Source organism: Lathyrus oleraceus, chromosome 7 (assembly GCF_024323335.1).
Source record: "Lathyrus oleraceus cultivar Zhongwan6 chromosome 7, CAAS_Psat_ZW6_1.0, whole genome shotgun sequence".
NCBI classification, from domain to species: domain Eukaryota; kingdom Viridiplantae; phylum Streptophyta; class Magnoliopsida; order Fabales; family Fabaceae; genus Lathyrus; species Lathyrus oleraceus.
The window spans coordinates 271,560,337-271,632,425 of record NC_066585.1 but is presented as its reverse complement, the minus strand read 5'-3'; the positions used below and the strand labels follow the sequence as shown (position 1 = coordinate 271,632,425).

Below are 72,089 nucleotides of genomic sequence, written 5' to 3'. Positions count from 1 at the left end.
TTCCATAGCTAGCATGCGTTCTTCCTTGTACTTGCCATCTTTTGGAGAGTACTGTTCATTCTCGTAATCTTCATCGTCATCCTCAGGGTTGAAAGGATCAGCATTCTCATCTTCTGAATCTGTCTCTGTTTCCTCTTCTTGATCCTTCGGAATTCTGATTTTGATTCCCGCAGCCTGTCCTTTAAGCCTTCTTCCCGGGTTAATGTAACTCACAGCTTTCTTGTCTTTCTTTTTCTCGAGCAAGAGAGCTTTCAGTTCCTCCTGCCCCCTGGATAAGTTCAAGATCATCTCCTGGAGTTGAGCATTCTGAGCATGGAGATCCTTGACAGTTTGTTCGAGGTCCATTTTTCTGTTTGGAGGAAAACCGTGAGAACACTGATCCCTTTAGAGTACCTGTTATGCTATGTTATGCTATGCAATGCATGAAATGTTTTCAAGGCCTTTTGGAATTTAACTTTGCATAAACTACCGAAAAGGGAAACTTTTTTTTTTGTTTTTTTTTTTTTTTTTTTTTTTTGTTTTTTTTTTCATACAAAACAGAGCAAAGTTAAATCCCTAAGTCCTTGAAATGGTTAGTTCAATGTTATGATGTCATGATGTTATGATGTTATGATGTTATGAGGTTAAATAAATAACAAGCACAAGCAAGTCACACAACCATCATTCCTAGGTTTTAAGGCTTGCATGAGTTCCATAGGTAAGTACCCTCCCCACTGAAGTTTGGTTGGTTCAACCTGTCCTAGAATAGTAACCGGGTTCTAGAAGGATCTCAGATCATCGACCTTTCTTTAGGTCCACTTCAGTGCAACACCAAGTGGTTGACCGAAGCTTCCCTAAAGTCCAATCTCAAAGAGTGTAGTATCGAGTATCAACCAACCTCAGTCGGAACCGAAGTCAGTTATCTCACTACTTTCTAATGGCTAGGATAAGTCAATTAGGGTTCTAAAGGTCTGGTTAATGCTTTGATGACACCACGCGGAAGCCAAATTTTTCCTCAAGTAACATGAGGAACATCAGGACGACCAAAGTGTCACATTAACCGTAGCTATCATTTTAACCATTCCAGTATACGCCGGATAGTCGCGATGATCTATTGCTACTTACCTAAGGTACACTAGATCCGGGTGTAGGATCTTTCACTCAACAATACCCTTAAAAGAAGGAACAATCCAAAAACATAAATGATTTTTTTCAAAGATGGACCTCTCTTTAACTCCCCAGCAGAGTCGCCAGTTCTGTCATACGGTGAACTGACTTGGGGTGTTTTGCTTTTTATCGCAATGTCGCGGATAGCAAGAGTCGCCACCGACTTTTCTTTTATCCAATAAGGAAAGGTGGAAAAGAACAGGAAAGACCTCAATAGATTTTGGGTTCGGGAGGTACATTATACAAAGGGAAGGTGTTAGCACCCTTTGTATCCATGGTTATCCATGGGCTCTTAATTGCTGGATCACTTATATTTTTGTCTGAAAAAGTGTCGGTGAATTGCTTAAAAATGTTTGAAAAAGAGTTTAACTTTGTAATGATTCTCGTATGAATGTATACAAAGTATTTATCTCGTTTGATTTTGAAAGCGGTTTAGAAAAGGTTTTGAAAAGAGAATTTAACTTTGTGATGATTCTTGTATGAATGTATACAAAGTGGTTATCTCGTTTAGCTTTGAAAGAAAAAAATAATTTGGAAATGTGTGAGGTGTAAAAAGTATTTTAGGTTATGATCCAGTAATTGAGAGTTATACCTTCCTAAGGTCGTTATGAACGTTTCCTATCCTTATGAGGGTAAAACTGTCCTTACTATTGAGAAGTAGGTAGTTTTATCCTTTGGATGTTTAAGGGTCATCGTAGGGTCATCGACAGGTCATTGAAGGCAACAGTTGTAAGGATACCTTAGCATTCGAAGGGACGATCATCATTTAACCGTAGGCTACACCGAAGGGTCATCGAGGGACAAAATCGTATTTTCAAAGGCAACATCCGAGGGACCATGATGATTTTACCGAAGGGTCTTTGCTAAAGGTATCCCCACGTTCGCGGGACATGACCGTAATATTGTAATCGTGGGGTGATAAAGAGAGGTCCGATATCATTTATTTAAAGTCCATGTTTTAAGTTCATTAGGTAATTATGGCGATTCCGCATTAAATCGATACATTAAAGTCAACATTACATTAAAAATTAATATAGTAAAATTAATTAGGCAATCAATATGAATCTTCACATTAAAGTGAAATAATTTAGGCCCTCTCCATGAAGGTTTCCCATGCATAAAGCGGAGTACCGAGACGGCTATTTCTTCGGAAGTATGCTAACCTTTACCATGAACACACGGATTAAAACATCGAGGTAAAATACAACTGGAAAATGCACCATAACATAAATATAACAGCCAGGAATTTAAGCGAAATAACGCAGAATCATAATTAGGTAAACATGAAATGGGCAGCAAAAAGCAAAGCAGCCCCTGGCCCGGTCGCCTCTGCTTCGCCTAGCGAAGGCTCAGCGAAGGCTCGCTGCGGGCTCGCCTAGCGATGAGCTAGCGAGCGGCCACGGGTTTGACATTTGAGAACATTATAACTTCAACCTGCAGCATGGCTTATGGCATCCAACATATGATTATACGGTTCAGTTTCACAATAGGCAAACACATTTAAATTCTCATGCAAGACTTCAAAATGTTTATGAATTCAATTATAATCCACAAATTAAGAACATGAAGTGGTACCATATGCCAAATGAGAGTACAAAACGATCACATGCAAATTAAGATACTAAAGTGGTACCACATGCAAAATAAGGACACAAAATGATAATCATATGCCAATTAAGAAACTAAAGCGACAATAATAATGCAAACCTGGATTGGCGAGCCGGATTGAATTGGGCGACGATAGCTTCGGAGCGGGTAAGCGGCCTTCAGGGTTTCCGCCTTCGGAACTCTTTGGATCAGCAGGGTTCCTGTGTTTCTCCCTCTGGATGCGTGTTTCCGTCCGTCTTCGTCCGTCTCCGTGTCCTCTTTTTCGTGGCAGAGAAGTAGGTATTTATAGTAGAGGTAGTGGTGACCTAATGGGCTTAAAATGAGGTCCAAAAATCTCAAACTTCGCAAGCTTCGCTAGGCGAAGGAATTGCTCGCCTAGCGAGCAAACTAGGTCTGGGCTTTTTCCTGGATCCAATGCTTCGCTGGGCGAGGGACATGATGAAATGTTCGCTAGGCGAAGGAGCTACTCGCCTAGCGAGCCAGATGTTTTGGGCCGCCTGTGGATTGGGCCTTATGTGAGTGGGCTTTTGTCCATTTGATACCGGTGCCTTGCAGAACAAGTCAGAGGGTCTTGGAAAATGTTTGGTAATGCCAACGGGCAAATTTTGGGGTATGACAGATGTTCTCCAAGACAAAGGAAGGTTATCTACTGCAGTTGGACTCCCCTCATTTTCCTCTTTGTGACCATCATCTTCTACTTTCTCACTTTCATCCGTTTGAGGTTGATCAATCCCTTCATCGACTTCATTGAGAATGTCATACGAAGACACACCTATATCATGAAAAGACATACCCTTCCTAACATATTTTGGAAAAGACTCATCAAAAGAAACATGAACGGACTCTTCAAAAGTAAGTAGCTTATTGTTATAGACCCTATAGAAATATTGATTTTTTGTATGATCCCTTAACTTAGGGGTTCAATTAGAATTGTTTGATTTTATTTAGTTGATTAATTCAATAGGTTTATTGTGTACTTAATTCAACTATTATTTTCAATCCCAATTATTAGTGTTGACCAAAGGTCACTTTGGTCAACCAAATCCTTTGTATTATGTTGTAACCCCAAGCCTATTCAAGTGATCAAAAGATCCTTAATCACTTGATACAGAGAGTCAATTATGCTCGAGCTATTTTGGATATGTCGAATCTTAAGAGCTCAAGACCTCAAGGTTCAAATGCAAGATCAAGACTTCAAATTCAACATCAATCAAATATAATTGACAAAGTGGATTACCTCTCAAGTACAACAAAGGTCAACACTTGTCAATCATAATTTAAATTATGTGGCACGAGCCTTAAGAAATAGAGAATGAATGAGATTGGAGAATTCCATTAACTCATTCTGAATATCTTTGGGTACAAGACAAATGACCCAGTTACTCATTGTACTCACCTCTATTCATAGACTTTAGCAAAATTCAAATTCTATGATTGTCAAGTTTTTTTCAACAAGATCAACACTCAGGATCTCCTACCAATAACTTATCAATTTTGTTTTAAGTTGTATGCTATGAGCCTTAAGAAACAAAGAATGGTGAGAATAGAGAATTCATATCCTTGCCTTTAAAGTGGTATACATTGGAAATATTTATTTTCCCCAAAAGGTGGTGGACCTTGGCTAGTTCTTTCCGTGCTTATGAAGTTATAGACTTTGGCACTTGGTTATGGACTTTGACGATCCCTTTGAGTAACCTTGCATAGTTATAGACTCTTGGAAATCCCCTTGCCTATCAGGTTATGGACCTTGGTAGTTCTTTCCTTTGCCTTGAGAGTTATGGACTATGGCATCCTCTCTCTTTGCCTTTTGGGTTATAGACTTTGGCAGTTTAGTTCCTTTCCATTAAAAGTTATAGACCCTGGTAGTGATTCCTTGCCTAACAGGTTGTGAACCTTGGCATCCTTTCTTTCTTCCTAAAAGGGTTATGTACCCTAGATATCAACATACCATTTATCTTGCCCCGGTCTCTTACTGTTAGCCCTAGTGGGCTGAACTACGAAAGCTCTGACTTTCCCATTGTATGGTGAGAATATGTAGGCATGATAATTCAGATTCTCCACGAGCTACCTTATTTATTTCTATCTTATCTATTATTTCTCCATTAAATCAATACCATATTTTTGAGATCAAGTATCATTCTACCTTTGGATTCCAATACACCCTTACCTTTGGTTCCAAATTATACCATCCAATCACTTTTACCAAATCCTTCATTTCTTTTACTGTAGTTACTTTTCTCTATTAATTCCATTCATCTCCATGATGCATTCATATTCTACCTCCATTCACTTCATATGATATATTGTTCTCTTTTAGCCAAATATACTATCTATTTGAGCTTCATCTTGTGTCATCTTGTAAACCAAGAGTTGTTTGTGTTGTGAAACCAAATACTTAATTCTCTTTGTTTTCGGCAATACCATATAGTGGCACCATGCTTCCGGCTATCCCATATATGGTTCACGCCTTGTTGGAGTTCAAATCGTATAATCCTTTGGTTCAGACCATACCTTGATCACAATCTCTTTTCACCTCATACCATTAGTTTTATGAACTACGAAGCTATGAATCTATAAGGATATGTAGGCATGGGGGCTCTAATCCTCACCGAGAACTTTATTTATTATTTTCCTTTATCGTTATTCTTTCGCGAGTAATCTTCAGATATCACACCCGTTCGAGCAAGAACAGTACAAACGGTTCCCGTTGAGTACAATGAATATGAGGGGTGGTAATACTTTTCCCTCAGATAACCGACTCCCTCACCCAATTTTCTCTTTTCTTGGGTTTTATATATGTTTTCCCTTTCCTTCGGGAATAAATAAAGTTTGATGGCGATTATGTTATATCTTCAAGCGTGCGATGTGTTCGGGTATATTTCTGCTAGCTTCAGCTGACGACTCTGCTGGGGAGATTTTGCTACTTGGAATGCTTCCTAGTCGCTAAAAGGAGTTGAGCCTAGTTTTATTTTACTTTCTTAGCTTACTCTAGGTGTTTATCTCCATGCTTTACTCGCTTTATTTATCGCCTTCTTTATTGCTTTAGATATTATTTATACTTAATATCTAATATACTTTCTGTTGGGTTAGGGTGATGTTACATGAGTGAAGCTCTACACCTGAGCTGAGTACATACATATGATAGACCCGTGGATAGTCGTGTACACCTGTGTTTCGTGCATTGAGTTGTCACGATGACCACATCCAGACTAGATTCACTTGGAAGTACTTTTTTCTGCGAGAATTTGCTACGACAGGGTATTTTCATTTTGAGTCGATGACTATAGGGGACCTTTTACGAACTACCTTCTGAAGACTAGAACTTACCTGTGATGGGGATATGGGTTTTTCTACAAGAACTCATAGACTATACATACCTTATTCTCATGGGCATCAGACTTTTGATTCTGCATTAGGGAGTATATGCAGATTATCTGGATTATCTTGTGTTATTGACATACATTATTGCATTTCATTATTGCATTGCATTCTCATAATTATTTTCATTCTATCTCCATCATGTGCATTCATGCATTTGCATTTCATGTCTATCAATCAGAAAGAGCTCACCTTGTCATTTCCCCAAACAAAAAGACAACAACTCTTCAACACCAATACTTCACGAATGCTAACAAATCGAGAATTATGGCAGATATGGAACAAAAGAATGGTACCTATAGGGAAACCTTGACTCAGTTCCAAAATAAAATGGATACCTTCCAAAGTAACATGAACACCATATTGGAGTACCTTCAAGCTCAGAAGGCTACTGATCGGTCACCATTTTCACTATGTTTTCGTTGCTTATCCGACAATAAAGTAAGAATTTTGAGACATTGTGTACGCATTATGGTACCTTTAAAGTTAATTCTCATTCCCGTAAGTTATTTAAGCAATGTTATTAATTGTCAGTTTTATTTTTTGTTTTCGTGATTTTACACTTTGGTTTTCGTGTTTATACCCTCCAGGTCCACGGAGAAGATCCAACAGACTCAATGCGAGAAAGTGGAAAGCTCTGACGATCGAAAAAATAAGATTTCACAATTCAGGAGGCCTGACACGGCCACCCGTGTCACCTGACACGGGCCGTGTCAGGAGGAAGGCCAAGAAAGAAGAAGTAATGCTTAAGACAGTGGTCTGACACGGCCAGTGTCAGTCCAAAACGCTAATTTTCCAATTTTCAGGCTTTTTCACCGGGCTTAAGCTGCAGGGACGTTTTGGAGATTTCCACCTTCTGCCAAAGGATTTTCACTATATTATGAGAGTTTCTACAATATAAAAAGGGGGATCTTAGAACGAGGCGAACACATAATTGCTAGACGAATAAGGGTTACAGAGATCAAAGAACTCGGATAGCAGAAGGTTTTCATGCGCGGAAGCGATTGAAGATCCAAATCATCTAATTACTTGTAATGTGTATTTTTATCCTTAATTTGTTTCGAACAATATGAGTAGCTAACCCCCCAATGCTAGGGGGTATCCCTGATTTAGAGTTGTAATGACTATGAGTTTACGATTCCATTTATAATATTGTTTTTATGGTAATCTTTTGATGTGTTTAATGCTTTCTCTTTCAGACCAATCAAGATTATTGTATGGTTATCAATTAGGATGGACCGCCATTGGTAAGGTTTTTATAAGATTACTTTGCAGTATATATCACGTAGGACTAGAGATACCCTGTATGAATCAGAGTATTCTTGATATAATAAAGCTTAACATCACCCTAATTGCCTATGGACATAGAAATTAGGGTATAATTATTAAAGGTTTTCTCACTAAGGACTTGGGAGAAAATAGCCTTGAGAACTCGTAGTAATTGATATTTGTTGATGCAATAGTGACTCAGAGTTGTTACATGGATAAATCATACACGTTTCCTGACATTGTTCCTCATACCTTGCAAACCCTTATTTTTATTATTTGCCTTTATTTTTATAATTTTGAATTTAAAACCCCAATTAGAATTTTTGTTTAATTGAATCATGAATTGAACTCAATATTAGCTTGCAGTCCTTGAGATCGACATTCGAAGAATTTTCCCTTTATTACTATAATAGGCAAAATAATACACTTGCTATTTTTCCAATCAAGTTTTTGGCGTCGTTGCCGGGGACTGCCAAAATATAGAGTTTAATTTTAAGTTCAATTAAAATTTTGTTACTCTGCAATAAAATTATTTTTCTATTATTTATATATTTTCATTCACTAATTTGTGTATGCGAGGAGAGCCCTCAGCAGAATTTCTTTTTGACACAGAAATTGAGAGAACCCTTCACCGGAGACGTAGAAACGCTAGATTGGATTCCAAAGAAGAAGTTCTCTCTGATCACTCAAATTCAGAAAAAGAAACTATGGCTGAAATTCCTCCAGTTCCACCGCCTCCACCTCGGGAAAGACTCATAGGTGACTATGGAGGGGCAAATGCACCGGGTGGTAGATTGACCATTGTCAACCAACCGGTGAATGTGAAGAACTTTCAACTGCATCCTAGCACAATCAATCGACTTGAGAGAAAATCTTTCACCGAAAAGGTTAATGAAGATGCCAACAAGCACCTATAGAGATTCCTAACAATGAGTACTACTTTGAAAATTGATGGTCATACTGATGAAGCAAAGAACTTAAGAATGTTCCCATTTACTTTATCTGAAGAGGCGAAAGAGTGGTTATACTCTCTTCCAATTGACAATATTATATCATGGGAAGAGATGGAATCAGCTTTCTTAAATGAGTATTTTCCCGCATTAGTATTTTTGAGAAAAAGGTATGAAATCTTGAACTTCAAACAGAAAGATGGTGAGTCTTTGGAAGATACCTACAAAAGATTCAAAAGGGTCATGGTAGCGTGCCCAACTTATAATATGGATCAGACTGAACAAATGCAAATGTTTGTCAATGGTTTTTGAAAATAAAGACAAAACAGTTAATTGATACAACAATCAGTGGCTCAACAAATTTCTCAACAGCCGCCGATATTAAAAGAATCATTGAAGCGATAGCCGCAAATGAGCATCTGGAATTATATGATAGGTGTACAAGCAAACCTGAAGGAGTCATTGACCTGAAAGTAAAAGCAAATAAAATCTGTTTGGAAGATACAATTGCTGCTGAAGTCAAGAAGAAATTGAAAGCAATGAATATAGGTACTGAACAAGTAGCTCAAATTCAATCTGCTCAGACCATCACGTGTGAAATCTGTAATGGACCTCACCACACTGTGTATTGCTTTGCAACTCCTCAACAAATTGAAGAGATAAAATTTTTAAATCAGAATAATTCTTACTCCAACACTTACAATCCAAGTTTGAAAAATCATCCAAACTTCTCATGGAATGATCAGAGAGGGAATGTTCCATATTAAGGTCAAGGTCAATATCAGACTCAATATCAACCATAACAAGCTCCAAAGAAAGCAGACTGGGAGATTGCCATTGAAAATATGATCGCTTAATGTCTGCAATTCCAAGAAGAGACTATAAATAATTATAAAAACAACACTGCCTCTATAAAGAATCTTGAAGTTCAACTGGATCAAATAGCACAACAACTAGCAAGTTCTCGAACACTAGGTTCCTTACCAAGTGAAACAGGTCAAAATCCAAGAAATCGGGAGAATATTTGTACTATCATGACGAAAAAGAAAAAGGTCGCTAAAAAGGAAAAAGTTATACCACATGGCAAGCCAACAGAAGAGGAAATTAAAAAGGAGACTAAATCGGCGATTAAGTTGCCCCCATCCTCTAAGAGTGACAAAGAAGGAACCAAGCGAGTCAGACTTTGAGATTTTCATGACAATGTTTAAAAAGGTAGAGGGTCATATGTCTTTGTTTGAAACACTCGAGAGAATGCACATGTACAAGAAATTCATGGAAGAGGTAATGGTCGAAAAGAAACCAACAGCAGAAGAACTGGTAGCCTGGAAGGAAAAGTATAGTGCATATTCACTAGAGCAGAAAATTCCAAACAAATAGAAGGATCCTGGAATAGTAATAGTACCATGCACAATTAAAGGAAGAACCTTCAAAAGGGCACTAATAGATTCTGGAGCTAGTGTGGGTTTGATGCCATTATCAATCTATCATAGGTTAGGTATTAAAAATGTCAGTAATACAAAGACAAATTTGAAGTTTACGAATCACTCGAGAAAGGATGCATATGCTATAGCAGAAGACGTACTGGTAACAATAAAGGACTTGAGTTTTTTGGTTGATTTTGTAATCCTGGACATACCTGAAGATGATGAGGCACCCATCATTCTGGGTCGACCTTTCATGCAGACAAGTCGATGTAATCTCGACATGGACCAGGGCACGTTAACCTTGAAAGCTCACGACAAAGAGATAACATTGAATGTTTTTGAAGACCAGAAGCTAGAGGAAGATACAAAATCTCACTATCAAGTAGGCTTAATCAGGACAGAGGGGAGAAGGCAAATTAACATACCAACATTAGAGAAAGATACAAGAAGGCCCTCTCGACTCTCACCACTTCCATTAGCCACCCTGATTGGAAAGACTCCCATCTCCATTCCAAAAACCAAGAGAAAGAAAAGAAAACGAAAACAAGGTAAGGTTAAAAAGGACTTGTAGCACAAATGAATCCATACTGATGAAAGAGACAACTTCCTAGTTTTGGACAAGAGATGCAACAAGGTTTGGAGGCTGAAGTACCCCCCATAACAAGGGGAATGAATCGTCGAGCCATGCAATGTTAAATGAAGCGCTTTATGGGAGGCAACCCACGTGTTTCTATTTCTAGTTATTGTTTGTGTTTGTTTGGTATCTTAGGTTTGCACAATGCCTTGCATAAAAGGGAAAAGGTACCCACATGGAAAAAGTTGAAAAAAATGAGCAGAACAGCAGTCTAACATGGCCACCCGTGTTAGCTGACACGACCATCTATGTCAGTTGACACGGCTCGTGTCAGGAATACTGAAGGCTACGCCCAACCAAGAGAAGAGAGAGTGGCCTGACACGGCCGCCCGTGTCAGGCCTGTAGATTTGAAATTTGTTTGGAAAATTTGAATTTCGTATGGGCATGTTGCACTCTTCGCCCCAGCCCCCCTCAGTGAGGCACTATGAGTCACCCTCATTCTATTATGTTCTAAAACATTGAGGTCAATGTTTAGTTAAAGTGTGGGGGAGGTTTTCCTATGCTTTTTGCATTTATTTTTGTTTTGTTTTATGTTATATTTGATTAGTTACCAATTTTTACCGTTCACATTTGGTTTATTTTTATTGTTGGGTATCATGTGTTGCATGTATTTCAGGTTCTCGGTATTATAGTTGGGTGAGGTAATGATCAATAGTGGTAGTGGATGAAATGATCACTCCACTTACTATTGCTTGTTGTGAAGGATCTTCCTAGAAAGTCGATACTGCTGAAGAAAAGATCGGACGCAATTTCTAAAGCTCAACTAACGTAGGTTCCCTGTGCATTCCGAGTTGAGTAAAAAATCGCACCATACTCGAAGTATTGTGGATGCTGTCAAGCTTTACCTAACATGGTGAGTGCATAAAAAGCCAAACACATTTGTCATCATGAGTGATATTCAGGTATGTCTTTATCACTCTGATTTTACGTAGGTTCTCTAGGAGTTTCACTTCATGTATACACACATTAAGGCACGTTGTTTGATTATAGCCCTGAGCCTTTCTAGCCATCTCGTTAATGTTATCCTTTGTTAACCCCATTTGAGCCTGTACCCTTTGTTTGTCTAACCACATAAATGTAACCCAGCGGCCCAAAACACTTCCTTACCCTATTCAGAGTCAATGTGATGTTATTAAGCTGTGTTAAATTCTAAGTTTGGGGTAAACCCCATAAGTATCAAAAACAAAGGTGAGCACGAAAAAAAAATAAGAAGAAGAAAATCGACCATAAATTTTTTGAGAAAATGAAATATAGTCGATGGTTCGAAAGAAGCACTCACCGAAGGAAGAGCACCCAGTTGAAAAAAAGAATAGAGAATATCAAAGAAAAACTGAGCGATTGAAAAAGAAAAGAATAAAACACAGTGAAAATAATATTAACATTGGCTCTGAACCCAAAACCACTTGGTTTCCTTTTTGTTTATATTTACCACACCATAACCCAAGCCCTGTTACAATCTGAAAGACCTCAAAAAGTATGTGTTGTGTGTAGTTGATATGAAAGGAGAAACTAATCAAACTTATTAGTTGATATTGCATATTCTGAATTGAGAGTGAAAACACTTTAACCCTGAGAGACTTGGTGAGAGTGTGATGTAAGCTGACTGGTGAAGCGGTACCTCGATGAGGAAGTGCGGCAGAAAACTCATTATGAAAAGCAGGAACTATAAAAGGGAGAGTGAAGGCGTTGGTGAAAGATCTCAACAATATCATGGTTAGAATACAAATTTTGGGAAGTGACACTTTGTCGTATAAGATATTACTTGAGGACAAGCAATGAGCTAAGTTTCGGGTTGTGATGGATCACCATTTTCACTATGTTTTCGTTGCTTATCCGACAAGAAACCAAGGATTTTGAGACACTGTGTATGCATTATGGTACCTTTAAAGTTAATTCTCATTCCCGTAAGTTATTTAAGCAATGTTATTAATTGTCAGTTTTATTTTGTGTTTTCGTGATTTTACACTTTGGTTTTCGTGTTTATATCCTCCAGGTCCACTGAGAAGATCCAACGGACTCAATGCGAGAAAGTGGAAAGTTCTGACGGTCAAAAAAAGAAGATTTCACAGTCAAGGAGGCCTGACACGGTCACCCGTGTCACCTGACACGGGCCGTGTCAGGAGGAAGGCCAAGAAAGAAGAAGTAATGCCCAAGACAGTGGTCTGACACGACCGCCCGTGTCAGTCTAAAATGCTAATTTTCCAGTTTTCGGGCTTTTTCACCGGGCTTAAGCTGCAAGGACATTTTGGAGATTTCCACCTTCTGCCAAGGGATTTTCACTATATTAGGAGAGTTTATACAATAGAAAAAGGGGGATATTGGAATGAGGCGAACACAAAATTGTCATAGGAATAAGGATTACAAAGATCAAAGAATTCAGAGAGCAGAAGGTTTTCATGAGCGGAAGCGATTGAAGATCCAAGTCATCCAATTACTTGTAATGTGTATTTTTTATCCTGAATTTGTTTTGAACAATATGAGTAGCTAAACCCCCTAATGTCAGGGGATATCCCTGATTTAGAGTTGTAATGACTATGAGTTTACGATTCCATTTATAATATTGTTTTTACGGTAATCTTTTGATGTGTTTAATGCTTTCTCTTTCAGACCAATCGAGATTGTTGTATGGTTATCAATTAGGCTGGACCGCCATTGGTAAGGTTTTCATAAGATTACTCTGCAGTAAATATCACCTAGGACTAAAGATACACCCCAATTGCCTATGGACATAGAAATTAGGGTAGAATGATTAAAGGTTTTTTCACCAAGGACTTGGGAGAAAATACCCTTGAGAATTGGTAGTAATTGATATTTGTTGATGCAATAATGACTTAGAGTTGTTACACGGATAAATCACACACCTTCCTTGACATTGTTCCTCATACCTTGCAAACCCTTATTTTTATTATTTGTCTTTATTTTTATAGTTTTGAATTAAAAAACCCCAATTATAATTTTTGTTTAATTGAATGATAAATTGAACTCAATATTAGCTGCAGTCCTTGAGATCGACATTCAGGGAATGTCCCCTTTATTACTATAACAGGCAAAATAATACACTTGCTATTTTTCCGATCAGCTACTACCTTTACTTCTCTCAATCCTGCTATTGTTGTGGTTACGGATGCTATTGTTGTAAACTATTTTGTTGATGTTATTGTGGATAATGTGATCCAACCAGTGGTAAACCAGCCAATTTGTCAGTTGGGTTCTAGTAGGCATGTTGTTGCCTATCTGTAGGGCTTGCCTCCAAACTTTACTCCCTAAGTCGCTAATGATGAATGTCATTTCATAATCATTAGAATCTTCATCAGAAGCTTCATCATGAGTGGCTTCATTTTTCTCCCAAGTCTGCAAAGATCTCTCAGACCTCCTAATAGATTTCAAAGCCATAGACTTTGATTTCTTAATTGGTTATTCATATCCATTGAGTTCTAACTTATGACTCTGGAGATTACTTATCAGACTTTCAAGAATGATTTTGTTTAGGGATTTTACTTCATGAATAGCTGTCACAATTGGTCTGTATATGAGAGGAATGCTCATAAGAACATTATTGACATGATTAATGGTGGTGTAGCTTTTATTAAGAATCTGAAGCCCATACACAGGTATTTAAAACCTTGAAAACATGGTTTCAATACTCTCATCATTTCCATTATGAACATTTCATATCATTGAACCAACAAATTAACCTTAGCTTATCTGACCTGCTGATTCCCTTCATGAATGGCACATAAAGATTCAAAGGTGGTTTTGCAATAGATTTGTCAATGGTATTTATGTACTCTGGGTGAGGTGGAGATTCCGTCAGAATACCTCTCACTCTATGATGATTTATATAAGCCTTTTTCTGAGCATGTGAGATTTTTTTTATCAATCACCATATCTACTCCATTAACTTCAAAGTTGATACCTTATTTAAGAATATACCATAGCTCATCATCAAGCCACATGATATGGGTGTACATTTTGCTTTTCCACAAATCAAACTCAATAGAGTTACCACTGAATTTTGGTGGTCTAGCAATATAAGATGTACTTGATCATGGTTATTATTGCCACGAGGAGTACCTTCACTAGGACTACTAGGACTAGTTACTTCAGGACCATCAAGCATGATGAATGATGTATTTTCCTCAAGATTTTTTTTCACCACTGTCAAGTGTAATAGTACAGACTATGCTCTGATGACAACTGAAGGTGAGAAAAATACACAAGAACAAGGGGTGAATTTGAAGGAACATTGCAATCTAAATTGCAGCGGAAATTAAAATTTATCCTTTAGTGATCCTTACGAATGAGCATAATCAGTGATAGAAAATGTCACCTTTTGTGGCGATTGAAACCTTTGATGCAGATCTAAGGAGTGATCACGAGCGTTGAATGGTGACAACGCCTCTACTCAGTCCACACGAATAAATTCCTTCAGTCTCAGTGCTAGCTGCTACGAATGAAGGCTTTGAGTGTGTGTGTGTGTGTGTGTGTGCGCGCATGTGTGATATATATATATATATATATATATATATATATATATATATATATATATATATATATATATATATATATATATATATATATATATATATATATATATATATATATATATATATATATATATATATATATATATATATATATATATATATATATATAGAGAGAGAGAGAGAGAGAGAGAGAGAGAGAGAATTTCATTAAGTTAAATGCTTCTGCATAATGGTTCTACTTATAGAATCATTTTTGTGGGATGTAAACTAAAAAGCCCACTTAAGTGTATGTAGCCCGTATCTTACGGTATATCGAAAATCACTTAAGCGCATGGTACTTTACCATATTTCGTATTCTACTTAAGTGCACCGTACCTTACGATGTTCTTTATTTACTCAATCTCTTATTAATCTATCATTTTGTGTGTGACCCTGTAGGTTTTTCGCGATATTGACAATTATATTAAATCACGTATTTAATAAAATAGTGAGCGGTATCTAGCAACACATCACTGCTACCCAAGACACGAAAATATCATGTGATATGACAAATCCCTTTTTGTGATAATACTTGTGTGTACAATTACCCATTTTCCCCTTATGTCTATATTGAACACAAGACATATACCGTGTCATCCTTGTCCAATTCAATATTAGGGCCTTAGGCATTTATCCTGTTACGCAAGATGGGCAAATTCCATTTAGGTCACTCATGTTCCTCAGCATGCTTCATGAAGTATCCATCAACTATCTTTATGGCCATCCAGTTGTGGACAACGTTTGATCATCAATAAAGCACTCAACTCTACATCTAGGGTCCATAATTGTTTCAGGTCGAAGGGTGGTATACACCACTATCACCATGAGAATAACTTATGACACTTTGAATAACATTCTATGTAGTATTCTCATAGTGAGTCAATCTAGTATAAATATTACTCCTAATATCCATACTTATGTTTAAGACTTTATAACTCCTAATCCATGATCCATGAGATGTGATCATCAGTCTATATACATAATAATCTTAATGATTTAATGTTATCATATTTCACAACAAAGTTCGACTACAGATACTTTAAGAATAATGTCCTTATGTTTAATGGGATCTCATGATTAAGTCACACTTGCTACATTAAACGGACTAGCTATTCTACGGACTTTATTAAACAAACATAATAAAGAAAAAACCTTTTATTATTAATAAATAATTCGATACAAGTACCAAAAGTGTTGATCTATAGGGCTTACACCACCAAAAATTATGTATGTTGGTTCTTTTTCTACTTTGAATACTAGCTTCAGAATCAGAATAAGTTCAGAATCGAAACACATAGTTAGTTTGCAGCGGAAAGAATAACAATTAGAACCAAGTAGAAAAGCAACACACAAAGTTTATCCTGGTTCCTTTCCTAAACTGAGAGTAATCCAGTCCATTTGTCCAACAAGAGATTTTCACTATAATCAAGCTGATTAAACTTTGCTCAAGCAAAATAGCAAGAGACTTCAACTGCTCAATCACAGTAGAAAGAGACTTCCGCTCAAGCAATCCAACAAGAGACTTCTGTTCAAGCACACAACAAGAAGCTTCCAGTACTAAAGAAAACCTGTAAGAGACTTCCACTGCTCAAACAAACTAGCAAGAGACTTCATCTACTTTAAACAAATGATTTAGTAGAAAAAATAACAATTATACTTGATGTAAATTAGAGGTATAGAAGTAATACAACAACCACAAAGATTATGAACAATTAAGATTTCTAAGATATACAAATATAAGAAATCGTAAGAGCTTGTGTAATAACCAAATAAATACTTTAGGTTAAAGTTCTAATTAATAGATTGTTCGTGAATTGTTAACCTTCCTTTAAATCTTCAATTCCCCTTTATAGAGGCAGAAAAAGAGTTGTTGGAAAGTAGCTTGCACAAGTGATCCTTGAAAAGCAGCAGTTGTAAGAGAGAGACGTTGGAGGATGAACCCTATTAAGATCTTCAACCAATGTGTAATAACATAGTCCACTGCTTTTTATCATACTAGGTATGAACCATACGTTGGGGCAGACTAGAGTAGTCACATCAACTTTCCTTGAGCTTTGCACTAAGAGTCTATAGTTGACTTTTTTCATAAGTTTGATGTTGTATGAACCAGAAGTTGAGAACCTTAAGTTGATGTCTCCAGAGTATGAGCTATCACTAGAGGCAGGGATACCATGATTAAATTTTGTTCTTTTAGAAGCTGAACTACACGTCCAGAGTCATCAAATTTTGATCCTTCAGAATCAGAGACACTCAGCTTCTCTACATATTTATCAGGGTTAATTATGAGTTAAAATTTAAACTTATGGTCATGCGCACTTGTATACCCAAATGTTCTTTACGTACTTTGTTATCATAAAAACCCAATAGATATGAATAATTTTGTTCCAACATAAGCATTTAAAGTCTATTGCTTATATGCTTGAGCATTTGAAGTCTCTTGCATGTGTGCCTGAGCATAAAAGTCTCTTGTTTGTGTGCTTGAGCTTTTTAAGACTCTTGCATGTGTGCTTGAGCATATAAGTCTCTTGCTTGTGTGTCAAAGCAAATTGTAATCCTGTGCGATTATAGTGAAAATATCTTGTAAGTACAAGGAGACTGGATTACTCTCGAGTTGTGAGAGGAACCAGGATAACTTTGTGTGTCTCACTTCTTTCTTGCTTTATTTCTCCGCTGTCTATCTCTGATTGATTCATACTTTATACCTTGTGTTTAGAACATGACAAAGAGTTATTTAAATAAAGAAAAATTCAACACAATTCAACCCCTCTCTCGTATTTTTCTCACCTTCACATTCTCTATTAGATAAGGATGCATAACTTTGTTAGCCTCAACTGTGACAACAACGACATGATACTAAACATAAATTTAGTAATCTTTAAAGTCACCATGGCTTCAAGAGTTTGTTATCTGATATATTTAAGAAAGAGATCGATTTTTTGAGAGAAGAACATCAATGATATACGAAAAAAAATTGACGAGATGCGAGAAGTAGAAGAATGATACGTGTATTTAGTGAAAAGATAATGTTTTTTTTAGAAAAACAAAGAGAATTAGTAGTTGATTCCCACAAACAACACTACTATTCTGTCATGGAACCAAAAATGTGTAGTAAAGTTGTGAGTGAAGTCTTGGTGTGGTGAAGTAAGCTTTCGATATGACGAAAAGGGATTGGATCTACAAAATCGACACTAAATAGGTACTGAATGAAAAATGGTATGAAAGTAAGAATGAATTGAATACTTGAAACAACGTGATACTGTCTTTATTTATTAAGAGTGATTAAAACTACCCCACATATAATTTGATGCCTCATGCAAATATCAAATCTTCTTTATGGACTTTGCAGATGACGACCCATACATTATTTAATTTATCATGTTATTTACAAAGAGATTTCACGTCTAAAATAAAATTTGAAATAATTTTTTTTACAAAAACTTGAAATACTATTAAACTATTAATATTTTTTGAATTAATTATTAATATTAATGATATTTTTTCATTACAAAAATTAGAGATTTTTCTTGTAAAAAGTTGAGGGATCTTTTTGTTTAATTAAACAAATATATTTCCAATGTTTGTGAAAACAAATCCTCAAAATTACTAGATAAGATGAGAGAGAAAAATATCTTTGGCCAAACCTAATATCAAAACGCACAGCTTCATCGGGCACGTGTACCAAAAGCCCAAAACCCTAACCCATAAAACTTGAGTGAAACCCCTTTCATTCGTATATAAAAGCTAGCTCAGCCGTTCACTCTCATAAATCTTCCTCACTCTCAGCTATCTCCAAAACCCTAATTCTCTCACCCGTAGGGTTTTGAATAGCTTCCGCAGCTTCTTCCCTTTACTCTCTCAGATGGGCAAGTCAAGCAAGAAATCCGCCACCAAGGTTGATGCTGCTCCCGTTGTCGTTTCGCCAGTCAAGTCTGGAAAGAAAGGTAACAATCGCTTGTATAACCCTGCAACCGCTTTACTGTTCTTTGTTGTTCATAACTGATTTTATGAAATTTGAAAATTTTAAATTGATTTGGTGTTCTGATCTTGATTTTGTATTGGATTGTTTTGATTTTGATGTAGGCAAGAGGCAGGCTGAGGAGGAAATCAAGAAAGTGAGTGCTAAGAAACAAAAGGTAGAGGAGGTTATTGCTAAGCAGAAGAAGGAAGCTGTGGTTCAGAAAGTTAAGGATGAAAGTAGTTCAGAGGAAGATTCCTCTGAATCTGAGGATGAGGTATATATTTCTCTCATCGTGTAATTTTTTGGTTATTGTTATGCTGTTTACTTAAGGTGTGCTATTTTTTTGATGTCTCAGAAACCCGTTGTCAAACCTGCTGCTCCTGTCAAAAAGACACCAGCTAAGAACGGGAATGCTAAGAAAGCCAAGCCCGATTCTAGTTCTTCAGATTCTGAGTCTGATGAGGACGAGTCTTCGGACGAGGATGATGTGAGTGCTAAGAAGCCAGCGAAGGTTGCGGTTGCTGCCAAGCCTAAGCAGGCACCTAAGAAGGAGGAAAGTTCTGATGAATCAGATGATGAATCTGATGAAGATTCATCTGAAGATGAGGTATGAAGGCACTTTGGAATTTATTGTATGATATATCATGTGTTTTTATCAATTAATTGACATTTGCCATTAATCAGAAACCTGCTCCAAAAGCTGTTCCTGCTAAAAATGGGAGTGCCCCAGCAAAGAAAGCTGCTAGTTCTTCTGATGAAGAGTCTGATGAAGATTCTTCCTCTGATGAAGAAGTGAGTAGTATCTCTCATGGCAACCATGAAATAATTGGTGTTTCCTAATTAGTATTTTATGTTTATTGGATTGCCTGCTATGCTCTTCTTACTGTAACCTGTTATTCTATTCAGGCACCAAAAGCTAAGGTTGTTCCTGCTGCTGTGAAGCCTGCTGCTGCAAAGAAGAAAGCTGAAAGCTCCGACTCTGATAGCTCAGAGGATTCTGATGATGAGGAGGTATTTTCTTGGTGATACACTCAATTAAAGTCATTACTATTACTCTGATTTGTTTCCATGATACTCTTCTACCAAAGGAAAAAAAGAATTGACATTTCAATCCTTTCAGTTGAAACGTCTCGTACAAACTTCTGTTAGCTTGAATGATGATATTTTTGAAATATCTAATTTCGTCCCCTTTACAGGATACCAAGCCTACTGTAACTGCGGTGTCAAAGTCTGCTGCTGTTGCCAAAAAGACAGAGGATGATGATGAAGATAGCAGTGATGAAGAGGATAGCAGCTCTGATGAAGATAATGTATAATTTATACCTGGTTTCCATTTTTCCTAATAAAGTTGTTTTATAATCTTGTAGTACTCATGTGTCTTTATCTCATTTATATGGATGGTAGTTTAATAATTATGTTGTTTTCTTAATACTGTAGAAAACTTCCAAGGCTTCTAATGGAAACAAGAAGCCAGTGACTGTCTCTAAGAAAGAGGTTAGTGATTGTTAGGAATTTTTTGGTTATGACCTATGCCATATTGTAGCATACCTATGTTATTTGGTGATAATTTGTATTTTTAAATCATGTTATTTATTAGACTCTGCTGTGTGCAATCTGCAGGATAAGATGAATGTTGACAAGGATAGCAGTGACAGTGATGAGGAAAGTGATAGTGATGAGGAGAGTGAGAGTGAGGATGAACCATCCAAAACTCCTCAAAAAAAGGTTTGCATATTGTTTGATCTCTTGGTTTTAATTTCTGGATTGTTCTTGGTTTTTCTAATGATTATTTACACGTGGTGAAACAGACTAAGGATGTGGAGATGATTGATGCTGACAAATCTTCAAAGAAAGCTGTAATTAATTGATATCTGCTTTCTTTCCTTGAACTTTAATTAGTTATATTATGAATGTGTATGAATTGGTTTTCAAATTTTGCAGCCTGCTACCCCAGCTACACCAAGTGAGAATGGAGGTTCAAAGACTTTATTTGTTGGGAACCTGTCATTCAGTGTCCAGCGATCTGACATGTACTTATTTTTTTCTCAATCATGCATTGTTTGTTTATCTTTCTCTATAAGAACTAGCTAATTTTGATTTATTCAGTGAAAGTTTCTTTCAAGAATGCGGAGAGGTTGTTGATGTCCGTCTTGCCTCAGATGAGGATGGGAGGTTTAAAGGCTTTGGACATGTTGAGTTTGCGACTGCAGAGGCAGCACAAAGTGTATGCTTTTAACATTGTCTAATTTGTGTTATTAATGAGAACTGTTATTGATGTCATCCCTGTCATGTATCTCATTTTGTCTAATTTGTGTAATTAATGGGAACTGTGTCCCTGTCATATACCTCTAGATTGACTTGTTACTCATAAGCACAAAGTGTATGCTTTTAACATTGTCTAATTTGTGTTATTAATGAGAACTGTTATTGATGTCATCCCTGTCATGTATCTCATTTTGTCTAATTTGTGTAATTAATGGGAACTGTATCCCTGTCATATACCTCTAGATTGACTTGTTACTCATAATTAAGTTGTGTTTATTAATATAGGCACTTGAGTTGAATGGGCAAGAATTGTTGCAAAGAGGTGTTCGGCTTGATTTAGCTCGGGAAAGGGGAGCTTTCACTCCAAATAGTACTGGGTATCTTATTCATATACAAGTTTTTATTTTATTCATTTGTGTCGCTTGTACTAATTCCAGTATAACTTATATTTTATTAATAATTGCAGCAACCAGAACAGTGGTAGAGGCCAGTCCCAAACTGTATTTGTCAGGGGTTTTGATAAATCTATTGGAGAGGACGAGGTAATGTTGTTCTCCTATTTTATTAAGTTCATTATTATTATGTGCTTTTTGAATGTTTTATCTCAAGTCTTTCTTATATACACAGATTAGAGCAAAGTTGGAACAACATTTTGCTTCTTGCGGGCAGGCTTCAAGGGTGTCAATCCCCAAGGATTATGATACTGGCTATTCAAAGGGGTATGTTTTTAAATTCAGAATTTGACAGTCATTGTCTCTGTTTATCTTAATTGAAAACTCGATTCTACAGCCTGGTTTATTAAATGTTGCTTTTGAATCTAACTTATACAATGATATCTAAAGGTTTGCATACATGGACTTCAAAGATTCAGACAGCTTTAACAAAGCCATAGAGCTCCATGGAAGTGAACTTGATGGTTATCCTTTGTCAATTGATGAAGCTAAGCCTAGAGAAAGTACAGGTTTTGGCGGTAGAGGAACTCCAAGGGGTGGTGGCTCTAGAGGTCGTGGTGGTCGATTTGGTGACAGGAATAGTGGAGGTCGATTTGGTGACAGGAGCGGTGGAGGAAGAAGTGGTGGAAGGGATGGTGGTAGAGGTGGTAGAAGGGGTGGTGGTCGTTTTGGATTCAATAAACCAAGCCTTGCTCCAGAAGGCACAGGTATAATTTTCTTCTATCTGCTTGTCTTTATTATGTTTTTGATGTTTCTTTTGCTGTTGCATGTAATTTTCAACAATATATTTTAATTTCCATGTAAATAATCATTCAGCATTATTTATTATTCCTGCATATTTTCTAGAGTTAATTTTTCTTTTGAAAACCGTTTTTTGTTAGAATCGTCTTTTCATTAGCCTTCAGTGTTAAATCCATGGTCTGCTTGTCTGCTTGCAGAACTATGGCCATATGTGTTATGTTTACTTCTGTCACGATTTTCATTTTCTCATGATTATTTCTACTTTTTTCAGGAAAAAAGACCACTTTTGCCGACGACTAGAGATTGGCTATTTTTGTTTGCTGAAACTTGTCTCTTCCGTCCGGAGGATACTTAAAAACTTATCATAACTTAAGCTTTTAAATTTATTTCTAGTAGTTTTGTTGCTCAGTTTTGGTCGTTATTAATTAGTATGAATTGCTGAAAGATCTTGTGTATCTGAAATTTTTGTGATTGGTAGTTTTTGTCACATGGATGTTGAATTCCTTCGGGTATTGAAACTTGCAAATGTTTGGTTAATTATTTTGATATAAATTTAAAGGTCTATTCTTACGTTTATTTTTATACTGTTGAGAAGAATTATTATACTGTTTAAAACATGTCTTCCCGGTTGCTTTAAAGTTAAAAGTGTGAAGGCCGTCTATAAAATAAAAGTTAAATTTATTTTAATATTTAATTTATAATTGTCAGTATATTTTAATTAAAAAATCATATTTATTTCAATATTTAATCTATAATCACTGACTATTTTTTATATTGTTGGTATATTTTAATTAAATTTATATTTTAATTAAACTCATGTTAAGATTCCGTCCTATTGAAGTATTTTGGTACTGAATTCTTTTTAAGGATTCCACTAAAAGGATTCTTAAGGATTCCGTCCTATTAAAGAATCCCCTTGCATTTTAGCTAAGATGTCTAATGTAAAGATAAAAGTTTGATAGAAAGATTTTTTATTTATTTAAAGTAGATCATTTGAATATGGTATAAATGATTATAGTATTTGGTATAACTATCTAATAATTTCTCAAATCATGAGAAATTTCAATAATTCTCCAAAGAGAATATAATAATAATTATTTGATCACTTAAAATAAAAATTTGAATATTTTTTAAAGACAATTTAATGATTGGATTTGATAATTTCTCAATTTTAATTAACATAATTTTTTGAAGAAAATTAAAAAAAATATTTAAAAAAGTAAAAAAAAATTATGGGACTGAGAAAGAAAAAATTATAATTATGGAATGAAACAAAGGATTTCTTTATATAATAAGGTGAATTAACTAAGATATTTCAGCTAAGTAATGTGAGACTAGTGTTTTGTGAGACTTAACTTAAGAAACTTTTTAAAATTCATCTTCTTATATTGGAATAATGACATAATGTTCCAACAATCTCCCACTTGAATTTAAAAAAGTGTTTCAGAAGTAATGTCTACCATTTTTAAGATTGTACATAAACAAAGGTGTCTACGATTTGAATCTTTACGTAGTAAGTAGGATTATGACTCAACAAGAGTGACACGATTTTCTTGAACTCTATCTCCGACATAAAACCCGCACGCAACCTTTTTTACAGTGTATTCTAATAGTCCATGCTTTAATGATCCAACACATGTATTCCAATTTAGTGAAGGTTCTAAGATTTATACCTCGAAATTCAATAGGAACTGACATAAGTTCCACAATTACATAGGTGAGTCTAACAAGAGTACTCATGTAACTAGGTATTCCCTCATACAAAGTTTAGATCTCATTAAGAGTTTCTATTACCCAATCTCTTTTCGCTTTAGGATTCATACTTCTCTTTTTTATACTAGCATGATCACCTCATATTACTCACAAGTTGTTATTATCCATTGAACCTATTTCATGAGATCTCCAATCTATTAGGTTGGGTTACCACTATGATCAACTCATTTATCTATAGGCATTAATCTCATCTTTTTGATGTTTTGTGGACTTTCTCTCTAACTAATCCTTTCGTAAAAAGATCTTATAAATTTTCATCAATGTGTATATGAACCACATTTAGAACTCCTTTAGAGATACTATCTCTAACTATGTCAGGCTTACTTCTAATTTGACGTCTTTTACCATTATAATAATGGTTCTCAATTTTTGCAATAGTTGTGGTACTATCGCAGTGGATCAACACAATTGACATAGATTTTTTCTATAAAGGAATCTCAGCTAGCAAACATCTTAACCAACTTGCTTCTTCACTAACAGTTGCTAATGTTATCATCTCATACTTCATTGTGGACTGAATCAAGATAGTCTGTTTCTTTGATTTCCAAGATACAACTCCTCAAGCTATACTGAATATATATCCACTAGTTGCTTTGGAATCATCAGTGTATCCTTCAAGTACATTAGGAAATATCTGATAATATAAACCAAGATTCACGGTCCTTTTAAGGTACCACATGACTCACTCAATAGCTTGCCAGTGTTTATTACTAGATCTACTAATAAACTTTCACACAGGTCCATCGACGTATGCAATATCGGGTATAATACAATCAATGACATACATATGGCTGTCAATGATGCTCACATATTGTATTTGTCTAACACTACCGCAAGTGTTCCTAGACAGTTTTACACTTGGATTATATGGTGTGCAAATGAGTTTACAATTAAAATAGTTATATTTATTTAAGATCTTCTTTACATGATGAGATTGATCCAAAGAAATTCCTTTTCCGAATCGAGTGATATTGATTCCAAGAATCACACTCGCTTCTCTGAGGTCTTTCATATCAAAGTTGTTGCATAACAATGATTTCACATCATTAACTACATGAATGTTTAATCCAAATACGAGTAAGTCGTTTACATAGAGACATATGATAGTGCAAATGCGATTCTCATATTTATAATAAACACATTTGTCACTTTCATTCACTTGACACTCATTCGATATCCTTAAGTTTTCAAACTTCTCATGTAATTGCTTTGCAACTTATTTTAGACCATACAAAGTCTTATCTTACATACCTTGTTTTCTTGCCATGAATCACAAACTCTTTCAGATGGTCCATATATATTTCTTCTTCTAAGTCACCATTTAAAATTTTTGTTTTAACATCCATTAATTTACTATTAAGTTATAAACAATATCAATTGAAATTAGTAGCATAGTGGATGTAATTCCAGTGACTAAAGAAAAAGTATCGAAGAAATTAATATTTTCTCTTTGCCTAAAACCTTTGGCTACAAGGCGAGCCTTGTACTTATCAATTAATCCATCAGATTTTAATTTCTTTATCAAAAACCAATTTACAACCTTTGGTTTGCAACCATGAGGCAAATCTACTATGTGCCATGTCTTGTTAGGTTTTAGATAATATATTTCATCATTAATAGCTTCTTGCCACACAACTGCATCCAAAGATGATAAAACTTCTTGAAGATCTATTGGACCATCTTCTACATTATAACCCATATAATCGGGCACATAGTTTTCAGAAACTCTTACTCTTTTACTTCTTCAAAGTTCTATTTCTTCTTCGTCGATGCTTTTTATGCTTCTTATCATAGGAATGTAACTCGATTCAGTGCCCCTACTATTTCTCGATTTGAAAGGAAATTTATCTTCAAAGAATTTAACGTCATTTGATTCTATGATCACTATAACATTTAGGTCATAAAACATATATGCCCTACTGTTTGCTGCACACCCAATGAATACACATTCATATGTTCTACTAACCATTTTGATTCGCTTCAGATCCATAATTGTGACATAAGTCAGACACCCTCAAGTCCCTAAATAAGACAATGTTGATTGTCTTTTATTTAATATCTCATAATGAGAGATCTTAATTTTTAACTTGGGAACTCTATTAAGGACATAAAAAATAGTCAACAAAATTTATCTGCACCAGTGAGGAGCAACTTTAAAATTCAATATAATTGCAACAAAAAGTTCAGTAAGAGTTATGTTATTTCTTTCTGCTATACCATTCATTTCATGAGAGTATGGTGCAAATGTTTCATATACAATTCCATGTTATTTATAAAATTCATTAAATAACTATAATCATATTCAATTCCCTTATCATTATGAAATCTTTTAATTTTCGTACTAAATTCATTTTCAATTTCATTCACATAATTGTGTACAAATTAATTAAAATAGATTAACTAAATCTTGTCTTATTTAGAAGAAAAACATTAAGAAGATCCTTTATAATCTCAAGAGTCTTTTTAGAGATGGATTATGCTTAACTTCTACAATATCGACAATATTAATGGCCTGAGAAACTCCCAACAACACTTTCTTATTCATGTATGTTTTGAATATTTCATGATCATAACATACATGACGAGAAGAGCAAATGTGTATCCACCAACAATCAGATTCTCCAATCATGTTGCTTTTAGTGATCAAAGCAATAACTTTCTAATCAATAAAGCTAACCCATGCATTAGGAACACCCAAAGTTTAAACTCGATCTTACATTTCTTAATCATATGACCTAGTTTTCTATAATTGAAGCAAGAGAAAACACCAATGTCATTTCTTTGTGATGGTGGTTGTTGGCTATCAATTGGAGTAATTGGGACTCTTGAAGGATTTTCATTCTTAATTCGATTCACAATATAATGATTATGATTCATTAATTTATTTTGCCAAATGACTTCAGAAGTACATGAATTTTTTGTTGTTGTTTGAAACAACTAATACCTTTTACCTTTGATCATATCTATAACACTCTTTCTAAATTAAAAATTCTTTTATTTTGTGGTGAAACAAAATTTTTAAAACTTTCAAACTAGGAAGCAGTTTTTCAATAATAAAAGAAATTTAAAATTGTTCATCTAAGCACATACCTTTAATGATGATCTCATGAGAAATCTTTTGAAGTTCATAACATGGAGTCTCCACGGACCTTTCATCTTTACAATTTGATACTATACTTCTTTGCTCCAGCTTCTTCGATGTCATACTTCTTTTTCAGAGCCTATCAAATCTAGTTTACAGTATGTTAGTTAGTGTAATAATTATACAGAGCATCTGTGAGTCCATTAAAATTATGATTTTATAGAGATCATCATTCTCTTTCCATAAGGAGATTTTTGTCCTGAGCTGGAAATCATTCGCTTTAATTTGTGTAGCGAATTCAAATTCAACACTATTAAACATTCCATCTAAATCCAAAGATTTCTTATCATTAATTTACTCGGTCGATCCATAAGGAGTAATATGAATGTAATCAGTCAGAACATTGACAATATTTTTTCATATTAATCTGCAAATTTTATTGCCAATGTTTAAAGTGACTTCCCTCAAACTTGAACGCTTCGTCAGAGACAACGATCCCAAAAGTACCAATAATTTATTTAGTAGCCACGACAGTTTGAAACATCTTAATATTGTTGTTTTATGATTTTTAAAAATTGACACTAAGACGTTTCGTGACACATCCCAAAATTATGCAAAGCAGTCACTCAACCATGCCGCCTCAAGGATAAAACAACCTAGTTTTGTACTGTACGATTACTACTTACACGATAGATAATTGGTCTATAAATACGCCCTCTAACAATATAAAGACCATTCAAATATGGTATAAATATCAATTGTAGTATCTGGTATAATGACCAGTCGTAATAATTTGTCAAATCAAAAGAAATTTCAATAATTATCCAAAAAGAATTCAATAATCATCATTTGACCACTCAAAATAATTGTTAAAACAAAGATAAATTCGAATAATTCTCAAAAGAGAATCCAAAAATTATACTTGATAATTTCTCAACTCAAACGAGGAAAAATTAACATAATTCTCTAAAGAGGATTCAAGAAAGTTTTTGATGTGTTTTGAGAGTAGAAAAAAAGGAGAAGAAGTTGGCGCCTCGACAATTTGAAAGATGCAAAATTATGAGAGTGATGAATGAAAAACTCAAAATAAATTTTTGGTGTGTTTTGGAATGAAACAAAGAATTTTCTTATATAATGAAGTGAGTTAACTAAAATATCTCACCTAAGCAATATAAGACTAAGGAGTTTTTTCAACTAATAGAATGTGAAACTCGACTTAAGTAACTTTTTTTAAATTCATCTTCCTATATTGAAATATTAACATATTATTCCAACAAAATGTTAACATGGATACATTGTTATGTTGAAAAACTTTTTAGGATGTATTTGTGAGGGAGGAAATCTCAACGTGGTTCATAACTTCAAAATTGTTGAAGGGGAGTCTGGACTCCATCCTTGAAAATAAGCAGTCATGTAATGGCAACTCACACATTTCATATCAAGTGCATAATCTTTTGTTAATACAGAGATGAAACATTGCCCAATCTTAGGACAAACCAACATTCCAACGAATTTTATCCATTATGCATTCATCAATAAGGTTGAATTCTGTCCCCAATATTTCTTAATCCACCAAAGGATATTTGTCATTATCATCATAAAACTCAAGACTTTATTGTCCCTATTTCACAATGTCTGCATGTATGTCAACAAATTAAAAGTTACGACCATGATAAGAAGCACATATTAATTCCTTTAACCACCACATAATCTCATTATTAATAATCTCATTATTAGTAAGATCACAATAATGTGAAATTCTATAACACATGTAAATTTAAGCCTTCTTTTCATCCCATAGGATCCTCACAGTTTATGCACCATCCATTTGTAATTTAGAATAAGAAAAAGCTTGGGAGACCTGTCTAATGTCCAACTTAGAGGGAGTATGTTCCCTACGTTCATTCATACTTCAATGTTCATTCATTTACTAGTTTCTCACCTTATCGTTCTCCCTAACCTGAAAATCATCACTACTTCTTACTTTTAAAGATGTGATTTCTAAGTTCACGAGGTTTATTATTTTAGCTTCGGTTCGACACTTTTGTCTTAATAAAAAAATTAAAGAGAGATATTTTGAGATGTTTTATTCAAACAACAAGTGATCCCTATTTATACAACTTTGAATTCATTCTAAATCACACAAAACAGTCGGTGCAATCACAACCATCCAAAACTGTTTGAAAATTTCATAAATTTACATTATCGAAAATTTCATAAATTTACATTATCGAAAATTTCACTTTTGTTAAAAGTTTTTGATATAACACGATATCTTTTAACATTTCCGATAAAATTGCAAATTCTCAGAAATTTTAAAAATTCAGCTATACCGTAAATTCTAAATATATTACCAGAAATTTTGATGGTACCAGATTTTTTGAATTGACTACCAAAAATGCTGTACGCGAATTTGTTTTATGAAATTACGTGAGGTATCGGGTACATCTGAGGTTGGCAAAGACGAATCCATGAATAAATGGGCTAAGCTAAGATGGGCCTAATATAAGCTTGGGCTAAGCTAAGACGGGCCTAATATAAGGTTGGGCCAACAAGATCTCAAAAAAACAACAAACCTACGACGTACGAGGGGGCGAGTGGAACTAGTTACGCTTCCACACACAAACAACACAATTTGTTTGCAATCGTTTCATTTCATTTCGTTCACAACACAATCACCAACACCTTCTCCTATGTTCTGATTTTCCATTATCTAAGCCTTTACGCTTCTTTCGCACATTCTTTCGCTCTCTCTCCTTCCATCTTATGGCCTAACTCTGACCTCGTTCTTCACAATCAACCTATCCAATCAGGTTTTCTTCTTCTCCCTCCCCAATTCTTTCCTTTCATTGATTCATCCTATTTATTATCCATCTTTTTCATTTTTTTATTCTACTCATTACCCATTATCATTTTTAGATATTATGACTTGTTTTATCTTCGAGCTTCAAGTGGATCTTGTGTTAAGATTGCAAAACTATTCAGATTTTTTAATAGGAAATTTATATAGTTGTTTGCATTTGTAGAATGTGCATTTCTTCACAAGTTTCCTTTGCTATTGAATATGACTGTATTGAATCATGTTATTTATTGGTCACTCTTATGAAAGTAGTAGATAACAGTGAATGCCAATTGATTATTAAACTCTGTGTTTTATGACCACATTAGTTATCTAATTGATGTGACTCTTGTGCAGCACAGTAAAAGTTGGAGAAAGGCAATAATTTCAATGTACTTGAGAAGAATACAGTGCCGAGATCGGAGATGGGCTTTGTTGTTGCAACCATCAAAATACTTCTTTGGGCCGAAATTCTCCGATCATCATTGCTTTCAGTCGTTATCACCTAAGACCACCGTGAGAGAATATTCTTCACATGGTGGTATTGTCAAAAGAGATTTCTTAGGTTCAGACTCATGTAGTCATGTTTCATCTAGATATAGTTTTACCGGTCTGAACAAAAGGCCTAGTTTTTGTCTTAGGAGTACTCAGATACAAGGTTTTAGTTCTGAAAGTGATGGAAGTAGTGCAAGTGAGAATAAACAAGTTCATGTTAACGATGGAGGTGATTTGGATAAGGGGAAGAATCAGCTAGGTAAGTCTGGTGGAGATGTTAAATTCAGCAATACTCATGCACAGCTTGGAGAACAGGATCAGGAGGAATGGCTTCATAATGAGAAGCTTGCTGTAGAAAGTAAAAGGAGAGAATCACCATTTTTGACGAGAAGGGATAAGTTTAAAAACGAGTTTCTGAGAAGAATTACTCCATGGGAGAATATAAACATTTCGTGGGACACATTTCCTTATCATATAAAGTAATTACTTAACATTCCTATTCATTAATTTTAATTATTTTCTTAATTTTATTGGTTTCTCTTTTCTGAAATTTATTGTGAACATGTGTCGTATATTTCCATTTGTGTAGTGAGCATACGAAAAATCTTCTTACGGAATGTGCTGCTTCCCGTTTGAGACATAATAAGCTTGCTTCATCTTTTGGCACCCGCCTTGCATCTTCAAGTGGAAGAATATTGCTTCAAAGCATTCCAGGTCTGTAGTTTATTCTACAATCTTTGTCCTTGTTTATTCCGGATGCTATTGCGCAGCAGATATGACTCACTAGTTTATTCTAATTTTTGTCTTGATTTCTTGCTGTTTATTCTGTTTTTTATCATCAGGCACTGAGCTCTATCGGGAAAGATTAGTTAGAGCTCTTGCACAAGATTTACAAGTACCGTTGTTGGTGCTTGACAGCAGCATCCTTGCTCCTTATGTAAGTCGCGGAAGAAATTAGAAGTCATTCAATGGTTTCTTATTATAATTGGTGCTAGAAAGCAAAAAAGACTATATCATCTGAATTTTTATGTAGGATATTGATGATGATCAATCGTCAGACTATGAGTCTGATGATGATAATGCAGAATCTGGGGACGAGGATGGTCTAGAATGCGAGAATGAGGATGATAATGATGCTAGTAATGAAGAAGAGTGGACTAGCAGTGCTGAAGCGAAGTCAGATGCAAGCGATAATGAAGATGCACTAGCATCTGCTGAAGCAGCCCTTAAGAAAGTTAAAGCCGCTGTTCAGAAGCTTATCCCTTACAATGTTGATGAATTTGAGAAGGTATATACGTTATACAGTTATCCGTTTCCAAGTAATGGTTTTTTTTTTTTGGATTTTTTTAGCTGTATTGAAATGAAGTATCCGGTTGCCTTAGAAGCTTTTTCTGCATAGAACTATACTTGAGATATGGATGTTAAAAAAGTGGTATTCTGATGCTAGTGTTGATACATATTTCTTTGCTAGTTGTATTAAAATTCACCCAAAGATTAGTTTTATTCCATCTACTCAACAGTTTCAGTTTTGTAGACAAGTTATAAAGCATAATTTTTTTCCCAAGGGACTATATGACAGATAGTTTGAGATCTCACCCCGCACCCCATAATCTTTTTGCATTTGGCAGATTGTGACTGGAGATGAGAGTCCTGAGTCATCGAATTCTGATGATGCCAAGTCAACTGATAAATCTGGATCTCAGCTAAGAAAAGGTAACATGTTCACCTAGGTTGAGCTTTGATCATACACATGAGCTTGGATGTGATTTTCTACTCTTTCTACCTGCAACCTATTTACATTCGTTTTCCCATTTGTATGGACATTCACATAATTGCCTATTATTGATTTGTTGTATTTTTTAGGTGACCGCGTGAAGTACATCGGCCCTTCTATTAAATTTACAAATGATGATAGGTAATAAAACAATTCTTCCTTCTTTCTTATACCTGTAAGATAGGAGATACTTGCTTTGTGGTCCATTGTCTCCTACAAATTTCATTTTTTAAGTGTTGAGACATTCTTTTGATTTATTGAAGAAAACATGTCATGCTTTTTTTATTCAAGTGTAGATGAACTTGCTTCGTGATTATACTTATGCTGTCACACGTCAATATGTCTGATTTTGACAAATAATTACGGCAGACATTATATTGAGCAAACGGTTCGACAATTTGATGACTGTGAGAAGAACAACATAAGCAGTAGTAAATGAATGGAATCATTGCTTCTTTTTTCTATTCAAATAAAGTTAAAAAACCTATTAGAGTTAAAAAACCTAAGTAGAAAAATCAAAAGAAAACAAATGTGACACTTTTTGTCTATTTGGATACTAGAATATGAAATTTCTTCGAAACAGAGCCAGGGCATCTAAAGAAATGATATATGCACAAGCACAAATCAGTTTCATTAAATATGGAATGACATGCAAATATTGCACACTAGAAAACCACATAAACGACATATTGGAAGTGTCATTGGCCATACTTTCATGGATTCTCAATGGCTTATTGGGATTAAATTTTGTGTGACTAAAAAATTATGGAAGTGTTATTGGCCTTACTTTCAATCGACAAATTTCTTTATTCCTTAATTTATGTTGTATCAAGGATAGAACACAATAAAGGATCTTCTATTCATTTACAAAACATTTGGTTTTGCACAAGTAGTGACAGTTGCTGTGGGCATGGTCATGATGTGCGAGTGATTATCATATTGTGCATTTTTTTTTCATGCTTGTTGCTATGGCAGCGAGCAACAACATACATTGTTGTAGTAATGATAATTTTGGTAGTTATTGAGGACTTGGTGGTGTTTGTTGAAAGTCCCACTCAGAATTAAGAAATAAAGCTTAGGCGAACCTCACCTACCAAATTGGTTTTGCAGTGTTGAGTTAGGCACGAAGTTTAAATTCTGAAATGGTATTAAAGTCTATCCTAGATCTTTTGTTGGGACAATAACTCTATTATTCCACCCTCACTTGTTTGCCTTAGAATTTATGTTGAGCCTAACTCAACCCTTCCCCTCTTATATATAACCATATATTAGACCATATCTCATATGATGTAGGACTTTTAACACATCCCCTCATGCTCAACACTATTGAATTTGGTGTGTGGATAGCAGAAACTTGATAGCGGTGGTCTAATGAATCTTGGACATAGGCAGACTTTGTTACCATCTTAGAATTTAGGTCGGGCCTAAGTCAACCTTACAAAACCGGCTTGTAAGGAGAGGATTGCTCCCCACTTATAAACATATGTTCAAGCCATATTTTATCCGATGTGGGACTCTTAACATTTTCCAATCACATTAGCCCACAATCCACTTTTCAAATGTCTAATATTGGGTGTGAAGGGACATGTTGAAAGTCTCACATTGGTTTTGTGGGGTCGAGTTTGGTCCCAGTCCAATTGCTTAGAGCGATGTTGTTGGATGGTGGTAGATTTGACTTGTATGAATCCTAGACCTAAGTTATTCTTCGGTTTCAGTTGTGAAACGGAACTTCTTTAACGGTAAGAGTTCTTGCACCCAATTGTTTCCATATACTGATACTGATTATTTCAAGATGTTAGAAACACATTTCTTCTGTTTCTATGTTACTAGCTCGTGATGTTACACCGTCCTTTAAAGAGCGAATCTTCATATTATAATTTGAATTTTAAAGTCAACTAATTCCTTGCATTATCAAAGTGTGTATATGGTTACTTTCCATTGGATGTTTTTCCCTTATTCTTTTATCTTGTGGTGGAACTATTGTTTCTATTTTTTTTTGAGAATCTTGTGGTTGAATTATATACCAATAATTGGTGAATGTTTTTATATAGTAGTACATGGTTTGCTTTAAATAATGTTTTGCTTTTACTTGGTTACAGTAAGTTCTCGGATTATCAACTTAAGTGTGTTTGATGCAAGTACTCAGGTAGTGAGTACAAGTCATGCAATTCTCAACTAATGCACAGTAGTAGTTTTGGTGAATGTCTTTGAGCGTAGTACTAATAATTCTTACGTAGCTATGAAGCCCATTCTGTCCAAAAAAATGTTTTGAACCTTTCTTTTGTTTTGAGTGAAACATGAAATTTAATAAAACTTGGACAAAAGGCACTATAAGGCAATAATGAGCAGGGTCTGATATTTTAAGCACTGCAGTTGTGGTTCTAGCAAAGTGGCACTGGCTCTTTCCTATAAAACCAATGCATCATCCCCATAGGACTTGATTGAGATGCCACTCACCTGACATTGGCGTATATAATTTTATCACAGGATCAAACTGGGGAAGATACCGACATCCGAAGGTCCAACTAATGCTTATACTATTTTACCTGAAAGGTGGGTATTTAAGTTTTTCCTCTGCAGAAGTCAAACTCTTAAGTGTCTTTCTCGCCTCTTGGCATTTTCTTAAAACAAATTTTATTTTTAATATTGAACTTTTCTGTGCGGATCAAAGGCCGGCCCAAAATAGAAAGCAATTCAACACAAGGAATTTTATAGCCGTATGTGTATGTCGGAAATCATTGTTTATATTGTAAATCCGAGTTAGTCATTGGTTGTATTGGGATCATGGTTTCAGTTTTGAGCATTTACTCGTACTTTTCACTTATCATATTTAATTTCCTCTGTTATATGTCTTTGTGCCAGTCTATTGTCCGCCGTAGGTTGAGCCCTGATTAACTCTCTCTGTTTCTCCTTTTTCGCTATTATCTATAGTCATGCGAATGCAATAATAACATCTGTGTGGACAAAGACAATCTGCTTTAGGTTTCTGTTTCTATTTTGGGTGTGTGAAAGGTTTCTGCTATTTTTTGCTTTGTGATCTGATACTTTCCTAATAGTTATTTTGTCGGGTTGTCTACTTGATTTTCCATTGAATTGGGAGGCATATATCATCTTATTTCCTTATTTAATTGTTTTGACGAAGTTCTATGAGTTCCATAGTGAAGTGATGGGACAAAGAGTTTGAACAATAATGGAAGAATAGATTATGAATTAGTTTGTATTTATAATTTTTACAATTTCTATTAGCATCCGTGGGATAGTTTGATTATTCATGTTGTATATTTTATCAGGGCAGAAGGCATACTCAATGGCTTGCCCTTTGACATGTATATCTAACCGTGCATTTTTGTAAACCTACACTCTTGTTATTCTTTGTTATAAGTTCTAGAGGATGAAACATCTTGCCTTAAATATAATGTGCATTGCCTTCTATTTGCATGTTACAAATTTGTAATATTCATAAATTGTGATTTTATATGTTGCTTCTTTGGTCATCTTGTATGTTTTTTCCCCATGTATTTGTGTTTTCGATTTCTGGTCATTGGTTTTATATCTGATACTAAGGTGTAACACTAATTGCTAGTAGGATATTTAAGATTCATTTTTCTTCTATCTTATGCCACAATTAAAATCATGGTGTGGATTTCTTTTAATATCACCCAAAATTATTTTTTATGGATATCCACAACATATATTGCAAATGAGAATTACAGGTTTCAGAAAGTCTTACAGCTCGCAGCTATTGCTGTTTTTGGCCATTAACCAACTGTGCATATATTGCAGGGTTTCAACTTTAAATAATGGTCAAAGAGGAGAGGTATACGATGTTAATGGAGATCAAGCTGCGGTTATCTTGGATGATAATGTAGAGAAGGCCAACGAGAATGAGGCCGAGAACCCTAACAATGATCGTCCAAAAGCATCAGTTTATTGGATAAATGGTACATTTTTCTTTTTCAAAATATTGAAGAACTTCAATTTCTTAACTTTAAAGTCAGCTTCCTTTTACTTTCTACGTTTAAGTGATTGTTAAGAAACATTTTTATCTATCAGAGGTTGAAGTAGCGGTTTCTATTAGAGGGCTCAGAGAAAGTTTTTAGAATATTATATGAGGAAAATGCTTGTTTGTATGAAGATCAACAAACTGTTTATAACCTTTGGATGAAAACATATATAGCACCGTTTTGTTTCTTTCCCTCCCATATATTTTAATCCAACACTGCTCTACGTTTCATTGGAAAATGAGTTGTACTATATAGCACTTCTCTATTTGATAGCTGCAGCTATTCTGATATAAGTATGTAAACTTCAGTCCTCCCTTAAGGAATGTGAAATATGTTAGTTCTCCTGACTATATGCAATCTAAGATTTTTAAATTAAATTTTTTAACAGTTAAGGACATTGAAAATGATCTTGATGCTCAAACACAAGATTGCTACATAGCAGTGGAGGCTTTATGTGAGGTATAGTGCTCTGGTAATTTTCTATTTTCTAAAATCTCATAATATGGGGATCAAATTTTTTTTTTTTTAATGATAGGGGACATGAATATTGCTTTTGCAGGTTTTGAATTCCAAACAACCTCTTATAGTCTATTTTCCGGATAGTTCACAATGGTTGCATAAATCACTTCCTAAGTCAAGCCGAAATGAGTTTTTTCAAAAGGTTGAAGAGATGTTTGACCAGTTATCTGGCCCTGTAGTATTGATTTGCGGGCAAAACAAAGTTCATTCTGGAACAAAGGAGAAAGAAAAATTTGTAAGATTTAATTGTAATTTTCCCCCATGAATATATCCTAAATATCTGACTCTAAAGCATTAATTTCATTTATAAAATAATATAATTTTAATTAACTTTCCTCCACGATCACATGCGCTGTTTGACAGACGATGATACTCCCAAACATTGGACGTGTTGCTAAGCTGGTAAGGCTTTCTATCTCTCTACAAATATACAAATTCCTTTAAAATATTTCATGTCTTATATTGCTTTCATGTTCCCATGCAGTTGACGTTTGTTTGTTATCCTAATTTCTTATCTATTCTTCATGTCAATTTTATGCCGCCCAAGTGCAATTGTATTCTGTCATGTTGTTTGCCAGCATTATCAACTGTTGAATTGAATATGGACTAAGAAATCAGTGGTTAATAATAGAATCATAACTAGAGAATTATGGAAATCACCAATTGAGTTTTTGGGATCCTATTAACAAATTAATTTCCGTATTTTTATACAGCCTCTTTCTTTGAAGCACCTGACTGATGGATTTAAAGGGGGAAAGACATCAGAAGAGGATGACATTAACAAGCTTTTCTCTAATGTTTTGAGTGTACATCCGCCTAAGGTAATTGTTTTGTATTTCATCAACATGAGGTAATCATGATGAATCAATCAATCACCAAATGTAATATTTTTGTCTATACCACTATGAGGTACTAATAATTCGAGGGTTCTGACACATGGCAAACACCAGAATATTGAACGTTAAAAGTTTAAACATCTTAGTACACCATCTCCACCAATACTGTACAAACAATAGAAACATTTTCACAAATTAAATTGGCACTTGCAATTCTTCAAGAAATTAAAACAGAAGTCATATATTAGTTGAGCTGTCTATTGGATTTGTATTTCCTTTAGTGTTGTAGATTGAGAGTTATTAAGCTTTTGCACGTTCCGGAATAAGAATGACTATATATTTGTTATTTGCTCTGTTTATGTCATGGGTTCATATGATATTCTGTATGTCACAGGAGGAGAATCTACAGGTAGTATTCAAAAAACAACTCGAGGAAGACAGGAAAATTGTGATTTCGCGTAGTAATTTGAATGAACTACGAAAGGTAATTCACAGTTTTCTGAAGCATTTATTGTTACTTTGATGATGTTTGATGATTTATGTATGTGTAGTTTAAAATGTCTATTTTGTCTGAATAAAATTGTCATTCTTCAATTTTGTTTCTTGTTTATTTTTTCCCCATTTTTATTCAAATAAATAAAATAAAAATATGTACATTTAATCTCTGGTGACTTGCGAGAAACTAAAGCACACTGTTTTTGTTATTGCATGGACGCCAAATATAATTTACATAGAGATATCAATAGTACACTGTCACCGGAGTATGTTTTCTACGAATGCTTTTTACACCCTCAATATTAAGCATTTATAGCTGGATTTTCATGTTGCAGGTTCTTGAAGAACACCAGCTATCATGCGTTGACCTCTTGCAAACGAATACTGATGGCATCATTTTAACAAAGCAAAGTAAGAGATTATAGTTAATTTCAAAACTGTTTCACTTGTGTTCTTGTATGCTCTAGTATTTTCTTCCTCATTGATTGTATGTGTACCTTCTAATATAAAGTGGTTGAGCTGGAACACTTGAAGGAGTTCGAGAACGAGGGCCAGGGCTCAAATACTGGACACTAAGATAACATACTAACAACTGACATTTGTCTGTAAAGAAAGTTCCCTAAGAGATACTGTTAAGGAATTAAAAAATTCGGAAGTATTTTTGAGAAATGCAACATTTAGTACATATGTGACTTTTAGCTAAAAGCTTTATTTTTTCGCTCAGTACTTATACTTTCAAATCTTTGACAAGTTCCCTATATAGGCAATAGTTAATGTTTTCCATCATTAACTTTCATGTGCTTACTTTCATTATGTGTTATTAAATTTTGTTTTCAGAAGCTGAAAAAGTGGTAGGCTGGGCAAAAAACCATTACTTGTCGTCATGCCTGCTTCCTTCTGTTAAAGGAGAAAGATTGTGCATACCTCGCGAAAGGTATATGTGTAAATCCTATCATTCTATTGTATAAATGGTATCATGCAATTTTTTTTTGATAAGCAATCAAGCAGAATTTAAGCGCATTTGTTTGTTCTCTCTCTCTCTCTCTTTTGTGAAGTCTTGAAATTGCAATCTCAAGGATGAAAGGCATGGAAACTATGTCACGAAAACCTTCTCAGAACCTCAAGGCATGTGATGGTTTATTTTGCTGAACTTATAAATTATAAGTGAATGTAATAAGTGCTTTTTTTAATCTGTTGTTGATTTTGATCACACAAATATTGTAACAGAGCCTTGCGAAGGATGAGTTTGAGAGCAATTTTGTTTCATCTGTTGTACCTCCTGGTGAAATTGGGGTGAAGTTTGATGACATAGGTGCTCTTGAAGATGTTAAGAAGGCACTTCAGGAACTTGTTATTCTTCCAATGAGAAGGCCCGAGCTTTTCACTCGTGGAAACCTGTTGCGGGTAATTGTCCTTGTTTCTTTTACGCATTCTGAGTGTAACCAAATCAGTTTTGTTCTCTTATTTTGTTGTGCGTAATACATTTGAGAAAAATTTTCAGCCCTGCAAAGGAATATTGCTTTTTGGTCCTCCTGGAACTGGGAAAACTCTTCTGGCCAAGGCACTTGCAACAGAAGCCGGTGCAAATTTTATCAGCATAACTGGTTCGACCCTTACTTCAAAGGTAATTTTGATTATGATATACATGCTCGAAATGAATTTAACAATTTTTTTTTTTTTGCTTTTGGTAGAGTCCAATGGCATCAATTGATCCACATGTCTAACTCCACCTAGTGAGGTATTTTTCAAGAAAAAACAAAACATAAAACCAATTGACTCAAAATTGCAGCAAAGGAGTCCAATCTCCTTTCAAACAATGTGCCCAAGCATTCATGTATAGCTAAAAAAACAAACCTGTTCGAAAACAATCACAGAGAAACGAGAAACTGTTGAAAGCTTCATTTTCCTTTCTAATCAAATACACTGAAGAACTTGCATTAATTATGGCCAAATATTTTTAGCATAGAATGAGAAACAGCTTAGCTGTAAGGACACACCCATAAGATCTTAGCTTCCTTACTATGCAAAAACTGGCCGACTCTGTTTGATAGTAGACCCTAACATTTACATGATTACAGCAGTAGGACTTTGTGAGTTCTCATAATCTAGCGTGTTATTTGTATTAGTCCTATGAAGTACAGGTCCAACGAAAAATTGACAATAGGGGAAATTTTAGACTTCCAAGTGGATTTGTCAATACAGAAAGATTAATGATTATGAGAATGGAATGTTTTCAGCATAAATGACTAAGAAAACACATTTAGAAAATTTAAAGGTGACTGACTATACTTGAGTAAAAAGAAAATAGGCTTAAAAATAACTAGTTTTTTGTTAGAGTCTAGCAGTTTGGATGTGGGTGTAGGGGTGTACCAATTTTGTTGGGGATGTATGTCTCCATCTTTTGCTTCACTTTAACTTTTTTTGCTTAAGAAAATGCCCCTTTGAGTTTTTCTCATTATTTTGTTATATGACTTGTTCCTGTAGTTTATAAAGGTGCATGAGTTTATGTGATATCTTTATTTATTTGTTTCTTTGCTGATACAGTGGTTTGGAGATGCTGAGAAACTAACCAAAGCACTCTTCTCATTTGCCAGCAAGCTTGCACCTGTCATTATATTTGTTGATGAGGCGAGTGTCTAAATGCATAATTTCTTTCATCTTTAGTTTTGCTTTTATAAACATGCATGGTTTTCTGGATATAGAATGTACTTTTTATAGTACATTGAATTTTGCGGCCTTTCCAATCTTTTTTGTCGATTTGGTAAGGCAACAGAAAAAATTGCAATTTAAGAATTTCAATATTACTTAAAGTGCAACTTTAAAGACTAACAATGTCTATTTTCCTCAGCACATATAATGGTGCTTGTAAAAATTTGAAGTGATAAGTTGAATAAGTTGTATTGAAGGCTACACACAACAGTTTATCTAACTTTCACGAATTAGAAAATTGATTTCTGACTAGAATCCATATTGTAGGTTGACAGTTTGCTTGGTGCTCGAGGTGGTGCTTTTGAGCATGAGGCTACTAGAAGAATGAGGAATGAGTTCATGGCAGCATGGGATGGATTGAGGTCCAAAGAGAATCAAAGAATCCTCATTCTTGGTGCAACAAATCGGCCATTTGACCTTGATGATGCTGTTATCCGTCGTTTACCAAGAAGGTTAACTATAAGATTTCGCTTAGAAATATTGGATGAAGGGTTATGTTATGACCACATCTTCTGTTAAATTATTGCATTTTTGAAAGTAGTGAAAACAATGTGACACTTTTGTACTTATTGGTCAAAGCGGGAAATGCTTTTTTAACTCAAATCAATCAAGTCGGGTCTTAAGACTCAAACTGTTGAAGTTATAGGGTTTTTCCCCCAAAAAAATTATACCCACACAATCTTAATAAGTAGATAAGAAAATGAAGCATGATAAATGAGGTAAATACAAGAAGTCCACCTTCTTTGCTAACTGTGCTTGTATTTTTGTGTAGGATCTATGTTGATTTACCCGATGCTGAAAATCGAAAGAAGATTCTAAGAATATTTCTTGCAAAAGAAAATCTGTACTCCGATTTTCAGTACGACGAACTTGCTAACTTGACCGAAGGATACTCTGGCAGTGATTTGAAGGTAGATTGTCAAGTGCAACTGAGTAGAAACTACTATTTAAGGCACCACTATTCTTGATCATGTGGGGAATTTGTGTATGTGTGGGTGTTCGCATGCTCCCATATTTTACCTCTCGTCCCTCTGATTCCTCACATGGTCGAATTTTATTCTCTTATGTTTCTTTTGCTGCAATTAATGATATTCTCTGGTTATCCGCTTCAAGTAATATATCTCATACTGCTTCATGGTTATATTTGGCAGAACCTCTGTGTTGCCGCAGCATATAGACCTGTTCAAGAGCTCTTAGAAGAAGAAAGGAAGGTACGGGAATTATCAAATTTGTCTTTCTTAATTGATAAACGTGTAGTAAATACAAGAAAATTATCGATATGGATAGATATGGATAGAAACGTGGTCCTGGATACAACATTGCGACGAAAGTTGATCCATGTAGCCGATCCCACTTAGTGGAATAAGACTTGATTGGCGTTGTATATATAAAAAAAAAACATCACGCCCATAAAAATGAACATAGTACATGTAATCTCATGCATGTCACCATATTCCTAACATGGATGCTATCTTTTGGCTTACACAGAAAGACAATGATACTACAAATTCAGTATTAAGGCCTCTTAATTTGGAGGATTTCGTGCAAGCAAAATCCAAGGTATGTAAAAATTTATTTGTTTTATGATCCTATCTGAAATAAAAACTGCGTAACATATTCATATTCTTAGTTGTCCTAAAGCGAAATGACCGACACGTTAAAATGCGTAGGTTGGTCCATCTGTTGCGTACGACGCAACAAGCATGAATGAGTTGAGGAAGTGGAACGAAATGTACGGTGAGGGCGGAAGTAGAGCAAAATCACCATTCGGATTCGGGAGCTGATTTTGAAGGAAGGGTTCTATTACTAACTTTTCAGCAATGCTTATATCAAAGCAATTTACAGAAGTAAACATTGCAAAGGAGCTCTATAGATAGATTTCTACTTTACACTATTGAATGGCCTGTGCATTTTCCAGCAATGTATTCCCTTATTCATATGGTTTCAAGGTGAATTTTCCCTATGTTTTTGCCCGGAAATATTGAGTAGTATAAGTAAATACTATACTATATTTGTAATGAAATGTAGGCAGCCTCTAATTTTTGTTTAGGAGTATATAGCAATAGGGGTAATTTCCCCAACTATTTTTCATGGTAACAATGTTTAATAATCAAATATCTTTGTATGAATTGGTCAAGATGCCGTATCTTTTGCCATATGTAAGGTCATTGAGTGATGAAAGTTGGCTTCAAAAATTGATTTGTTTTTCCATGTCCAAAGATACTAGCAAGTTGTCATGAAAATAGATTTCCATTTATCCTTGTGTGCACAAATTTTGAAGATGCATTTTCGGATGCACCTAATTCTGATTTAATGGTAAAATATTTTGGAGATACATCTTCAAACATATTTTGGAGATGTATCTTTGGAAGGTATTAGAGTTTAAATCGCGTTAAAATCCTTCTCTTTCCTCATTTCTAATAGTATCACGTTAAAATCTTGGGATTAATTAATGTTTTGATTTAAGATAATGTGCATCTGGATATGCACATTTGGAATCTGAGGAGTATTTTGGATTTTTTAGAGGATGTTTTTCGGAGGATAGAATAAAAAATTCCCTAAATATTTCTATTTTGGAGAGTGTTAGGGTTGAGAGACTATATTAACCAAACAATTATTATGTGTCATACTTAAAGTAAAGGTCATGACACCAGAGATCACCATGTCTCTTGATCATGTGAACCTAGTTTATTACAAGAACACATGGAGACTAAGCTAATACTATCCAAATAAACCTAGATTTAAAAATTATGGTGGTTTTAGTCACCATAATTGTCAAAATTAGATTTGTTCGGATAATACTATTACGATAAATTCATAATTGTCAAAATTGGATTTGCTTGAATAATACTATAAAGATAAGCTAAAATTTAAAAATTATGGCAATTTCAGGTACTATGGTTCTCAACCGAATTTATTAGAATAATATTATCCGGACAAACATATAGAATGCATATGGATTTTACTATCCAGGCGAAGCGAAATGAATAATTTTAAAAATTTATAAAGTTTGTGAAAATCATAAAGGATATAAGAGTAACCCATAGAATGAAATGAGAAAGATGCATTAGCCCCCTTTATAGAGCCCACAAAAAAACATTATATAATGGACCTAAAATAAACTCCGTCAACATAATTCCCATGAATAAAACTTAATCAATATGATTTATTGGGGATGACTTACTGAAGTATTTCTCTCAAACTCTATGAATTTTAAAAAATTTCATCTCACATCATCTGTATTTTGAAATTCGGACTCACCACAATATTAGTCCAAGTTCTCCCAAAAACACACAACACATAAATAGAAATGTCTAAATATTATTATGCAGACGCACTACACATATATCAATATCCTAACGCACCAGAACATCCAGAGTGGAATTTGGATAGACACGATTCCTACATTACTGTTTCTTAAATCCTTTCACTCATGATTATATAATTTTTTTTCTTAAACCCTCGCAAAAATTCTGACATTCCTATTCAATATTTTTGCTTACAAACACAATTTTACTGTATTTCGTTATAAAAAAAATTATAATCGTCTGAAATTACATGTAATGTATATGTCTATCATTGATGGCCATCGAATAAATCTGTCTTTTTTCTTCATCATGAATATCATCTGGATAGCAATATCCGGACATATTCACCGAGCGAAATCCAAATCCTTGGAATGGGTAACTGAATTGTCTTATTTTTCCTAGGTTGTAGGTATGATGCACCATGACGTTGTCAACAAAGTTAATGCATTAGAGGATAGTGTTTCGGAAGACCCCCAACTAGGTGTTGTACATATTGATGTTGGAAAATAATTTACCACTAAACATGAATTTACGTTACATAATGTCGCATCCGCGAAAAACAACCGGCGGACTAAAACAAAACAACACAGAGCCGCCACCGTGCGTTATTTATCCCAAAGGAGGGAAAGGAAACGCTCGAAGTAAACCTGGGAAAAGCATGGTCTCGCGACCAAAGAGAATGGGATCGGGAGTCGGTTATGCGTAGGGAAGGTATTAGCACCCCTACGCATCCGTCGTACTCGACGGGATCCACGCTCAAAAGATAAGTTAAGGTTGCTATAACAAACATCACACACACACGCACTAAGGACAACACAGGTGGGGGAAAAGAGGAGAGGGCTCGCTAGGATATCGCATCCTATGCCTACGTATCTCGTCTGGAACGAGAATCAGAGCTGCCGTAGTTCGGCTCACGCACGAAGAAACAAACACACGCACAAAAGGCAAACATGGAACCCGAACGCCAATCGCTGGACTTACATCAGCTTCCGAACCAAACAAACACACTCAGGATACGGACAGCCAATCGTTGGTCTTACATCCATATCCCGACACACAAGAAGAAACAAACAACAACAAGTTACTAAGGAGTCAGACACTCGAGCCTAGCAACTGTCAAGCAAACACACACAAAAAGAAAAAGGGTGCCCGGAGAGACCTCGCACGGTCTCCTGCCTACGTACCTCATCTGGTATGAGGATCAGGGCGACGTAGTTCCCCTTAACAGGGAAAGAAATTCTAACCAGATACAGAGGGAGACACACTACTAGGGAGCTGTACTCGAGCCTAGATGTTATCATGCATCATTGCCCTATGTTATGGTTTCTATCCTAACTTGCACAGGCAGCAAGCTAATCCTAAACAGGCAAAACAATCAAAGCAAACAATCACAAATAGCACACACTATATCCAAACAGAGGTGGCTCAAACAAGGGTTAGACTGCCAAAGCAAGTCAACTGTATCAGGGTGATGTTAGCTCTTAACCCTGACATTGAGAGTCAGGGTGAAGGCAGATGAAGTGGGAGTGAAGATACGACTTCACAGCTCTTATCCCTGGCCAGGGAGAGCTTCAGACAAAGGAAGTGTGGGTCCAGAAAGTGGGAACCCTTCTACGCTTATGACACTGACTCAACTGTACAACTGTACATGGATCTTGGGTTAGGATCCACAAGGCATCAACATGTAATGTGAGCCAAGGGACGACTCAACAGATTAGCAGGAGGTGGATTACACACCTCTTGTGTCTGCCAATTGCCTTAACAAAGGTCTTTTCCTGCTTGGGGACAAAAATAAACAAGCACAAACATCGCCTCTTAAGGAGGACTTCAGACAGGTGCCTGGCCAAGTAACAGGCCAGGTCTTCCAGACTACATGGAGTTAGTGATTCTACCTCAATTGGTTTACACAACCAAGCAGCAGCACAAGCGAGTTCACAAGGAACTATAGCAACTAAGGTACCTGAAATCAATCTAGCATGATCAGTACACAGCTCAAACAGTCAAACAGACAAACTACAAGTTAAACAGTTAACTGTACACAAGCAATGCATCAAGCAAAGCATAAGCCAATGCTCAACACAAATGAATTAGAAACCACCTACAAAACAAAATTAATGTTAATCAACATCATTCACATGAGCAACTCAAACCAAGTGCATTAATTCCTCCACTCCATTTGCCTTTTGTCCTGAAAACACAACTCAAACATGAGAAGCAAACCCTAGGACAAAGCCTAGGGTCAAAGGAGGAGAAATATTTAAAAACAGAACATGAAACTTATCCAAAATCAAGTTCAATCAAATTAAAAACAAATCCAATTGGTCTCATGTTCATATCATCCATCAATTTCATTTCATGAAAGAATTAGTGCAAAGCATGCAATTTAGAACCTCATTGGACCAAACAGAATGATCACAGTCATATCAATACCAAAATGGCTCATGGTAATTGGACTAAACATAACACATTCAATGAGCAGCATACCAAAAATCATGGTAATTGGATAAGTGGAAGTATGGAAATTAAAATCATCAAATCATAGTATGCAAAAGCAAGCTCAACCAAGGCCACAAAACATGCATCAACTTCAAATGATCATAAAACAGTGAAAACACATGATAACTGAACCACACCAAAGCCAAAATGAAGTTAAACATGTCTATATCACTCATGCCAAATTTCAAGTCCATCCAATTAATAACCAGAATTTCACAAATCAAATACAAACATGTCTCACAAAAAGTTCACAAATGGCTAAACAGAAAATAAAATCCCAATCAAATAGGAAATGGATCAAAAAAATCCACAAAAAATCATGCTCAAACTAGACATTCAGAAGCATTAACATGCAAAAATCCAGCTCAATTCAAGTTCAATAAGCATAGCAAATAAAATCAAGAAGATGCACAAGACATGGTGTGATACAAAATGTCACACCTCCAAAGATCATGTCATAACTCTCAATCCAGGAACTCAAAAAATACAAACCACATACCAAAATGACCAGGAATGAGTCTAGTTTAAGCACAAAATATTTCATGAATTTCTAGTGAAGCATCATCATTTTATGAGCAAAACACCAAGAAATGTGCAAGCAAACACATGTTCATACAAACCCTTGGCCATTCCAGAAATTACACGTGCACAATTTTATTAAAAATAACCAAAAAAAAGTAGAGACTACAAGGATCATTCAACAAAAAATCTCACATTATTTGGACAAAAATTGGATGAGATATGGATTTTCTAATGTCATGAAAAAATAAAAAAATGTGAAACAAGGCATGTGAAATCATGTGGAATAAATACAATAAGGCAAAAACGAAAATGCCACGGCCAGGACTCGAAGGGAGTCCACTTTCAAAATCCTGGCGCGCTCAAACACCTTGGAGCGTGAACAGTAGCGCTGAAACGGATCTAGCAAGGCTTTTTTTGAAATTTTTCAAGTGTTCTTCATGTTCATAGGTCCAAGAACAAATCTCCACCAAATTGGACAAACTTTATATCAACGGAAAGGTCTTCTAATGTACATCATGAATCTATAATTATTTTGTCCTAATTCTTCCTAATCTAAGAGAATCGAAGCCAAACATAATCATGCATGAAAGTTCAAATCAACATAACTCTTTCATTTCTCAACCAAATTTAGTGGTTCAAAGTGCAGAATTCTCTACTAAACAAGATCTATCCAAAGCATCAATCAATTTCAAGAATTATTGAATTCGAAAAATCACCTTAATTTGAAGACAGTTGCGAATTTGCGTGTTTTTGGCCTTGAAATTGCAAAACAGATGCGCTATGACTCTTGTATAGGTGAATGGAACAAGTCTTGTTGCTCAATTACGCACGATCTTGATGAAATCTTGAATTGCCATTGTTGCACCTCACTTTAACAGTCCAAAATTTGGCTTGGAAATGAAGAAATCTTGCTTCAATTAGCTTCAATAATGCATGTGGATGATGAAACAATGAAGATCTAAGCAAGGTTTTTGAAGAAATTGCAAAAAAAGTGAAGATGAAAAGTTGAGAGAATTGGAGATTTTGGATCTAGATCTGAAATTCTGTTATGATTATGGTGAAAACAGTTACAATTATCCTTTTATATGTTATGTTAATGATGTTTCTAATCAAGATTAGTGTTAATGAAGTGGATTAGTGAAAAATGCATTTTCATGCTAAATGGCAATTTGGTCATTCACCCTCACTCATGTAAAACCAATGTAACAGTGGAATTTTCTGGTTTGAGCAAGTTACAAATAGCATATGTGAGCTAGTGCAAAAGGAATGGAGTGAAAATAATGAATATTTCTCAAAATGCACTTTTTCCCTCCACTTTTCAAATTAAGTCCACTTGAAAAATGGACTTTTTATGTGATGAATTTTCATGAAATGTAATGATGGATCATGATAGTACATGTCAAATTGAGTTTGCTCAAAGAAACCTCACTCAATTTGGCCAAATGAATCAAAAGTTATGCCACTTTGAAATTCAACTTTTTTGGACAATGATCAATCCATAACTTGCCAACCACACATGAGAAATTCATGTTCTTGGACTTTTTGGAAAGGTGAGAGCAAGATCTACAACTTTCATGTTGAACAAAATTTCATTTGAAACATTTTTGGACACGTAATTTTGAGGAGAAAAACTTTCCATTTTTGGCAATTTTCAATTACAAGTCACTTTCTATTTTTGGAAAGTTTCCATCTGACTTTATTTTCTTCATTCTTGATCTTTGAAATGTCAAATGAAACTTGTTTGGACATGAATGAAGTGTCTCTAACCCTCTCCCACCTCCAAATCCATCATTTTAGGCACAGTTGACCACAATTGACTTTTCTGACTGATAGATGAATTTCAGCTTGACTGATCAAATTGAGCTTCAAACTCCTGATGAAATGGCTTAACCATGAAACCCTAGCTTCCATAAGCTCAATATAATCATATGATGATCCCCATATCCACTGAAAACCTCATCTCCTTGCCAAACCCTGATTGGCCCAATACAACTGATTAGGGTTGACCAGTGGCCAAAACCCTAATCTCAAGGAATATGATCAAGCATAAGGAATCTCTTGGTGATGATAAAACCATGATGATGATGATGTATCATTTCAACCAAGATCAAGCTCAACCCTCCTTGAGGATCAAGAAACCCTGATTTGAATCACCAACCCTCAGATGATTAATGATCAGTTCAATGAAACCCTAGCTTGCACCTTAACCTCTTTATCTTCTGATCAAGACCTAGGAGGATGACTTGCTCAATGTAGCCACATGATATGCAAACATGCAATGCCTAATGACCTAAGAAATGCAATGCAATATGTTAAGCTAGTCCCAAGAGAGGAGGGCAAATTTTGAGGTGTTACAGCTGCCCCTATTCAATCCACTGTGAACCTGTCGATATGAATAGCCTCGGCTTTCAGATGATCAGGATGAAGAGTGATTGAATACCAAGAACAGACGAACAATTTGCACTCTGATGGGAAAATAATTAACAACGCCTGTCAGAATCGGCGAAGAAGCAATCTCGAAGGAAGAATCCGTCTGGTACGGAGAACAGTCGGACTGATCACCGAAACAGAACGTCGACCTGTATACCAAAATAAATGGTAACGCAGGGATAACTATGGCCTGAACACCACCTATCCGCTGGGGATTCTTATCACCTTCTTTCTTTCACTTTTCTTGAACCCCGAAATTTTTCGTTTCCTTTTCTTTTTCATTTTCTTGAACCCCAAAATTTTCTTTCGCGCAAATGATCCCGGATCATTGCATTTGAACCCCGACATCTTGTTTGCCAACATAATGAACCCCATTCTCCATTTGAACCCCAGTCGCCTGACGATAACTTGCGATCGCCATTGTGAACCCCATTCTCCAGAAAATGCCTCAACATTTCCCTTTCTCCATTTGAACCCCGCTCTCCAAAAAATGCCTCAACATTTCCCTTTCTCCATTTGAACCCCGTTCTCCGCTTTCTTGTGATAATTCCGCTGGCAACGTCGGAAATAACACCAAACACCACTCTGAGGGCGACATATCAGAGGGTATACCTTCACAAAAGGAAGGTAACATGTGCATCTCTTCCTCAGAAGACACCCATAACGACCTCCATTGGCCTCAGCCAAAGTCTAAGGTGACACACGAACAGAAGATAATCCTGAGGACCTCGTCCCGGATATAATCTTCAACTCCAATCTCTATTTGGACCCCACTCTCCAGAAAATGTCTCAACATTTCCCTTTCTCCAATTGAACCCCGATTGTCGCGCTGATCGCGTAACGTCCTTTGTTTTTATTCCCATCTCCGTCTGACGGAAAAATTTCCTCCAGTATCGCACTACTGGGGAACATTGCTGATCTGACATCACGATATTAAACTCCTCAGAGTAACACCTTCAACCAAACACTGACTAATGACTGGGAAGAAACTCGACGTTTACTGGACATCGAACAATGATGTTTACTGACACCAAAGAAAACTCGACCAGACACTTACTGATGACTGGGAGGAAACTCGACGTTTACTGGACATCGAACAATGATGTTTACTGACACCAAAGAAAACTCGACCAGACACTTACTGATGACTGGGAGGAAACTCGACGTTTACTGGACATCGAACAATGATGTTTACTTGACACCAAAGAAAACTCGACCAGACATTAACTGATGACTGGGAGGAAACTCGACGTTTACTGGACATCGAACAATGATGTTTACTTAACACCAAAGAAAACTCGACCAGACACTTACTGATGACTGGGAGGAAACTCGACGTTTACTGGACATCGAACAATGATGTTTACTTGACACCAAAGAAAACTCGACCAGACATTAACTGATGACTGGGAGGAAACTCGACGTTTACTGGACATCGAACAATGATGTTTACTTGACACCAAAGAAAACTCGACCAGACATATACTGATGACTGGGAGGAAACACGACGTTTACTGGACATCGAACAATGATGTTTACTTGACACCAAAGAAAGGATATTACAGGGATCGACATGACACTTACTGGTGTCGCAGGGATGACATCGACATATGTCAAAACCAGGCAGACGCTTGCCGGGGACTAACTGGGAAATACTGTTGCTCCAAAATCACGATGCCGAACTCCTCAGAATAACACATTCCAACTTCCGGCAAAACCAAATCTCAAGCGGTAACCACGGCTCGAGTAACGCTGATCGCGATCTTCATTTCCATCTCTGTCCGACGGAAAAGTTTCCTCCAGTATCACACTACCGGGGAACTTTGCTGACCTGACGTCATGATGCTAAACTCCTCAGAGTAACACCTCCAAATTTCTATCTCGTACGACAGAAATCTCCTCCAGTATCGCACTACTGGGGAATACTGTTGACCTGGCGTCACGATGCCAAACTCCTCAGAGTATCAACTTCACTGACCGGCAAAACCCATTCTTGGATGGTAACCACGGCTTGGGGTTAACTTATGCTTGCAATGCTGATGTTGATCTTCCAACCAGCGAAACCACCTCTCAAACAGTAACCACGGCTTGAGTAACACCTTCACCCACTGGCGAAACATAAATCTCAACCGCCGACCTCGGCTTGAGACTAGCCGATGCTTTGCAATGATGATGCATGATGATTTTTAGCGCAATGCTCCATAATTATGGAAATGCTACGCAGTTTATTATGCAATATGCTATGATCTCCTAAATGATGCATGCATAAAAGTATCCCCTTCAAGGGACTCTTCTGGGGAGCTCGAGACACTCTGCTGAGGAACTCGCCGACACTTCAACCTCCACCTTGCTGGGGAATAGCGCTGCTGCTGGGAAAAAGGCAACCCTTGCTGGGGAAACCTCCTCTGCACCCGATCCGCTTGGGGGACCTCGCTGGGGATAAGAACCACCAACACACTCTGTGGGGATACAACAGTCTTTGACTTGCTGGGCATGCAACACTCCAGACTCTGCTCGGGGAACCACCACCCACAGATACCTCCGCTGGGAAATAGCAACCTTCAGGCCTGGCGACTGGGGAAGCATTGATCCAAAACCTGCTGGGGATAACCATCCTGACCCTGCTAGGGAAGCCACAGACCTTGGATCTGCTGGGGAATTTAGTCATTCCGACTCTGCTTGGGGAGGAGGACAGTCCGGCACTGAACACCCGACGACTCGTCGAACCATGATATTCATATCCAACTCCCATGTCAGCTTTCCAATTTTGAGAACTCCCAGACTCATCTGGACTTTTCTGCTCCATCATCTTGTATTCCAAACCGCTCCGTTCTCGACGGAGAGCGAACTCCTGGGATTTATACAGACTTTTCAATCTTCAGACTTTGAAGAGTCTTCTTGATTAATTCCCAGGATCGTCGTACGTCTCGTCGTCGTCTCTTCACCGTTCTTCTATTCATTTGTCCCTGATTGGACTCCGTGGGAATTTGTTTTGTCAAAAGCTTCCACATCACAACCTGCAAGTGAGGGAAAATACCTAACAGTACCTGCAAAAGAGACCGTTAGATAAAACCGTGCCCCAGGCGTGTCAAGATTTCAACACTTGGGTCACTCATCCTTCCAAATAAGATTTCAAGCTTTCAATCTTATAAACATGCATTGGAAGGGACCTGTATGTCTTAAAATGCAAGATTCTTTATCACAAACAACTGGATGTTTTTGCAATCAAAGCGGTAGTGAAAAACAAAAACAACACTATTTGACTGAATGTGCATTTTATTGATTGAAAAAGTGTGTGGCTCAAATTGAGCAATACAAAGGAAGCAATTCCTGAAAAGAGGTAATTGCGCACAAAAGGAAAAATCTATCCTAATGGCACTGTGAAACCCGTGATCTCATCGAGTTCCAACTCGTTTACACCCCATATGTCCTCAGACTCTCCGTGCTTTCTGCCTTCTGAACAAGACGATTCTGATTGATCCCCACCGGGTATTATCCATGCTGCCTTAACCAAAGCGCAAACGATCATGCCAGACGCAGTTGTTCGTTTCAATCCCTCTTTTGCCCGGACCGCCCTTTCGGGTTTTCAGTCCACTGGGATACCCTTTTTTGCCCAAGCCGCCTTTTCAGGTCTTCGACTTGCCGGGTGTACAATTTTTCTTTTTATATCCCTAATTTTTGCCCGAACCTTTTCTTTCTGTTTTTTCGGTTCGCCGGGATGCCCATTTTTGCCTGGACTATTTTATTCTTTTCGTCCAGCGGGTCTCTTTATACGAAGTATTTTTTAACTGCGTCCGCATCTGCAGGGGATGGAAAATCCTCGCCATCCATGGTCGTTAGCAACAAGGCTCCGCCAGAGAAAACCTTCTTGACCACGAATGAACCTTCATAATTAGGTGTCCATTTGCCCCTACGATCGTTTTGAGGAGGAATGATCCTTTTCAGCACCATATCACCCACGTGATATACCCGAGGTCGTACCTTTCTGTCAAAAGCACGCTTCATTCTTTGCTGGTACAACTGCCCATGACAGATGGCTTCTAGCCTCTTTTCCTCAATCAGGCTTAACTCTTCGTACCGGGCTCTTACCCATTCAGCCTCTTGTAACTTTACGTCCATCAAGACTCTCAAAGAGGGAATCTGAACCTCAACCGGTAGCACGACTTCCATTCCATATACAAGCGAGAAAGGCTTTTGCCCCAGTAGATGCACGCACCGAGGTTCGATACCCAGGATACAAGCTTCATACTCAATCACACCATCGGTGCATTCGAATGCTAGTCAGGCAGCACAAGGAATGTGGGGATCTCTTTGGCATAAGCAAAGCAGCATTAACTCCTACCATTCACGTTAACATCTCCATCAGACATCAGAATCCGTTCGGATTCAGGGTCAGGCCCCTCCTCCGGGATCGGTTACTCTCAATCTTTCGATTTGAGCACCTCGAGATGTCCTCATCAGGGAACTCAAATCTCATCGGTTGACAATCCTCAGTGGGTTGCGGGGCGATGTAATCAGACAATACACCCCTTGATTGCTTTCTGAGAGTATCACAAATCAGTCAGCATTCTTTTGCTCTTTCACAGCCCGTCCGGCCAATGCTGGTTTCTCATGCACATACTTGATCGGATCCGTCTCGGAAATCCACAGAGTGGTATGAACCAGCATATACTGTCTCAATCGGCGAGCAGCCTATGCCAAAGTACATCAAGTTTTCTTGAATAGTGAATGTATTGTTTCACAGTTGGTAAACTTTTTGCTTAGGTAAATTGCATGCTCTTTTCGACAAGACTCGTCATGCTGACCCAATGCACCTCGTAGACCCCTCGAAGGCCATCAAGTACAGACTTACCATCGCTCCTTCCACAGGAGGTATCAGAATCAGAGGTTCCTGCAACTTATTCTTTTATCTTTCCAATGCCCCTTGGCAATCATTATTTCACCTGACCGTTTGATCCGTTTTGTTTCAACAGCTTGAGTATAGGTTCACACGTGACTGTTAGAGGAGATATGAACCATGACATGTAGTTCAATCTACCCAGGAGACCACGATCCTCTTTTTCCCTTCTCGGTTCAGGCATTTCTTTTTATTTTTATTTTTTTATTTTTTTTTACAAGCAGGATCAACCTCGATTCCTCTCTTACAATGAACCCCAACATCTTACCGAACCGCACTCTGATAGTGCACTTATTTGAATTCAACCTCAGTTTGAATTGTCTCAACTAGTCTACTCAGCTTGGCCAGATCTACCAGATGCCCCTCTTCTGTTTGGGACTTTGCTATCATGTCCTCCACATAGCATTTGATTTCATGATGAATCATATCATGAAACAAAGTCACCATGGCTCTCTGATAAGTAGCACCGGCGTTCTGCTTCTATGGAGGACAGTCTTCTCTCCATGGTAGCTTGTGCACAACGACATCGGTATCCGACCCTGGCTTATCCTGACACGACCAGGCGAAGGTATCCACACGCTCTTTTAACAGGGCTACCATTCTGCTCTCGACTTGCCTCTGAAGCGGCCTCAATTTTCATTTCCTTTCTGACCTCGGCGGTGCTTGGACTAACAATCTTAATCCGCTCCTCATGCGGCTGAATCACCTTCTCCTCTTGTTTCAACAACCTGGCTAATCTTCCAGCAGATCACCATCTTCTTCGCCTTCTTCTTCAGCACGATAGATCGGATTGTCGAAGTCATATGAGGTGTAACCAAATCGTTATCAACGAGATCCGGAGAATTATTTTTTTTGAAGTCGGAACGAGACAAATCAAAAGGGGAAAAAATGAAAACAAACATTGCCATTTTTATTTGTTTTTAAACTGCAAAAATAAATGAAAAACAGGGAACACCGCTTTTAATTTGAAAAACATCCATTTGTTTATGATGCAAAATGCTGCAAAATGAAACATGAGGTGGCCCTTACAATGAACCATTACGCGTCAGGCAACACATAAGGCTTTCATGCAAACAATATTGAGAAACAATAAATATTACTCTTCCGGATGAGTGATAGTGCTGATCTTTTTAGGCCTTCCAGTTCCCTGGTACGCACGATTTTATCCACGACTCCAGCTCGCGGTCACTGTCAATCTCTTCACCCACTGTATAGGCGTGACTTGGATCCAGCACTCCAGCACTAATAAATGCGAACGGTGGACGACGACCTCTGTTTTGCTCAGACGAGTCTTGACCTTCCTGATAGCCAATCCCGAACATATCCGCCTTTACCACAATGCCTATGATCTTTCCCCAGCCCGGGATCCCTCCATTTTTCACTACTTCTACTGCCTGCTTATAAGAAGAAATGGACGGCTTTTTCTCTTTCTCAACACCAATGGCATTTTCCACCTTGACGGTTTCAACTGCCAGACTGGATGTTTTACATCTCACATCGCCCATTTCTACTTTCATCATTCCATGGATTGTTTTCCCCATCACTACACACCCCTTTGTGGCGACAGCCGCACAACAATTATCACAACCAGGGAAATCTCCATTCTTCATCAGAGGTCTCTGAACCACAGACATTGGAGCTTTTAACTGATCCCCGTTCGTTTCATCCATTTTCCTCTCGCCTTTGGACATCACATTCACCCCCAAAGGGCCCTGCATCGGCATGTGGTTAGCATTAACATCTGACATCAGCGCAAAATTGATGGCTTTAGAATCCACCAAATCTTGGACCACATGCTTAAAAGCTTTGCAATCCTCAATGTGATGTCCGGGTGCATCAGCATGGAACTGGCACCTGACATTCTCATCATAACTGGCAACCCTCTGATCCGGTTTCCCTGGAACCAATATCCTCGGCTGCACCAACCCAATATCCTTCAACCTTTTAAACAGCGAGGCGTAAGTCACAGGCGGCCTATTGAAATGACGATCTGTCGTCCTCCTTCTCACTTGGCCCCCAGCTCTTTGTGTTCTCAATTGAGGTGGTGGTTGCTGTTGTTGTGCAAGTGAATCACCAACAGGAATGGTTACGGTGGCAGCATAAGGGTGGTAACGATCCTTACCGCATTCTCTTTTAGTCTGCACACCACCTGATTCAACCTTCTTCTTGAAATGACCATTGTCAGGGGTCTTCTTTGCTACGGGCGACGGAGCCTTTCCCTGAACTCTCTCCGCTAGCAGCCATTCCTCAATTTTCTCCACCTTTTCAGCAATTACCTTCTGCCCCAAGGCGAGCCCCTGCACGACTTGGAACAACTCCCCCATCATCTCTTTCAGCTCGAGAATGTCGGCGTTGGATGGATCCATCAGTTCGGATTTGCTGAGTCTGGGAGGGTATCTGGGCGGAAAAGTTGTGCGCACCGGTTAGATACTGATACCTACAAAACAGCAAACAGGTTAATATGCATGAATGCAACGTCTATCCATATGAGGAAGATTCCGTCCTTTGATTCTGGTTTCATCGAGACGGACAATATTTCATCAATAACATTCTGACATCCGAATGTCTCTCAACCAGATTCTTAATCAGTAATACTCCCCATATGGCTAGGCATAAGTTTGATGCAGATGAATGCAAAATGAGAATGATGCAGATGTATGAATGCAATGCATTGTGCCATCCTCCAAGTCATCTGAACATCTGTTGTACTGAGCCCCGATCTCTGGATCGATCACAACCATCTACGGTACTGAGCAATCACAAATCCGACTTGGGAGTTCCGAAATAAACGGAACTGAAAGATACACCATCATCATCATCACACAATCTCTGAACAGATATCCACAACAAACTCTGAATCGGCTCGGGGAATCCTAAAATAAACGGATCCCCACTGATAAATAACACGGACAGCACTCCGGCGTCTCGGCAAGAAATGCCCATAAATCCGACTTATAAATAGGACTCTGATCAACGAAACCAATAGTCACCATCAAAGTCACCAACTGAACATGCATCTGTAAGAATCAACCCTCCCCTCACAGGTGAATTCTAATCAGGTCATCCTAAGGCGGATAATAGTCTCGACGATCGGGCAGAGATACTCAATGGGTTTGCCCTTTCGGGTGTGCCATTGTAGCTCTCCTGAGATCGTCTAAACCAAAGATCCGGGAAAGAACGGTCGCCGAAGTCAATAGTTCAGATGAAGTGACACAACCAAAGTGGATACTCCACAAAGGAGGGGCACTATCAAATGAACCTCGTCCGGCTTGTGGTATGTCACGTTGCAACAATATGCTGATAAAGTAAATGAGGAACGTTAGACCACACTAATCCTAGGTGTATACTCGGGCCTGGGTTTTAGCCCCACTCAGAACACCCACCCCAAACAGAGGAACCACCTGCACAGAGGACAACAACATGATAGTATGATGCATGCAAATATTTATGCAAATATATACACAACAGAATAATAAATGCAATAAATAAAGCTGATAACACGAAATTATATCGCTTTTTAAGACTTAATTCAATTAAATTATATTATCATTTACTTTAGTTTATCTCATTTTATCAGATATTATGCAGTATTTCCTTGCTATTTATATCAGGTACCCATTTTGAAGCAAAAGTGAAAAAGGGAAGAAAAGGAGGTGTAAAAAGGAACAAAAAGGAGAGAAAAGGAACCAAATGCCAAAGCCCAGCCCAAAGCGCACAAGTCACCAATGCTGTGCCTGTGACGGACGTCACAGGGTGTGTGACGAGCGTCACGCAAAACAGACTTGTGACGGACGTCACACATAGCGTGACGAGCGTCACACAACTCCACTACCTTTTTGGCGCAAGTATCGCCCTCAGAAAGACTTGAAGAATAACGTTAAGGAGTTGGTCTCCTATATGCACGCCGTGGATATAGCCACGCTGAAGAAGGGGAGAAACGGAATGCAGTTACCAAGGCTATTATAAATAGCCATCTCACAAACCAAAAGAAGAAGAGGTTTTTGCACGCTCAGTTTTGCGAAAGCTCTGCCAAATTTTCCTTTCACGCCTTTGCCTATTTTTCTTCCTTTCCAGCATCGTTCACTTTATTTATTTTATTTTGCAAGCTTTATTTTCTTTCTCCCTTGCAATTTATTTTCCCCGTTCTTAGCTTTTAGATATTTTTCGCGTAGTAGTTTCTACACCGGAAACTACTGTGCAACTTTATACCGGATTTAACCTTACGTTATATCCCAGTTTTATTTCCTTGATTTATTTTACTGTTTAATTGAAGAATCCAAGAACAAATCCTACCGGCTTGTGGAGGAGTGTTCAAGACCATTGTATTACGCATTCAGGTTCTTTAATCGTTATTTAATTTTTAATGTTTTATTCTATTGTTTATTTACATTGCATGCCTGGAATGAGTCTGTTTATGCATGATATAGATTCTTATTTATTTAGCATGTCTGGCTAATTTGCCTAGGTATCAGTATGTAAAGTAAGCAGAAAAAGGGGTCAAGACTAAGTCGGTCTATTCAAACTTAAAATTAGAATCAATCTTTTTATGGTCTTAACTTACAGGTTTAATAACAAGATTTTTTACAAAAGTAAAAGGCATAAAGAAGTTGAAACCAACAGAGCGAGAGTTTGAGGTTTTAACTGGACAGTGTAAGTTAGTCATTAAGTCTATCTCAGGGCGAGAGCAAGTTTTAGAATTAATTAAATTCTGACTTTTTTCCAAAAAGTATTTTTAAAGATTGAATGTGAGGACGAGAGTTAAGCATTTAGATTTAATTGTATAACCTAAGTCAACAGAGCGAAAGTTTGAGATAAGGGTGTTTAAAACGGTCAGTATTTTCTTAAAAAGAGTTTCTGCAACTTTATTGTTTTCAAAATATGATTTTTGACTTAATTATAAGTGACAGCTACATTAATCTAAGATCATGGTTTCTTCAACAGAGCGAGAGTTTGAGATAAAACCTTTAACCAATAAAGTTAATCGAAACGATTTATTTTAAAACCGAGAGACCGACAAGGAATTGATTCCCTAGTTTTGACGAACTACATACCGATATCCGTTTTATTGATATTTAATCTAGATATTAGTTTAGCTCTTAGTTTTTCCCCAAGCAATCAAACATTTTCACCTTAGATTTACGTAGTAACTTTAGATAACGGTATATCGATTCATAAGTCCCTGTGGGATCGATATCTTTTAAAACTACGCGATAGAACTGTGCACTTGCAGTTTGTATCCCATTCTCGACTCACACAGTCGAGCGATCAAGTTTTTGGCGCCGTTGCCGGGGACTTTTATTCAATCGATATCGTAACTCTTCCGTTACGCTGTAGAGACTAAGGTTTCTTTTTCCTTCTACTCTTTCTTTCGTTGATTTGTATGCCACGCACTCGCTCTCAAGGCGAACCGCTCTATTTACGAATCAACGATATCGAACTATATCTCCGAGTCTTACGACGAATTCGGGAATATCGTGCTGAAAACAATCTCCCTCCTATAAACCTTCCTGATATCAAAAACATTTTTCCTTCTTTAACCGAGATGGCAGAACCAGCTCGTGCTCTTAGAGATTACGCTGCTCCATCGCAAGATGAACCGCATTCAAGTATTGCTCCTCCCGCAATCGAAGCAAACAACTTTGAACTTAAACCTTCACTATTGCAGGCTGTGCAACAGAACCAATTCTCTGGAAATCTTACCGAAGATCCAAACCTTCATTTATCCGTATTTGTTCAATATGCTGATACTGTTAAAGCTAATGGTGTCACTTCAGAGGCAATTCGACTTCGTCTTTTTCCTTTCTCATTAAGAGATAGCGCTAGAAGATGGCTTCAATCTCTTCCTTCCAACTCAGTCACCACATGGAACGAGTTGAAGAAAGTTTTTCTTGCCCGATATTTTCCGCCAAGCAAAACAGCTATGTTAAGAGCCCAGATAAACGGATTTAAACAGAAAGACAATGAGTCTCTTTTCGAAGCATGGGAAAGATACAAAGACATGATGAGACTTTGCCCACACCATGGTTTGGAAGACTGGTTAGTAATTCACACATTTTATAATGGTCTCTTATACAATACAAGGTTAACAATAGACGCCGCTGCAGGTGGTGCACTAATGAACAAACCTTATGCTGATGCTTACCAGCTTATCGAGAGCATGGCCCAAAACCACTATCAGTGGGGAACCGAACGAACAACAGTGGAAAAACCTCAACCGAAAACTGGCATGTACGAGATAAGTAACCTTGATCACGTCAATGCAAAAGTGGATGCTTTGGTCCAGAAAATTGAAAGTTTAAACGTATCACCACCAACCGCCGTGGTTGCTATAACTCAGAATTGCGAGGTCTGTGGAATCCAAGGCCACACTCCTGCGGAATGTCAACTCTTGACTGGAATCCAAACAGAGCAGGTAAACTATGCTCAAGGAAGCCCCTATTCGAATACCTATAACCCAAATTGGAAGAACCATCCAAACTTTTCATATAAGAGTAATAATGCTTTATACGCACCTGGACAGTCTCCGAATCAAACCCCATCTATACCTCCGGGATATCAGAAACCAAATCCTAACAATAATACCCCTAGAAAATCCAACTTGGAAATCATGATGGAAAACTTTATAGCTTCCCAACAACAAACCAATAAAGATTTCTTAAACCAGAACATACACACTGGCGAACAACTTAAACAACTAGCAAGCAAAGTAGATGCCTTGGCTACCCATAACAAAATGCTGGAAACACAAATATCTCAAGTAGCTCAACAACAAGCACCTACTGCTGCACCAACTGGTACATTCCCTGGACAGCCCCAACCTAATCCGAGAAGCCAAGCTCATGCAATTATATTAAGAAGTGGAACGGAAGTGGAAGGACCGTCTGATCCAAGGATAGAAAACCAAAACCCTAAGAAATCTACTGAGGAAAGTGAACCTAAGGAAAAGGAAGAGAGTAATAAGGAAACCCTAGAAAAGAAGGAACCTTATGTACCTCCACCACCTTATAAACCACCTATACCTTACCCTCAAAGGCTTGTTAAAACCAAAGATGTAGGCCAATTTAGAAAATTTGTTGATCTCCTTAAGCAATTAAACGTTACAATTCCATTTACCGAAGCTATTACGCAGATGCCCTCATATGCTAAATTCTTAAAAGAAATTCTTTCTAATAAAAGGAAACTTGAGGATAGTGAAACCGTTACACTCCCTGCCGAATGTAGCGCTATAATCCAAAACATGCCTCCTAAACTCAAGGATCCGGGTAGCTTCTCTATACCCTGTCACATAGGAAAATTTGTCATCGACAAAGCCTTATGCGATTTAGGAGCCGGAATTAGCGTTATGCCTTTATCCATATGTAAGAGACTGGAAATGGGAGAATTAAGACCGACCAAGATGTCTGTACAACTAGCGGATCGTTCCATCAAATATCCTGTAGGAATCCTTGAAAACGTTCCCGTACGCATAGGTCAGTTTTACATTCCCACTGACTTCACAATTATGGACATTAGAGAAGATGATACTACACCTATTATACTAGGAAGACCATTCTTAGCAACTGCCGGTGCAATCATAGACGTAAAACGAGGAAGACTCACCTTCGAAGTAGGTGAAGAGAAAATAGAATTCATTCTTTCCCAATTCTTGAAAGCACCTGCAATAGAAGATACATGTTACTTCATGGATATCATCGATGAATGCATAAAAGAAGCAGAGTCAGGAGAAGACAAATCATCAGACTATCTTCTAGAAGACAAATCTAAACAATGCTTAGCAATAACACCAGATCCTACGCAGAGTCTTAACAAACCAACCCCTGATTTGAAAACACTTCCCAAAAATCTGAGATATGAATTCCTAGACTTAGAACTTGAACGACCAGTGATAGTCAATGCAGATCTAGGAAGACTCGAAACAGAAAAACTCCTACATATCTTAAGAAAATATCCAACCGCACTAGGATACCACATAACCGATCTTAAAGGAATAAGCCCTTCTATTTGTATGCACCGCATCATGTTAGAAGAAGACGGTAAAACCTCTAGGGAACACCAGAGAAGACTAAATCCGATCCTAAGTGAGGTAGTAAAGAAAGAAATAACCAAGTTATTGGAAGCAGGTATTATATATCCTATATCTGACAGCAAATGGGTCAGTCCTGTACACGTTGTACCAAAGAAAGGAGGCATAACCGTTATTGAAAACGAAAAAGGAGAAACTATAACTAAACGAATCGAATCGGGATGGAGAATGTGCATTGATTATAGGAAACTAAACAAAGCAACCCGAAAAGATCATTTCCCTTTACCATTCATTGACCAAATGTTAGAACGATTAGCTAAACATTCACATTTCTGTTATTTAGACGGTTATTCAGGCTTCTTTCAAATACCAATTCACCCTGATGACCAAGAAAAGACAACATTCACATGCCCTTTTGGTACCTTCGCTTATAGACGAATGCCGTTTGGTCTGTGCAATGCCCCTGCAACTTTTCAAAGATGCATGATGGCGATTTTCGCCGACTTTCTCGAAAACATCATGGAAGTATTCATGGATGACTTTTCTGTATACGGACAAAGTTTCGAAGAATGCCTTGAAAACCTGGAAAGAGTTCTTGAACGATGTGTAAAAGTAAACTTAGTACTTAATTGGGAAAAGTGCCACTTTATGGTACAAGAAGGAATTGTTTTAGGACACATCATCTCGAACAGAGGAATTGAAGTAGACAAAGCCAAAATAGAGGTAATCGAAAATCTTCAACCCCAAGAACCGTGAGAGAAGTACGAAGCTTTTTAGGACACGCCGGTTTCTACCGACGATTCATCAAAGACTTCTCTAAGATAACTAAACCCTTAACCGGACTATTAATGAAAGATGCTGAATTCATATTCGACGACAACTGTTTAAAAGCATTTCAAACTCTTAAACAAGCATTGATCTCCGCACCCATTATGCAGACACCAGACTGGAATGAACCATTCGAAATAATGTGCGATGCCAGTGATTATGCTGTAGGTGCTGTTCTAGGACAAAGAAAGGATAAAAAGCTTCATGTTATATATTACGCTAGCAGAACCCTGGATGAAGCACAGATGAATTATGCCACAACCGAGAAAGAACTCCTAGCAGTAGTATTTGCGCTAGATAAATTTCGTTCTTACTTGGTAGGAGCCAGAATAATAGTTTACACCGATCACGCTGCTATCAGGTACCTTCTAACAAAAAAGGATGCTAAACCTAGACTCCTAAGATGGATCTTGTTACTACAAGAATTCGACTTAGAAATCAAGGACAAGAAAGGAACTGAGAACGTAGTAGCAGACCACCTCTCTAGACTTGAGAACCTTGAACCAGAAAGAACATCCATTAATGATGATTTCTCGTATGACAAACTCATAGCTACTTTGGAAGAGAACAACTCCGACATGCAAGTAGAAACCACCTTAGCTATATCTGTCATACCATGGTACGCTGATCTAGTTAATTATTTAGCTGCCGGAATAGTTCCACCTACTTTATCTTACCAGCAGAAGAAAAGATTCTTCCACGACATAAAACACTATTACTGGGATGATCCCTTACTTTTCAAAAGAGGTCCCGATGGTATTTTCCGTCGATGTGTACCCGAAGAAGAGGTAGAAAATATAATCCAACACTGTCACTCCGCGCCTTATGGTGGACACACAAGTACATCCAAGACCTGCTCTAAAATCCTACAAGCTGGCTTTTATTGGCCAACTATATGGAAGGACGTGCATGCGGTTATTAAGGAGTGTGACAGATGTCAACGCACGGGAAACATATCTAGACGTGACGAGATGCCACAAAAAGGTATTTTGGAAGTAGAGATTTTTGACGTGTGGGGAATAGACTTCATGGGACCGTTTCCATCCTCTTTCGGTAACAAGTACATACTCGTGGCGGTTGACTACGTATCAAAGTGGATCGAAGCTATAGCTTCTCCAACTAATGACACCCGAGTAGTAACTAGACTCTTTAAAAATATAATATTTCCGAGATTTGGCATTCCAAGGATAGTAGTCAGTGATGGTGGATCGCACTTTATATCCAAGGTACTCGAAAAACTACTACTTAAATATGGAGTGAGACATAGGATAGCAACACCTTACCACCCTCAAACCAGTGGACAAGTGGAAGTATCTAACAGAGAAATCAAGCAAATACTAGAAAAAACGGTCGCCACTTCAAGGAAAGATTGGTCATTGAAATTACCAGAAGCTTTATGGGCATACCGAACTGCTTATAAAACTCCCATAGGGACGACCCCATTTAAGCTCATTTATGGAAAATCCTGTCACCTCCCGGTAGAATTAGAACACAAAGCCTATTGGGCTATTAGAAATCTAAATCTGAATTACAAAGCCGCCGGTGAAAAGAGAATCCTTGACATAAACGAATTAGAGGAACTCAGAAGAGACGCCTATGAAAATGCCAAAATCTATAAAGAAAGAACAAAACAATGGCATGATAAGCGTATATCAAGAAAAATCTTCAAGCAAGGCGACGCAGTACTCTTATTTAACTCCAGACTAAAATTATTCCCGGGAAAACTACGATCCAGATGGTCAGGACCTTTCCATATCACTAAAATCTTTCCCAGTGGAGCGGTAGAAATAAAAGGACAATCTACAGAACCGTTCACCGTAAACGGGCAGCGTCTGAAACATTATCACTATGCGGAAACCAACGTGGATTCGCAAATTCTACACTTAGACGAAACGCCCCCAGGACTCGTAGACAATATTTAACAGTTTCTTTGTCGAGCTTGCGACATTTAAACAAAGCGCTTAGTGGGAGACAACCCACAAATTAATCTGTTATTTTATTATATTATTATTATTATTATCATTTCTCTATTTTTCTCTTAATTATTCTTTTAAATTTCTATTTAGTATTCATTATTGATTTATTCAAAAAGAAAAAAATATATATATCTATATATAATAATAATAATTCTTTTCTTCTTTCGGCATTTGGCCAAATCCTGACTTAAATTCATGTTTTCTTTTCTCTAGTTAACAATAACCAGATGGGACATTTTGACCGTATGGGTATCAAGTTCAGAGGAATGGCTCAGAAACGAAAGTTTGAAGAACTAGCCACTAGAGAGATGCTACCTAGTTTATATGCTGATGATTGGGCTATGACTGCCCTTGGACTGAGACAGAGTGTCCTGTTTTTGCTGAATCAGATAGGATGGGAGACCTCCCCTATCCTGAGACCTTTCACCACCTACCGGAGACTCACATTAGAATTCCTTAGTTCATTAATCTATCTACCTAGCCATGGAAAAGGAATTACCAGAGGCTTTATCCAGTTCAGAATGTTCAATATGGAATACCAATTTAATATTAGAGACTTCACCAACCTTTTGGGTTTTCCTACCTCCTTTGATACATTCACTATAAGCCAGGAAGAACTTTTTGAATATAGAGAGCTTGAACACTTTTGGGGTAAGCTGACTGGAAATGATGAGCCCGAAGAACATGAGTTCCTCTCTGGAAACATACATAACCCGGCTTTTCGCTATTTCCATAAGATCCTGACCCACACTTTATTTGGGAAGAAGCCAAATAGTACTTCAGTTTCACGTGATGAACTTTTCATCATATTTTGTGCTTCCCAGAACCGTCCAGTAAACGGTGCTACTTTTATGTTAGCTAATTTGGACCACCTTATCCAGGATGAGAGAGCACCCATTAGAATAGGCGGCTTGATAACTATGATAGGTAATGCTATTGGATTACGTCAGCCTATGCTTGACCTGAACCCTTTTTGTGGCATTACCACTATGAGTATACCTTTCCTCTTCAACACTATGTTTATAGCAAACATAGGGTCTGATGAGTTTGAGCTTGTTATTGATAACCAGGTTCTCTGCCTATTCACCATGCCCGATCCTAGGACTAGTGTTCATAACCAAAGGAACTGGCTCTATAACCTGAATGAAACCCCAACTCCTGCTGGATCCACTGAATCCATCCAGGATTATGAGATTTGTGATGACTATGAGCACTATGTTGACCATATCTCTCTTGCTGAATCTGACCCTCAGACTCCATCCGGCTACCATGATATTGATCCTCCTCCTCAGCCTGTCCTGACCGAAGAATCAGCCATGCCTGATCTCCGACATCATATGCCAGGAACAGATATTAAAACCGTCATTGAAGCCTTGATGTCAGAACAAAACGCCCTCAGGGAAGATTTCCACAGCTTGAGACTTGCAGTCCTAGAACACATGAGCAGTACGGCAAGTCAGTTACGTATGTTACGGCATCATGTTAACTCTTTTACTCCTCCGGCCAGAGATCCGAAGATAGATGGAATTTAGTTATTTTTCCTTTCTAAGTTATTTAGTTTTAGGCTAGATTTTTTTTCATTAATGTTATCTGAATTCATGTTTATTTCTATTTCATTTCATTATTTTCCTTTCCTGTATTACATCATGATCCTTTTTATTGAAGCTGTTTAGTTAATTTTATTTTATGCAATGGCTATGTTCTCTACTCTTACTTAGAATGAATTATTATTATGTGAAGTAGAATAGCATGCAATACAAATTAATTAGCTAAATTAATTAGAACAATCTAAAAACCAAATAAAACAAAAACGAAATAATCAAAATATTATCATCTCCAAATTAAGTCTGTGTAGCGCTACTGAAGAAGCCTTGCCAAAAGAACTGTGTGACGAGCGTCACACAATCCATAACGGACGGCACACTTAGTGCCTGTTACGAGCGTCACAGCTTTGTGACGAGCGTAACGCCCCTCAGACATGTGAACGTTAGGGAGCCGTTGGAGACGAACGTTACACCCCTTACCTTTTTACATTCCCCATTCATTTTTCATTTACCACATTTAATTACTTTTCAACCACTCTTTCTTTTCACCTCCCACATTTTCTCCTATAAATACCCTCCAAACCTCCTTCTTTCACCACAAACAAGTCTCTCATATCAAATATACACTTCTTTTCCTTTCCAAATCACTCATTCAAAAACTCATCACAATGGCGGGAAATCAAAATTTCGGAAATATCATCTTCCGATCCGGAGATGACAACTATCAGCAGGAGCAATTCGAGCGCTTCCAACAGCGAGGCGTCGCTTCCACCAGGTACCCCGATTTAACTTGTTTACAACAATTGGGCTTACTCCAAGGTATCGAGTGGATGCTCCGTAGAGCCGATTTAACCTTCCTTTGCACCCATAACCAACCCACTTATCCTTCCCTAACCTTAGAATTCCTAAGTTCTTACGACTACACCACTCCCGCCGGTGAAGGTGAATTTCTAACCGGTACGGCTACCTTCCGTATGTTTAACACCGAGTACTCTCTAACCCAACGCCAATTGAGTGCCATGCTGCAATTTCCCACAGAAGGTCTGCTCCATGCCAGAATCCCTCCAACCTCAAACTGGAACACAGTTCTAGTTTTCGACCTTTTTAAGAAAATTTCCGGTATAAATACCTACAACTGGGAAGAACTCCTTCTCTCCCACATCCATAACCCCACCATCCGTTATTTTCTCCGTATCCTACAAAACACACTCTTTGGAAGACCAAACAACAGTAAGGTCAACTCAAAAGAACTCTTTTCCCTCCAGTGCGTTTTCGAATCGGATACTAAGGTAAACGCCGCCTCTTTTCTCTTTCATCATATCCGCACCTTATGTGCTAGAGGCCGGCAACCATTCATAATTGGTGGATTAATAACCTCCATAGCACTTGGCCTGAACCTAGGGGATAAACTCCAAACTTTAGAATCCCTACCACCCCTGTCTATGGATATCAGCTATTGTCGCTCCAGCCGCCTGATTAAAAACAGAGTAGGCGGAGGCTATTATCTTATGGTGAACAACCAAGCTGTCCCAAGTGTTGTGCTACCCAATACCACCCTAACGGATGTCACAAACCCGAACCGCCACCTTTACGATCTTAGCGCTCCTGAAACCACCGAGCCTTCACAAACAAACCAGCAAACAGATGAGTTTGCAGAAATGGAACAAGGTGATCATCCGCCAACACAACAATCAGTCCCGCTAAACCCTTCCAGTAATGCAGCCGGCCCATCCTCCCAACGTCGTCGACGACGAAGGCCTGCGACCAACGATGACATTATGGATGCTATCGATGGAATGCAGGCACAGAATACAGAGATGATGCAGATGATGCGTCAAATGCAACAGCAACAGGATGCTCGGAATGCCATAACCGACCAGCGGTTTACTGAGTTGTTTAGCAGATTCGACAGCTTAGACATACGTCAAAGATCACCAGGACCAAGAACCAGAGGTGGAAGGCAGCCTTAGTTGTATTTTTCTTTTTCCTTTCCATTTTGTATTTCTTTCCCTTCAAACATCGAGGACAATGTTTAGTTCAAGTATGGGGGGGAAATTATTCTTTCCATTCTCACCTTTGTTTCAAGTATGTACTCTCCCTTTTCATTGTTATTTCCCTAAAAAAAAAAAAAAAAAAAAAACAAAAAAAAAAACAAATTTTTTTTTTTTTAAGTTAAGTCCTGAATGTGAAAAATTTTCTATTATCTATTTCCCTCAACTTTCTTGAGCCATAACAAAAATTTTAACACACCCAATAAGTATAAAGGTTGCTTACTTTATAAAATTTGAGTGAAATCAAAACAAAACCATTACCATAACAACGCTCTGAGAACCTCAATATGTTAGATCAGGATAAGTACCTATTATACCGAACTCCTTGAACTTTTAGTTCTATAGTAACCCCAAGTAGTTTATACAGAAGTCAGCACCATCTTAATAGCAAACTACGTGGAGAGCCGATGAATATAAGTGAATGATCCCCAAAGTAACATGAAATATATCGAGAAATGCACAAATTAAATTAGGTGATCCTTACCAGATCATTTAATATAAAGGTTGCAGATCATGCAAAAGCACAATACGAAAGATCCATTACGAGTTGGTTCAGTAGGTATCTGGTACTGAACTTGGTAGGGCGGACTACGGTTCGATCCCCCGCAATTTGCAATGGACTGAATAATGAAGTTATCCGACTTATGTACCAGAACTTCTAGCTAAAAGCGGATCATAATCACTAACCGGTTACTCCACTATGTGCGCGAAAAGATAAAGGGCTTAATGTGATTTCGCTAGAATGAAAACGGGTAAAATAAGACTAAAGGAACCAGGATAGCTATCATAGGGTACTTGAACTGATTGGCATAAGGTAGGGTTATCTAAGTTGTGACGGTAGTTGTTGATGTCAAGATTAAACTCAAGTCCTCCTAAACAAAAACCCATTGGCAACCTAGTACGAATATATGTGCGCTTTAAAATTTCATCTGGCTAAAAACTTTTAACAAGTTCTATACTGAATTTTGCTTGAGGACAAGCAAAGATTTAAGTATGGGGGAGTTTGATAACACGAAATTATATCGCTTTTTAAGACTTAATTCAATTAAATTATATTATCATTTACTTTAGTTTATCTCATTTTATCAGATATTATGCAGTATTTCCTTGCTATTTATATCAGGTACCCATTTTGAAGCAAAAGTGAAAAAGGGAAGAAAAGGAGGTGTAAAAAGGAACAAAAAGGAGAGAAAAGGAACCAAATGCCAAAGCCCAGCCCAAAGCGCACAAGTCACCAATGCTGTGCCTGTGACGGACGTCACAGGGTGTGTGACGAGCGTCACGCAAAACAGACTTGTGACGGACGTCACACATAGCGTGACGAGCGTCACACAACTCCACTACCTTTTTGGCGCAAGTATCGCCCTCAGAAAGACTTGAAGAATAACGTTAAGGAGTTGGTCTCCTATATGCACGCCGTGGATATAGCCACGCTGAAGAAGGGGAGAAACGGAATGCAGTTACCAAGGCTATTATAAATAGCCATCTCACAAACCAAAAGAAGAAGAGGTTTTTGCACGCTCAGTTTTGCGAAAGCTCTGCCAAATTTTCCTTTCACGCCTTTGCCTATTTTTCTTCCTTTCCAGCATCGTTCACTTTATTTATTTTATTTTGCAAGCTTTATTTTCTTTCTCCCTTGCAATTTATTTTCCCCGTTCTTAGCTTTTAGATATTTTTCGCGTAGTAGTTTCTACACCGGAAACTACTGTGCAACTTTATACCGGATTTAACCTTACGTTATATCCCAGTTTTATTTCCTTGATTTATTTTACTGTTTAATTGAAGAATCCAAGAACAAATCCTACCGGCTTGTGGAGGAGTGTTCAAGACCATTGTATTACGCATTCAGGTTCTTTAATCGTTATTTAATTTTTAATGTTTTATTCTATTGTTTATTTACATTGCATGCCTGGAATGAGTCTGTTTATGCATGATATAGATTCTTATTTATTTAGCATGTCTGGCTAATTTGCCTAGGTATCGGTATGTAAAGTAAGCAGAAAAAGGGGTCAAGACTAAGTCGGTCTATTCAAACTTAAAATTAGAATCAATCTTTTTATGGTCTTAACTTACAGGTTTAATAACAAGATTTTTTACAAAAGTAAAAGGCATAAAGAAGTTGAAACCAACAGAGCGAGAGTTTGAGGTTTTAACTGGACAGTGTAAGTTAGTCATTAAGTCTATCTCAGGGCGAGAGCAAGTTTTAGAATTAATTAAATTCTGACTTTTTTCCAAAAAGTATTTTTAAAGATTGAATGTGAGGACGAGAGTTAAGCATTTAGATTTAATTGTATAACCTAAGTCAACAGAGCGAAAGTTTGAGATAAGGGTGTTTAAAACGGTCAGTATTTTCTTAAAAAGAGTTTCTGCAACTTTATTGTTTTCAAAATATGATTTTTGACTTAATTATAAGTGACAGCTACATTAATCTAAGATCATGGTTTCTTCAACAGAGCGAGAGTTTGAGATAAAACCTTTAACCAATAAAGTTAATCGAAACGATTTATTTTAAAACCGAGAGACCGACAAGGAATTGATTCCCTAGTTTTGACGAACTACATACCGATATCCGTTTTATTGATATTTAATCTAGATATTAGTTTAGCTCTTAGTTTTTCCCCAAGCAATCAAACATTTTCACCTTAGATTTACGTAGTAACTTTAGATAACGGTATATCGATTCATAAGTCCCTGTGGGATCGATATCTTTTAAAACTACGCGATAGAACTGTGCACTTGCAGTTTGTATCCCATTCTCGACTCACACAGTCGAGCGATCAAAAGCGGCACAAGCAACCTAAACTATCCTAGAACGCTAGAAGAGACTCGCTTAGGGAAGATGGACCAGCAACAGGTCAACTTCTAGTCCCCAGCAGAGTCGCCAGCTGTCGCATTCGCGAAAAACAACCGGCGGGCTAAAACAAAACAACACAGAGCCGCCACCGTGCGTTATTTATCCCAAAGGAGGGAAAGGAAACGCTCGAAGTAAACCTGGGAAAAGCATGGTCTCGCGACCAAAGAGAATGGGATCGGGAGTCGGTTATGCGTAGGGAAGGTATTAGCACCCCTACGCATCCGTCGTACTCGACGGGATCCACGCTCAAAAGATAGGTTAAGGTTGCTAAAACAAACATCA

General features: G+C 37.2%; 2 protein-coding genes and 1 pseudogene across 4 annotated transcripts; 2 read left to right on the top strand and 1 right to left on the bottom strand.

Moving 5' to 3' along the window:
- Positions 1–18,523: 18,523 nt before the first annotated feature.
- Positions 18,524–22,928, top strand: LOC127100954 (nucleolin 2). Its single transcript, XM_051038271.1, has 16 exons — positions 18,524–18,877; positions 19,017–19,168; positions 19,250–19,501; positions 19,579–19,686; positions 19,801–19,905; positions 20,091–20,204; positions 20,332–20,388; positions 20,515–20,619; positions 20,703–20,750; positions 20,836–20,924; positions 21,001–21,118; positions 21,445–21,536; positions 21,626–21,701; positions 21,787–21,878; positions 22,002–22,318; positions 22,624–22,928. Exons 1-16 carry the CDS (start codon positions 18,796–18,798, stop codon positions 22,650–22,652), a joined length of 1,836 nt encoding a protein of 611 aa, XP_050894228.1. The 5' UTR covers positions 18,524–18,795; the 3' UTR covers positions 22,653–22,928.
- Positions 22,929–29,796: 6,868 nt separating this feature from the next.
- On the top strand, positions 29,797–43,059 carry LOC127100953 (uncharacterized). Of its 3 annotated transcripts, none has more exons than XM_051038269.1 (25): positions 29,797–30,020; positions 30,409–31,020; positions 31,131–31,255; positions 31,384–31,478; positions 31,575–31,829; positions 32,170–32,254; positions 32,405–32,456; positions 34,803–34,868; positions 36,099–36,256; positions 36,708–36,778; positions 36,879–37,073; positions 37,202–37,240; positions 37,552–37,659; positions 38,069–38,158; positions 38,505–38,580; positions 39,007–39,103; positions 39,225–39,294; positions 39,397–39,573; positions 39,671–39,793; positions 40,714–40,797; positions 41,146–41,330; positions 41,651–41,789; positions 42,030–42,089; positions 42,367–42,438; positions 42,549–43,059. In XM_051038269.1, the coding sequence occupies exons 2-25, from the start codon at positions 30,437–30,439 to the stop codon at positions 42,660–42,662; spliced, it is 3,120 nt and encodes a 1,039-aa protein (XP_050894226.1). In that variant the 5' UTR covers positions 29,797–30,020; positions 30,409–30,436; the 3' UTR covers positions 42,663–43,059. The 3 variants fall into 3 exon arrangements, with proteins under 3 accessions (XP_050894226.1, XP_050894225.1, XP_050894227.1); XM_051038268.1 differs by having other exon boundaries at positions 29,798–30,020; positions 30,404–31,020; XM_051038270.1 differs by lacking the exon at positions 34,803–34,868 and having other exon boundaries at positions 29,799–30,020; positions 30,404–31,020.
- A 17,399-nt stretch (positions 43,060–60,458) lies between these two features.
- On the bottom strand, positions 60,459–60,558 carry LOC127108845 (uncharacterized; annotated as a pseudogene).
- Positions 60,559–72,089: the final 11,531 nt, after the last annotated feature.

What these genes read in the sequence shown, in the direction of transcription:
- LOC127100954 (XM_051038271.1), top strand. Translation starts at nt 18,796, where the DNA reads ATGGGCAAGTCAAGCAAGAAATCCGCCACCAAGGTTGATGCTGCTCCC. An exon ending in TTCACTCCAAATAGTACTGG is followed by an intron (nt 21,537 to 21,625) that starts GTATCTTATTCA and finishes TAATAATTGCAG; the next exon opens with CAACCAGAACAGTGGTAGAG. An exon ending in GATACTGGCTATTCAAAGGG is followed by an intron (nt 21,879 to 22,001) that starts GTATGTTTTTAA and finishes TGATATCTAAAG; the next exon opens with GTTTGCATACATGGACTTCA.
- LOC127100953 (XM_051038269.1), top strand. Translation starts at nt 30,437, where the DNA reads ATGTACTTGAGAAGAATACAGTGCCGAGATCGGAGATGGGCTTTGTTG. An exon ending in CAGTGGAGGCTTTATGTGAG is followed by an intron (nt 36,779 to 36,878) that starts GTATAGTGCTCT and finishes TTGCTTTTGCAG; the next exon opens with GTTTTGAATTCCAAACAACC. An exon ending in CAAAGGAGAAAGAAAAATTT is followed by an intron (nt 37,074 to 37,201) that starts GTAAGATTTAAT and finishes GCTGTTTGACAG; the next exon opens with ACGATGATACTCCCAAACAT.